Genomic DNA, 72,089 nt, shown 5'->3' with positions numbered 1-72,089 from the left:
TCCTCCCACACTACAAGGACATACTGATGAGACCTATATAGGACAGTGTGACAATATCTGAGGAATATGATGGTACTTTATTATTATTATTATTATTATTATTATTTATGTACCAGAGAAGCAGTCATCATGTATTACGTAGTGTAGAAAATGTCTTCACGTCTTACAAACAAACGCCCCTCCCCCCCATACGCCCACACACTCATTTATTCAATCTATTCCACTTTTGTGTCTGCATTGTGGTTACAGCACTGTTGGTAGAATTACAGACATGCTTCCTTGATGCTTCCATAATGCTATTCATGTCTGTGATAAATATATGTATCTCATTAATCCTTTATGGAATACCAAATGGTACACATAATAATTTAACTAAATTATGCTTAAAAGATCAATATGTAATTCATTTTTTTATTCTTTACATTTTTACATAAATAATTAAGCTGGAAATCTCTGAATGATGGAACAGATGAAATATCTGAAGGATCATCTTAGATAGCCATGCCGCCTGTCAGTGAGTGGCAACCAACCCTGTAAAATTACATTTGTGAATAAAAGCTGAATTCCTTCACTATTGACCTGTAGAATGTGGTTTCAACTGATAGTAGACTATAATATAAAATAGCAAAGATATTCATGACATACGGACAGTGGTGCGAAAAATCATCTATGGCACAGTGAGATTTTTTTTAAAAAAATGTAGATTGTGAGCCCCATATAGGGATCACAATGTACATTTTTTTCCTATCAGCACATCTTTGGAGTATGGGAGGAAATCCGCGCAAACACGGGGAGAACATACAAACTCCTTGCAGGTGTTGTCCTTGGCAGGATTTGAACCCAGGGATCCAGCACTGAATAGCTGCAGTACTAACCACTGAGACTGCAGTGAGATTTTGACTGGAGTCCATATTTAAAGAAATTTCTATCCTTAGGCTAGGCAACTAATATCAGATCAGGGGGGTGTCTCACACCCCGAGTCCTGGAAGATCAGCAAACGGAAGGGGCTACAGAGTTCAGGGCAGGGCGCTGCCATCTCATAGAGACTTTATATGGTACTGTACTGTTCTGCAGCTTGGTCCCATTCAGGTGAATGAGACTTAGTTACATGGAGTAGCAGTAGTTCACATACTAGCATTCACTTTTTTTTTTTATCTTGACCCTGCTGTGCTATTACTGTAGTAGAGATAAATAGTCATCCACACCACGTACAGCAAAAACCCTGAACCAACAGTAAAACTTGATATTTTTAGTTTGCTATGCCTCATGATTCATCTCTGCAGAATATTCAGCTTTTTGCAGACTTCAGAATGATTCAGATGACAAGACCATGAACTCCAGTCACTAGGTCTTCAAAGATAGGCATAGTGCATGTCAAAACAATCCTCGCAGGCAGTATTTTCCTCCTTCTCTTATTTCTGTTACTTTTATTTGGCAATTATCTCTTATAAAATCTGCAGGTTTCAAAAACCGAAAATAGGAATTCTGTAGGATCTTTACTAATTCTGGGTGGATACTGCTGTCCCAGTGTTTTGTAGAAAAGTGTTATATTTCTACATACATTTCAAGCAATGGATATGAAGGTTTCCAGAACATCTTGTCAGAGCCAATGGGCCTCCTAGGCCTGCTCCCTTATGTCCACACCATTATCTAATACTGACACATATTGTACTTATCATACTTGTCCAGACAGAAAATAAGTAATGGGAATGAAAATGGGGTCACAACACACTTTGACTCTTCAAAAAACAATATTTCAGGAAATAAATTTACTCTTAGGCTTCATGCACATGGACATTTTGCCAGTCGAGTGTAAGGTTGAAGCCCCATGTTGCAAAAACGCACCTTTTTTGTTGCAGATTTTGTTGCGGTTTTATGAGCTAAAGCCACGAATAGCTACAAGAGGAATGGGAAGTATATAGAATGTACTAATAGTTCTACTTTTTGCTCAATCCAGTACTGACTTTGGCTAAAAAAAAATGCAAAAAATAAGCAAAAAAAAAAAGCTGTGTTTCCACAACGTGGGCCTTAGCCTTAAACAGAGTGTCTTCTATCTCTCTTTGTCTGACCTCCCAGAACTGAATAAGAATTGCTCTGAAGATATTGGAACGGAAGATTGGAAGGCACTCAAATTGCATTCTCAGTCGTGTGCATGAAGCCTAAATGTGTACTTCATGTGTTAGTTCAAGGAAAGCTGCAAGTTGCAAAACCACCACAGCAAAAAAAAAAAAAACTCTACATTTTACTGTACCTGCAAAGTAAATAGAAGTCTGGCTAATCCCATCCACACATTGCAGAAAAATCTTTGCAGAGGAAAAGCTGTGTTTTAAAAAATGCTTCCATATATGAAAATCCCAGCATGTCAGTGATCCCTGCGGAAATGCTGGCGTTTTCTATATAGGTATAAAAAGATGGAAAGTCCGCAATGGAAAACTCTCAAAACACTGCTGAAAAAAATGCAATGCGTTTCCACTGAGTTTTTTTTCGCTGCGAGTTGCTACGTGGGGCCTTCGCCTTACAATGCCTTTATATGTGTATATGTGCGCCGCAGGTATCACACATGAATTATTACCTGAGGTGCTACACATATGATTTGCTTGGGTTACCAAATCCCCAGACAGCAGTGTAGTCACATTATGTCTGCTGCGGCACTGTAGCTGCACTCCTAGCTGGGGGCCACCAGGGCAAAAAAAGATTATAGGCTTTTCCTCATTACTGGCTTTAACATTTTGCAGGTTATCCCAATGTCCATAAGGAGAAATAACTCATATAATCAATCTGGATTTCACTGTAGTGATAATATAGGCGGCTCCAGTCTGGAGTATGGCGGAGTAGACATTGTGATGCAGCACTCTATGGAATCCACATCACTTGTTTAGCTTTAAAGCCAATGATATCATATTCTGCTGTATGACAGGAGATCATCCATCAAACTAGTCTGAAGACTAGACACCCCCAAGTTGTTTAAAGCACTTTTGTACTGACATCTGCTAGCCATTACACCTAGAGAGCCCACTACATAATGGATATTAATTACATTAGGATCACATGTATGAATTGTTAAGATCATTCTCAATATGGTATAAATTTAGATCTGAAAATCTGTCTAGAGATGAATTACCATTCAGTAAGGATTGCGTGGATGACTGTATACTGATGTAACAACTAATAGTTGTAGCATTACTTTGATAGGCGTTAAGCCATTTACTGACGACCATGCCGCAACCGGCCTACCATGAATTAAAAGTACGGGCTACACACAGGGGACACGGGGTTGTCCCATTGGCCACCCATGCACAGGCTGTGCTTGTACGACTCATTTCATTAAATGAATAGGAGCTAGGAAAGCATGGGACACAAAATAGGACAGGAATAGGACCCGTTCTATCTGATGTGGCTCGGATTGTAAGCCCACACACAGGACAGTGAAAATCACGGTTGTGTGTACAGGCCCATAGAAAGAATGGGTCAGTGTGCTATCCGTGAAATACATGGATAGCACACTGACCCACACCATGTCTGCAAGGGGCCTTACTCTTATACTTTACTTTAAGCGTGAGTCCTTCTGTTTAATCCAGCACTGGGAGCATCTTCCATAACTGCTCCTGACTATATGGTTTGAGTCTTTTGGCCTCTCTGTTTTCTATAAGCTCCTTATATGATTTATTGTACATGAGTATTAAAGGTCTCTAAGGAGACTAGATTTATGATCAATGAAATTGGATGTGTTGTCATTTGATTTAAAGATCATAAGGAGGCGCTCAAATAGGAAAATGACTACAACACTGAAGTCCCCCAAGCACAGGTTCTTAGCAAGTTGTCCTGAGTGATAGAAACCTTCAAGGTGGTGGAGATCCTGAAGCATATAATCTGGTGACAGATGGATTACTGGATAGATACATACCAAATAGCACACCACTGAACATCCAATGACAAAAAAATACATTGCAGATTGCTGTGGATCAGATTGTAGGGACCCCTATCCATATCGAGAATGGGAGAGTGCCATACATCACAGTTTGAATTGAATGGAGTTGGATAGACAAATACTCCATTCAGCTCTAAGGGACCATCGAAGAGTTCTTCAGTGTCAGCTCAACCATTGCTCCATTCAGCTCGGGGTGCAACGCATGACCATTCTTGTGATAAGTCCCAGCCTATGAACCCTCACCAATCTGATGTTTATTGATTATTCAATGGATTGGGGATAAATTGTACTAGTGAGCCAACCTGCTTTAAGCTGAGGCCCCACGTTACAGAAAGGCAGTGTTTTTGTTGCAGATTTTACTGTGGTTTTTTGAGCCAAAGTCAGGAGTGGATTTAACAGAAGGGAGATATCTAAATGCTTCCTTTATATTTTCTATTCCATTTGAAGCCACTGCTGACTTTGGCTCAAAAAATTGCAGTGAAATCTGCAACAAAAAATACTGCGTTAAAAGTCTTGACAAACAGATTACCATGGTACGAAATGCTAATAACAAAAGCAGTGATACTCACCTTACTTATATCAGATTGCGCCACTGAGATGCCCCTGATGCCACTGAGATTCCCCCACTAGTCACTGTTCACACTGCTTCGGTAGTCATGTATTGACACCACTGAGGTCACTGTTGCAGCCAGTGATTGGCTGCTGGGTCACTAGGTGAAGAGCGACAGACGGTTGACTCAGGAAGCATCATTATTGAATAGCATTGGATTTGGAAGGTAAAAGTTCCTTTTTTTGTTGTTTTATGTGAGAAGGTGACAGGCAGAGTGCTGGAGTCCAGATATTTTAACCCCAGGTTTCTTCTTCTTTTTTTTTTTTTTTGTAAATCAAATCTTATTTATTTTAAAATTTTACAAGAAATTATATGTTGAAGTACAGCTAAAAATATATTATCCACAATAACAGTACATCCAAAAAAGTGTTCGAGAACATCCTATAAGTACACAAGATTACGCAGTAACAGTTGACCCACTCCTTGTCCACTTGGGGTTAGGCAGGAGTGGGTGTAGGGGAGGGGGGAGGGGCAAAAGGAAGCCATATATTAAACCCCAGGTATATTAAACTCAGGTTTCTGACATATGTGTGGTCCAGGATGGATCTGGAGTAGACCTCAGCCTAGCTGTAGATCCTTGGCTCATTACTGGGCCAGGAAAGGCTGCAGCTCCTGCATTCCAGTGCAGTTCCATGAGGTGAAAGGAGATGTATGGTTCTATCCTGTAACCCTGAGTCTGAGTCTATATTGCGCTTGATTTGTCCATGTGGCAGGCATTAGGACAAACATATACTTAGGTTAACCTACTGTTTAGTTAGTTGCTCAGACGAGCAGGTTTTTATTTTGTTTTTGCCTGAAGTTAAGGCTGTATTTTGTTTTATTTATTTTGTGCCTGAAGTCAACGTTTATTTATTTTCCTGTTTTTTTTTTTCTAAATAAACTAGTTTGCTGCATGTTTTGTGTCCCTGTCTTGACCGTTTGGATCCGCACCACTGCTTCTACTGAGCTAACTTCCCCACAAATATTATAAGCATTTGAAAAAAAAAAAAATGTAATGCTGCTGGACAACCGCTTTAAGTCCTGGTGACCATAAACGTGCAGTTCTTATTAACCTACTTGTGAAGCAAATCATTTCTGTAAAAATTGTATATTAAAAAAGGTTCATAAATATATTAAAGTAAGTCTTCACTATGAAAATTTTTTATTAAACAAAGAGATACAAATAGATTTCAAAATCTCTAAAACATTGAATATGGTGCCTACATTCTAGATGTTTCCATTCTCAATAACATTAGCTACAAAATAAGACTTTTTTGTGTTGTATACATTGTCACTCAGTATCTTGACAGACCAGTGGGCTTTGCCTTGGTGAGCATGCTGAGAGGTTGGGACACTTCCCTGTGTCCTGGCATTACATCCTTTAGACCAGCAGTCAGAGGTCAATGAATCTCTGCTCTCCAGGAGGCTGTAATTCCTTCATTCACTAGTGTTTCTATGCTGAAAGATACAAATAAGAGCTTTCCCTCCCAGCCGAGTGACACACAATAGCACCGCGCTTCTTTCTGTTTATAGGTTTTATTATTGTTCACTGGTTAATTTGCTTTGTTCTCTTTTTGTTCTATGGCATTTCTGTTTTGCATTATGAAGTTAAATGTTAACTTTCTCAGTTTTTTTTTTTTTTTATACCTAAGGGGAATTTCCAAAGATTGGAGTGTGCACACTGGGAAAGCCTGCTGGTAGCTTTCCATCCACACAGGCACAACAATACAGGGTAAAAGGGGGACACCCAAAATGAGCTGCTTCTCGCGGCGGAAACGCGGCAGCAAAAAAATAGCACATAGTCTATGGGGTCCGTGTGCTTTCACTGCACGCTGCTTGCCAGTGCGTTCGGTAGTCTTCATGCGGACTCCCCGAACGGATTACCAAACGTAGATGTGAACAAGCCATAAGACAATCCATTGCTACAATTTACATCAATGTACATTCAACAAACATCTGGATTTGCAGGATGCCTGTAGAATGCTGCTTAGCATAAGTAGACTGCCACCCAGCATTCATCTCATCTGACTCTGCTCTGTCTCCATCCTCAGGTATGTCCACTCCATTTTAATTCACCATCTAACAACTGTCCTACTGCAATCAACTTGTTTCATGCACTAATACTCCCAGCATACTCACTCTGCTTGGTGTTATTGTCTCTATAATTTGTTGGTATGTTGTTAACCTCTCTGTAGTAATTACACTAGCTTTGATATCTGTCTCCATACCCTGCTGCCCCCCTCCTTTTCTCACCTTTCTGTCTTTGATTGTGGCCTGAGCCTATCTGCATTTATCTACACCCCAATTCACACCTGATAGTCATCTTACAAACCTTCAGTTGTATAAATGTAAGCCCTTAGGTCAATTAAGTAATAATAGCAGGGGCTGTTTTTCAGATACTTGACTGCGCCTCATTTTCAGAGAAGAGTGTACAGTATACAAATACATTTTAGACAATTGCAGACAATTTTACACAATTTCAACATTGTGGCAGCAGTTTGGACAAGACTAGAGATGAGCGAACGCCGTTCGATCAAATAGGTATTCGATTGAATATCAGGCCATTCAGCCGCAAACGCAGTAAAAATTTGAATCCCCTCCCACTTTTCCTGGCGCTTTTTTTGCACCAATAACTCTGCAGAGGAGGTGGGACAGGAACTACGACAACGTAGGCAGTGAAAAAAATTGAAAAAACCCATTGGCTGCTGAAAACATGTGACCTCTGATTCATAAGAATAGTGTCGGCCATCTTCGTCTTTGGGCGAGGACGTGGATGTGGATACCGAGCTGGATATCCACTCCACAGTCCAGGTACTGGAGAGGGGCTGCCAGCAGTGCCCCTAATCAGTAGCAGCAGGGGACGTGGGTGAGGACGTAGACATGGATATCCAGCTGGGTATCCAGTCCACAGTCCAGGTACTGGAGAGGGGCTGCCAGCAGTGCCCTTCGTCAGTATGAGCAGGGTACGTGGGCTAGGATGTGGATACCCAGCTGTATATCCACTCCACAGTCCAGGTAGTGGAGAGGGGCTGCCAGCAGCAGCAGGGGACATGGGCAAGGATGTGGATATCCAGCTGGGTATCCACTCCAGAGTCCAGGTACTGGAGAGAAGCTTCCAGCACCCAATTTACTCTTCCTCCTCATCCTCCACATCCTCCTACAACCCCAGCCCCTACTCCTGAATGTGATAATAATTTTTTTTTTAATTTAAAAAAAAAAAAAATCATGTATACACCCCCCAGGGGCTTGCAACTCAATTTTTTAGGGCTCCAGCCCAAGGGCCTGCAAAATTATTTTTTAGGGCTCATCCCCAAGGGCCTGAAATCTAATTTTTTAGGGCTCCCCCCAAGGGCCTGAAAATTAATGTTTTAGGGTTCCCCCCAAGGGCATGAAATCTAATTTTTTAGGGGTCACCCCCAAGGGCCAAAAAATAAAACACTGCTGCTACAAGGCTCTAGTCACCAAAAGGGCCAAAAAATAATACACTGCTGTTGCATGGCTCTAGTCACCCCAAGGGCCCAAAACACTGTTTTTTAAAGGCTCTACTCACGCCAAGGGCCAAAAACACTGCTGGTGCAAGGCTCTACTCACTCCAAGGGCCCAAAACACTGTATTTTAAAGGCTCTACTCACTCCAAGTGCCAAAAACACTGCTTTTTAAAGGCTCTACTCACGCCAAGGGCCAAAAGCACTGTATTTTAAAGGCTCTACTCACGCCAAGGGCCAAAAGCACTGTATTTTAAAGGCTCTACTCACTCCAAGGGCCAAAAACACTGCTGATGCAAGGCTCTACTCACTCCAAGGGCCAAAAACACTGCTGGTGCAAGGCTCTACTCATGCCAAGGGCCAAAAACTCTGCTTTTTAAAGACTCTACTCACTCCAAGAGCCAGAAATACTGCAGGTGCAAGGCTCTACTCACTCCAAGGGCCAAAAGCACTGTGTTTTAAAGGCTCTACTCACTCTAAGGGACAAAATCTAAATCTCTGCTGTTTAAAGGCTCAACTCACCCGAAAGAACCAACAAATCTCTGCTGGTGCAAGGCTGAACTAAGTTAAAGGGCCTAAAACTATGCAGGTAAAAGGCTGAAGTCACCTAAAGGGCCTCAATCTGCTGGTAACTCAGCTTAAGGGCCTTTAACTTAATTTGGAAGGGCTCATGTTAAGGGCTAGAAAAGTGAATTTTGGAAGGTCTTACCACATCACACACATCCATAATGACAGTTCAGGGTGGGTACTGATGGATTTCCCATTGCCTATTCCATCTGTGGTTGTTATGGGGAACGTGATTTAAAAGGGTGCTTGTTAATGTTTGTTGAGCTTAAATTTGGGTTTGTGTCCATCCATATGGGGAGTAAAGAAGGTTTACAGGTATTTTCCCACTTTGATAGAGTTTTTTTTTTGAGTGTGGGAAGTGTGTAGTTGATAGGCTGTGATGTTGGGGTAAAACAGTGACTTGGGCTTGTTAGATGCCCCCAGACATGCTTCCCCTGCTGTCCTAGTTGCATTGCAGAGGTGTTGGCATCATTTGCTGAGGTGTCATAGTGGACTTGGTGACCCTCCTGAGTCGAATGGTGGGATCCCCTGAAACAAAGCATTTTCTCCCATAGACTATAATGGGGTTCGATATTCATTCGAATAGTCGAATATTATATATATATTATTCGAAACGAATAACGAACATCGAATATTTGACTGTTCGCTCATCTCTAGACAAGACCCTTTCCTTTACCACAGTAAAGACATATGATGGGTTTGCGGCAGAAGAACCTGAGTTACCTACACAAAGCCCTGACCATGATCCCACTGAATGTGGCAAGTGTCCGCAAAAAAGTGCTAGTTGTTGTAGTCTAAAAAGACAGCCCATCTCTATATTTACATTGACATCGGGCTCCAGGGACTTCAAGTTACCCTTTTATTGTTTTTTCCCGTGTAGTTTTTTTTTGCTGCGGGACATCACATGGGGCCTTAACCTCAATGAGAAGGTGGATAATTTTCTAGACTCATGTTGATAATATTCACACAGTATCCCGCTATATTACTTGCCCGTTTTTGAGGGCGTCCTTACTGCATATAAAGGGCACAATTTTTTGTACTTATGGAGGGTGAACATGAATTCATGTTTTATTTTCAGGTTTTTTCTGTACAAGTAAGTATACAATATTTCTTTGAATTTAGCAAATTATCTCCAATTATAAAGGTTTTATTCACCTTTGAGCCCTTTTCTGTATAAACTCAATAGGATATCTTGATAGGAGGGGGTTCTCAGTACTACCCCATAGCTAAACTTGTTCCTGGTTGTATTATTATTTACAGAATTGATATGATTCTAGGAAACTGCTAAGAACCAGGACATGATATAATATAGAATAGAAAATAATGAGATCATTTTGCCTATATCCCCATATAATCTATAAGAAAATGAAGTCAAAAGATAATGAAAGTTTTATGAACAGCCAATGGCCAATAGATTCTTCACCTTGTTTATACACCTTTTATTACAAACTGGAACAAATGTTATGTCTCTAACCACAGCAGGAAGGCTATTTAATAATCAGGTATTATTATGTATCACGTATATGGAAAGTAACAAATACCAATAGACGAGAGAGTGATAAATGTCTATTTGTAAATGTGTATTTGTTGTTTGTATAGGTCCTCAAAATATATCTAGATAATTGTATGTCAGCTATTCCAGGCCAGCATAAATACCTGGAAATATGTAAAACCATTTTTTTTTTTAGCCAGATGAAGGCACTCACGCCGAAACACGCGTAGGGGTTACGCTAGGTTCACACTAGCGTTCGGGTCTCTGTTCTGTGGTCTCCTGTCAGACCGGGTCCGGCCGTGAGCGGCTGTGAGCGTTTTATGCTCTTCGCCGCGAAACCGTTTTTTTTAAATCGGACACAGAGTACCGACAGAGTAAAAAATGGTTTCACGGCGGAGAGCATAAAACGCTCACCACCGCTCACGGCCAGACATCTTTCAAACCCATTCAAATTAATGGGTATGAAAGAGTCCTGAAGGTTTCTGTCTTCTGCCTCTGTTTTGTGCAGGAAACGGAAACCTGCAGAACGGAGACCAGGCGCATTTGTGAAAGAGCCCTTAGGTGTCTGCTCCTACCAGGTCTCAGACTACATGTCTACTATGGGTACGTGTTGATTTCCCTTTTGATATTTCATTCACTGCATTCTCCTCCTCAGTGTGCATTGTGACTCGGGCTTTCTCCATGATGTATATATTCAGACAGAGAGTACAACATTCAGCCTACAGTAATACATGTATATTCAGACAGAGATTACAACATCCAGCCTATAGTAATATATTCAGACAGAGATTACATCAATCCTATAGTAATATATTCAGACAGAGAGTACAACATCCAGCCTATAGTAAGGGAGCATTCACATGGCGTAACGTCCCGCGAGATTTGGCACGTGTACGCCGCGTGACCCTTTGCGTGCTGTACACGCTCCCATTCATTTCAATGGGAGCGGGGAGCGTATGCGCCGCGCTAGTTTGCGGCCGTGCATTTATTCACGGCCGCAAACTAGCGCGGCGCATACACTCCCCGCTCCCATTGAAATGAATGGGAGCGTGTACGACACGCAAAGGGTCACGCGGCGTACACGTGCCAAATCTCGCGGGACGTTACGCCGTGTGAATGCTCCCTAATACATTCAGACACAGATTACAACATCCAGCCTATAGTAATATATTCAGACAGAGACTACAACATTCAGCCTATAGTAATACATTCAGACAGAGAGTACAACATCCAGCCTATAGTAATATACTAGCTGGTACCCGCGACTTCGTCTGCAGTGATTGTAGAAGTGGGTATATACAGGCGGGGGTAAGGTTTTCGTAGTGTGTATAAGTTTAAATAGATAAGAAAAATAAGCATATAGCTCACCACCTCCAGTTAGCTTGATAAGTCCTTATAATTCCTGGGTGCACGATCCTGGCCTCTGACTAAGGCACTTTGTAGTTGAAGCATATAGAAAAGGATAGTAGGATCCGCTCGACCAGGTAAGTTAAAAAATAACTTTTAATCCGACATGGTTAAAAAACACACAAAAGAAAATAGATGTGAAATGACAAAAAAGAAGAAAAATGGTGATTAAAACCACATTCTGATAGCTCTAGCTGACGCGTTTCAAGACACAAGGTCTCTTACTCATAGCTTTGCTTCTAGATACTGAGGTTGACACTTCCGTTTAAATGCTGAATAACTGGTATACCACACCTATTAACCACATGTTCTTAATTATATCTGTCAACAAAGGGAAAAACAGCACATTTCTATAATATGTAACAATTCACACTCCTATGATTACATTACAATGACGATAACAATCACAAACCCATTAGACTTAGGATACAAAAAGCTATCTTGCTTATAATCAAAAAACAACAAATAGTTGTGACTTTGCATCCCCACAACTGGTCAGTATGGTGTTTATTTAGTCGGCTGAACCAGCCTAATTGCGTCTGTGGGTATTAGCATAACAGTGTATGTCTCAAGGGTTAATGTATTTATGTGTCCTGTAAAGCTATTCATACATACGATCTAGTCTGCAAATACATGATAAAGGGAATTGTATTCACTCCTTTAGAACACACTCGATTTGCCTGCTATTAACCCTAGGTGTCACTTTATGCAAGATAAAACAAAGCACCGCAAACAACCCTCAGGCTCAATTCACAAGGTGGGTGTAACTGAGAACCGGATTAAAAATACCATCTTAATCTTAGGATACTGATGTTGGTTGGTTTGACCTACATAGTATGCAGTTTAATTGTTAAATGTAGGTATGGTCAAATCGCTAATCTGTGTACAAAAAGACATTGTATGTATAGGTTTTACAAATAATTTTTTTTTTTTTTTTTTTTTTTTTTTCAGAGAAGAGTGTACAGTATACAAATACATTTTAGACAATTGCAGACAATTTTACACAATTTCAACATTGTGGCAGCAGTTTGGACAAGACTAGAGATGAGCGAACGCCGTTCGATCAAATAGGTATTCGATTGAATATCAGGCCATTCAGCCGCAAACGCAGTAAAAATTTGAATCCCCTCCCACTTTTCCTGGCGCTTTTTTTGCACCAATAACTCTGCAGAGGAGGTGGGACAGGAACTACGACAACGTGTAGTGTATAAGTTTCTCTGCTCCCAGAGTCATATGAGGTCTTAATTTTTCCTGGGACAAATTTTTCTTCATGATGCCACCATTATTTATTCTATATAATGTACTGGGAAGCAGGGAAAAAATTCAGAATGGGGTGGATTTGAAGTAAAAATGCAGTTCTGCGACTTTCTTACGGGCTTTGGTTTTACGGCGTTCACTGTGCAACCAAAATGTTCTGTCCCCCGTATTCTGTGTTTCGTTATGATTCCGGGGATACCAAATTTATATGGTTTTATTTACATTTTGACCCCTTAAAAAAAAGGCAAAACTGTGTTAAAAATTTTTTTTTTTTTTGAAAAGTCGCCATATTCCAACAGCCGTAACTTTTTTATACGTGCGTGTACGGGGATGTATAGGGCGTCTTTTTTTGCGGGACCGGGTGTACTTTGTAGTTCTACCATTTTCGGGAAATGTTATTGCTTTGATCACTTTTTATTCAAATTTTTAGCAGAATCAAAACAGTGAAAAAAGGCGGTTTGGCACTTTTGACCATTTTTCCCGCTACGGCGTTTACCGAACAGGAAAAATATTTGTATAGCTTTGTAGAGCGGGCGATTTTGGATGCGGGGATACCTAACACGTATGTGTTTCACAGTTTTTAACTACTTTTATATGTGTTCTAGGGAAAGGGGGGTGATTTGAATTTTTAATCCTTTTTATTTGTTTTTATATTTTTTTTAACTTTTTTTTAAACTTTTTTTTTTTGCATTTATTAGACCTCCTAGGGGTATTGACATGGGTGGGCGGTGTCGCGGATTGTCAGAGCGGTGGGGGTCGGCAAACATGGCTGCTCCAGAGCGTTAAAGAGAGCCTCCTGGAGTATTGTTAAGGGGAGGGGCAAAGTGTTAAAGTATATGTGTATGTGATTGTGTTGGGTTAGGGGCGAGGCTGCAGAGGGCAATAGGAATTTTGTGGCTTGCTATGGTCCAAAGTGTGTGAGATTGCAGAGATGGTGGTGTGAATTTGGGTTTTGTGGGGGTCCTGGCACAAACGTATGTGCGCTATTGTGACGAAAAGTAGCCTATTGTGCAATCGGGTGTATTAACTATGTTTGTGGAAACTTTCAGCCAAATCGGTCGAGTGGGTTTTGCGTGATTGAGGAACAAACATCCAAACACACAAACATCCAAACTCACAAACTTTCACATTTATAATATTAATAGGATTCAGACAGAGAGTACAACATCCAGCCTATAGTAATACATTCAGACAGAGACTACAACATCCAGCCTATAGTAATATATTCAGACAGAAAGTACAACATCCAACCTATAGTAATATATTCAGACAGAGATTACAACATCCAGCCTATAGTAATATATTCAGACAGAGATTACAACATCCAGCCTATAGTAATATATTCAGACAGGGATTACAACATCCAGCCTATAGTAATATATTCAGACAGAGATTACAACATCCAGCCTATAGTAATATATTCAGACAGAGATTACAATATCCAGCCTATAGTAATATATTCAGACAGAGACTACAACATCCAGCCTATAGTAATACATTCATAGTTACATAGTTACATAGTAGATGAGGTTGGATAAAGACATTAGTCCATTCAGTCCAACCTATAACCCTACAATCCCCTACAGTGTTGATCCAGGGGAAGGCAAAAAACCCAATGAGGCTCATGCCAATTGCCCTATTTCAGGGGAAAAAATTCCTTCCCGACTCCAAATCTGGCAGTCAGTATAAAACCCTGGATCAACGTGTCCTTAAAATCTAGAGACCATAACCCATTATATTTTTCTCTTCAAGAAAGGTATCCAGGCCCTCTTTGAACTTGTTCAGTGAATCTGCCATCACCACTTCCTGGGGCAGAGAGTTCCATAGCCTCGCTGTTCTTACTGTGAAGAATCCCCTTCTATGTTTCTGGTGAAACCTTCTCTCCTCCAGACGTGGAGGATGTCCTCTTGTCACTGTCACTGGCCTAGGAGTAAAAATATCCTTAAAAAGTTCTTTGTATTGTCCCTTCATGTATTTGTACATTGTTATTCAGACAGAAAGTACAACATCCAACCTATAGTAATATATTCAGACAGAGATTACAACATCCAACCTATAGTAATATATTCAGACAGAGATTACAACATCCAGCCTATAGTAATATATTCAGACACAGATTACAACATCCAGCCTATAGTAATATATTCAGACAGAGAGTACAACATCCAGCCTATAGTAATATATTCAGACAGAGAGTTCAACATCCAGCCTATAGTAATATATTCAGACAGAGACTACAACAACCAGCCCAGTGCCGCACCTCCCATGAGGCGACCTGAAGCGAGCGCTTCAGGCGGCACTATGCCAGGGCCTCAGGGAGGGCGGCATTTTTGCTAACCTAAGCCAGTCCAGGACAAGCTGTCCTGGACTGGCTTATCACCGAGTGGTGGTTTGGGGAGGCCACTGGAGCAGCGCTGCTCCAGCAGCCTCCCCTCACGCTCAGGCAGAGAGCAGGCAGTCTCCGGGCCTACTCTCTGCCGGCGAACGGGGCTAAGCCCCGCCCCCTTCACTCGCCCACGCCCACGATCCACCCGGTCATGCCCCCGGTTCACCTGGCCACGCCCCCGATCCGCCCCCTCCTCCCGGCGGGGGGGGGGGCGGCTTTCTGCAGTTAGCCTCGGGCGGCGAAAGGAGCAGGCTCACCCCTGAACCAGCCTATAGTAATATATTCAGAGAGTACAACATCCAACCTATAGTAATATATTCAGACAGAGCTTACAACATCCAGCCTATAGTAATACATTCAGACAGAGCTTACAACATCCAGCCTATAGTAATATATTCAGACAGAGAGTACAACATCCAGCCTATAGTAATATATTCAGACAGAGACTACAACAACCAGCCTATAGTAATATAATCAGACAGAGAGTACAACATCCAACCTATAGTAATATATTCAGACAGAGATTACAACATCCAGCCTATAGTAATACATTCAGACAGAGATTACAACATCCAGCCTATAGTAATATATTCAGACACAGATTACAACATCCAGCCTATAGTAATATATTCAGACACAGATTACAACATCCAGCCTATAGTAATATATTCAGACAGAGAGTACAACATCCAGCCTATAGTAATATATTCAGACAGAGAGTACAACATTCAGCCTATAGTAATATATTCAGACAGAGATTACAAAATCCAGCCTATAGTAATATATTCAGACAGAGATTACAATATCCAGCCTATAGTAATATATTCAGACAGAGATTACAACATCCAGCCTATAGTAATATATTCAGAGAGTACAACATCCAACCTATAGTAATATATTCAGACAGAGTTTACAACATCCAGCCTATAGTAATATATTCAGACAGAGACTATAACAACCAGCCTATAGTAATATATTCAGACAGAGATTACAACATCCAACCTATAGTAATATATTCAGACAGAGATTACAACATCCAGCCTATAGTAATATATTCAGACAGAGATTACAATATCCAGCCTATAGTAATATATTCAGACAGAGATTACAACATCCAGCCTATAGCAATACATTCAGACAGAGACTACAACATCCAGCCTATAGTAATATATTCAGACAGAGAGTACAACATTCAGCCTATAGTAATATATTCAGACAGAGAGTACAACATTCAGCCTATAGTAATATATTCAGACAGAGATTACAACATCCAGCCTATAGTAATATATTCAGACAGAGATTACAACATTCAGCCTATAGTAATATATTCAGACAGAGATTACAACATCCAGCCTATAGTAACATATTCAGACAGAGAGTACAATATCCAGCCTATAGTAATATATTCAGACAGAGATTACAACATCCAGCCTATAGTAATATATTCAGACAGAGAGTACAATATCCAGCCTATAGTAATATATTCAGACAGAGATTACAATATCCAGCCTATAGTAATATATTCAGACAGAGATTACAATATCCAGCCTATAGTAATATATTCAGACAGAGAGTACAACATCCAGCCTATAGTAATATATTCAGACAGAGAGTACAACATCCAGCCTATAGTAATATATTCAGACAGAGATTACAACATCCAGCCTATAGTAATATATTCAGACAGAGAGTACAACATCCAGCCTATAGTAATATATTCAGACAGAGAGTACAACATCCAGCCTATAGTAATATATTCAGACAGAGATTACAACATCCAGCCTATAGTAATATATTCAGACAGAGATTACAACATCCAGCCTATAGTAATATATTCAGACAGAGATTACAATATCCAGCCTATAGTAATATATTCAGACAGAGAGTACAACATCCAGCCTATAGTAATATATTCAGAGAGTACAACATCCAGCCTATAGTAATATATTCAGACAGAGATTACAACATCCAGCCTATAGTAATATATTCAGACAGAGATTACAACATTCAGCCTATAGTAATATATTCAGACAGAGAGTACAACATCCAACCTATAGTAATATATTCAGACAGAGATTACAATATCCAGCCTATAGTAATATATTCAGACAGAGAGTACAACATCCAGCCTATAGTAATATATTCAGACAGAGATTACAACATCCAGCCTATAGTAATATATTCAGACAGAGATTACAACATCCAGCCTATAGTAATATATTCAGACAGAGATTACAATATCCAGCCTATAGTAATATATTCAGACAGAGAGTACAACATCCAGCCTATAGTAATATATTCAGACAGAGAGTACAACATCCAGCCTATAGTAATATATTCAGACAGAGATTACAACATCCAGCCTATAGTAATATATTCAGACAGAGATTACAACATCCAGCCTATAGTAATATATTCAGACAGAGATTACAACATTCAGCCTATAGTAATATATTCAGACAGAGATTACAACATTCAGCCTATAGTAATATATTCAGACAGAGAGTACAACATTCAGCCTATAGTAATATATTCAGACAGAGATTGCAACATCCAGCCTATAGTAATATATTCAGACAGAGATTACAACATCCAGCCTATAGTAATATATTCAGACAGAGATTACAACATCCAGCCTATAGTAATATATTCAGACAGAGATTACAACATCCAGCCTATAGTAATACATTCAGACAGAGCTTACAACATCCAGCCTATAGTAATATATTCAGACAGAGAGTACAACATCCAGCCTATAGTAATATATTCAGACAGAGACTACAACAACCAGCCTATAGTAATATATTCAGACAGAGAGTACAACATCCAACCTATAGTAATATATTCAGACAGAGATTACAACATCCAGCCTATAGTAATACATTCAGACAGAGATTACAACATCCAGCCTATAGTAATATATTCAGACACAGATTACAACATCCAGCCTATAGTAATATATTCAGACACAGATTACAACATCCAGCCTATAGTAATATATTCAGACAGAGAGTACAACATCCAGCCTATAGTAATATATTCGGAGAGTACAACATCCAACCTATAGTAATATATTCAGACAGAGAGTACAACATCCAGCCTATAGTAATATATTCGGAGAGTACAACATCCAACCTATAGTAATATATTCAGACAGAGAGTACAACATTCAGCCTATAGTAATATATTCAGACAGAGAGTACAACATCCAGCCTATAGTAATATATTCAGACAGAGAGTACAACATTCAGCCTATAGTAATATATTCAGACAGAGATTACAACATCCAGCCTATAGTAATATATTCAGACAGAGATTACAACATCCAGCCTATAGTAATATATTCAGACAGAGAGTACAACATCCAGCCTATAGTAATATATTCAGACAGAGATTACAATATCCAGCCTATAGTAATATATTCAGACAGAGAGTACAACATCCAGCCTATAGTAATATATTCAGACAGAGATTACAACATCCAGCCTATAGTAATATATTCAGACAGAGATTACAACATCCAGCCTATAGTAATATATTCAGACAGAGATTACAACATCCAGCCTATAGTAATATATTCAGACAGAGATTACAATATCCAGCCTATAGTAATATATTCAGACAGAGATTACAACATCCAGCCTATAGTAATATATTCAGACAGAGATTACAACATTCAGCCTATAGTAATATATTCAGACAGAGAGTACAACATCCAACCTATAGTAATATATTCAGACAGAGATTACAACATCCAGCCTATAGTAATATATTCAGACAGAGATTACAACATCCAGCCTATAGTAATATATTCAGACAGAGATTACAACATCCAGCCTATAGTAATATATTCAGACAGAGATTACAACATCCAGCCTATAGTAATATATTCAGACAGAGATTACAATATCCAGCCTATAGTAATATATTCAGACAGAGATTACAACATCCAGCCTATAGTAATATATTCAGACAGAGATTACAACATCCAGCCTATAGTAATATATTCAGACAGAGATTACAACATCCAGCCTATAGTAATATATTCAGACAGAGATTACAACATCCAGCCTATAGTAATATATTCAGACAGAGATTACAACATCCAGCCTATAGTAATATATTCAGACAGAGATTACAACATCCAGCCTATAGTAATATTTTCAGACAGAGAGTACAACATCCAGCCTATAGTAATATATTCAGACAGAGATTACAACATCCAGCCTATAGTAATATATTCAGACAGAGATTACAACATCCAACCTATAGTAATATATTCAGACAGAGATTACAACATCCAGCCTATAGTAATATATTCAGACAGAGATTACAACATCCAGCCTATAGTAATATATTCAGACAGAGATTACAACATCCAGCCTATAGTAATATATTCAGACAGAGATTACAACATCCAGCCTATAGTAATATATTCAGACAGAGATTACAACATCCAGCCTATAGTAATATATTCAGACAGAGATTACAATATCCAGCCTATAGTAATATATTCAGACAGAGATTACAACATCCAGCCTATAGTAATATATTCAGACAGAGAGTACAACATCCAGCCTATAGTAATATACTCAGACAGAGATTACAACATCCAGCCTATAGTAATATATTCAGACAGAGATTACAATATCCAGCCTATAGTAATATATTCAGACAGAGATTACAATATCCAGCCTATAGTAATATATTCAGACAGAGATTACAACATCCAGCCTATAGTAATATATTCAGACAGAGATTACAACATCCAGCCTATAGTAATATATTCAGACAGAGATTACAACATCCAGCCTATAGTAATATATTCAGACAGAGATTACAACATCCAGCCTATAGTAATATATTCAGACAGAGATTACAATATCCAGCCTATAGTAATATATTCAGACAGAGATTACAATATCCAGCCTATAGTAATATATTCAGACAGAGATTACAACATCCAGCCTATAGTAATATATTCAGACAGAGAGTACAACATCCAGCCTATAGTAATATACTCAGACAGAGAGTACAACATCCAGCCTATAGTAATATATTCAGACAGAGATTACAATATCCAGCCTATAGTAATATATTCAGACAGAGATTACAATATCCAGCCTATAGTAATATATTCAGACAGAGATTACAACATCCAGCCTATAGTAATATATTCAGACAGAGAGTACAACATCCAGCCTATAGTAATATATTCAGACAGAGAGTACAACATTCAGCCTATAGTAATATATTCAGACAGAGATTACAACATCCAGCCTATAGTAATATATTCAGACAGAGATTACAACATCCAGCCTATAGTAATATATTCAGACAGAGATTACAATATCCAGCCTATAGTAATATATTCAGACAGAGATTACAACATCCAGCCTATAGTAATATATTCAGACAGAGATTACAACATCCAGCCTATAGTAATATATTCAGACAGAGATTACAACATCCAGCCTATAGTAATATATTCAGACAGAGATTACAACATCCAGCCTATAGTAATACATTCAGACAGAGAGTACAATATCCAGCCTATAGTAATATATTCAGACAGAGATTACAATATTCAGCCTATAGTAATATATTCAGACAGAGATTACAATATCCAGCCTATAGTAATATATTCAGACAGAGATTACAACATCCAGCCTATAGTAATATATTCAGACAGAGAGTACAACATCCAGCCTATAGTAATATATTCACTATAACACACAAAAATGTGCGTTTCCGTGACGTGGGGCCTCAGCCTAAAAAATTTGATTTGGCTTACATATCCTCTCTCCATGTGCCCTACTAGTTGTATAATAGATGGAGCAAAATTTAAGAAAATTTGCTGATATTCCCATAGCACCTACAATAAACTTTAATCTGAAAAACATATCTGAGAATTTGATTTATAACATTGAATGGATCATTATTATATTGGTGACATAACAGATGTGTTCATTATCCTTAAAGGGGTTCTGCCACTACAGACACATATTCCTTATCCACAGGTTAAGTGATAGGTATCAGATTGCTGGAACCCCCAGCATTTGGGGAACAAGCAAACAACCTCCAATAACACTATCACCTCACTGCCATCTGAACCGTCTCCCCCTCTCTTTCTGTCTCTATCCTCTTCCCTCATAGACTGTAAGCCCTCGCGGGCAGGGCCCTCTACCCCACCGTGCCAGTCGGTCACTGTTAGTATTATATCTACCTGTATATTCTGTGTATTGTATGTAAACCCTGTAAAGCACCATGGAATTAATGGTGCTATATAAATAAATAATAATAATAATAATAATAATAATAAATAATAAAAAAGCACTGAAGGCCTCCCCGAATCCTCCCTATGAATGAAGCGCCAGTGCATTTGCGTGAGCAGTCCTCCATTCACTGTGGGTTGCCGAAGAGTCCCATAGAAGATAAAAGAGCTGCGGTCGCTGTCGTTTTATTCACAAAGAGGATTCAGGATAACTTTTGGTTCCCATTACTCTGGTCGCTGGTGGTCAGGATAGGGGTTAAGTCTCTATAACGTTAAGCTTTTTATTGAATGCAAGGTCAGACTTTAGTTTCCTATCCATGCTTTTACCCAGGATCTACAAAATTCAGAATATGAAGGCCTCTAGAGACAACTCTGAGTTACAGGATCCCATATAATTCTACAGGAGCATGTCACAATAGTGACGTTCTAACAGATTTACAACATTGGGCTTCAAGTATACCAGATGAATGGAACATACACTAGTTCTGTTCCCATCTGGGCACCCTACTATGGTTGGCAGAGGTTCTGTACCTCGCATGCACAAATGCCTTACAAATGTTTGGGAAGTGTGTATACATTCGCCACTTTTGATGGTGAACGAAAAAGACATCACAGTAACATCATATTACTGAAATAAGGCCATACCTATTGTTACAGGGTTAAACACCTTTTCATTGCACAATGCAGACAGACCCAGCGGTATAAAAGGAAGGTTACTTAGGTAGAAAATTCTTCTGAACATTCACTCACATGCCTATCATGTATGAGAGTTGTGGATACTTAGTATTCTGAATGCACACAATAAGGTGCTAGAAGTATTCTATGCTGGCATTGTTCCCTGTTACCTTGATTTACTATATGGAGCTTACACTAAAATATAGACAATGCTAGAAGATGAATTATAAATATAAGATAATATTATGGACAGTGAGACTATAAAGCACATGAATACTTTTCTCCACTAGATGGCACTTGCCTCAGAATAATCATGCAGCATTAGAAATCCTGGGATGAACAATGCAGCAGGTTTCGTAGGAAGATATTTATTTAACAGTTCTATTCTTATCCGATATTGAACTGCTCTACAATAGTTACATGCAGTGACTTTCATGCCCTTGTACAGAGATTTTCCACCTAATCTCAGAATATACCTTCTGGCTGTTCTTCTGTTCTGTTTCAGATAAATCCTAAGGAGTGGAGTCCTATCAGTTCCCACTGATATCTGAGCTAATTTTTAAGTTTATGTCATATGTGATAGATTTCTTCTTCTTCTTCTTCTTCTTCTTCTTCTTCTTCTTCTTCTTCTTCTTCTTCTTCTTCTTCTTCTTCTTCTTCTTCTTCTTCTTCTTCTTCTTCTTCTTCTTCTTCTTCTTCTTCTTCTTCTTCTTCTTCATTACATTTTGTATAGCATTGGTTACTATGTGATGTATTATCAGTACTATTAATATTATTATTGGTATTGACAAGGGCAATCCAGTTTACGGCACACACTCATACTGCCATAGAAGACTAACCATACATTTATGGCATTGACAAAGGGAACTAATGTAGCCATAATACATCCATGAAAGCATGTGGAATACATACACATTCTGTAAAGCACAGATCCCTGTGGGACAGCATTGTAGTGCTAAATGATCATATAGGGAAGGCAGGGGTATAACAAGTAATCGTGGGGTCCAGACTACCATGACCCCCTTAAGCAGAAAGTTCAGAACTTGAACAGCATATGTTTATTTTTGTGTAATTTAAACATAGTCATAAGACATAATGATATCACTGTACAGCTAATGCACACAGTGATGTCACAGTTCTGGATAATGTAAAGAATGATGTCACAGTACTGGGATAATATACTGTAGGCAGTGATGTCACGGTTCAATTACAATGTACACAGTGATGTCACAGCATAGTTATAACTCACATAGTAATATTACAGTACAACTGTACTGTAGAAAACTCTTCTATGTAGAATCTGCAGCACACATCAGCCACAGTCGGGATGGGTGTATTTATATACAGCAGCTAGTAATCCTGACTGTATTTCCAACAGGTAAAAACAATGGAAATAATACACATAGAACTGCAATCTTGGAGTCATATGAAAGCTAGGAATCTCATCTTTGGCATATGACAGCAATGGTTTTATAATACTTGAGATATAACTGTTTGACGTGACCTCCTCAGGAGCTTGCACAGCAGTTCTCCAGGGAAACGAGAATATGAATTTCAGCTAGCAGCGAAACAGAGGAGAGAATACATGAGGGACAGAAGTGGATTTTAGATCCGGATTTCACAGAAAGGATCTGAAGTTAATTGGAAACTACAAAATGTATTAATGACACAAATGCTGCCAGGAAACCAAAAGTTGTTTGAAAGTTCAGTTATTCTTTAACCATTTCAGGACCAGGCCATTTTCCTTGGTTCAGGACCAGACCCACTTTTGTTTTTGGTTTCGTATAAGTGGTTTTGAGGGCTATGACATGTTTTTTCCTTTGCATTAGTCAAGTAATTCTAAACAATAAATGAGGGGACATGTGTCTGTTTTTCTCATTTTTCATGCTACTAAAATGTTTTTTTATTTTCATTCATGTTTTTTGCACATTGTTGCCCCACATACAATTATAATACACCTCGGGGGTGGGGTGCAACTTCAATTTGTATAGTTTTTTTTGCTAATTTCTCCAAGCCCCTTGTAGTCATATGACCTTAGGGTAGTGGTTCTTAACCAGGGTTCGATCGAAGCCTAGGCCATATGCACGGTTCATTTTGTGTACCAGTAAAAAAACATATACCTATGTCTTGAATTTGGAAAAAAAAATCATATTTGATTTATCACTAAAGAAGGGTTCGGTGAAAGTGCATATGAAACTGGTGGGTTCGGTACCTCAAACAACGTTGAGAACCACTGCCTTAGGGCCAGAAACGAAGCTGCAACATGGTGTCTCCTATAACTGTGTACACCGAGATCACTAAGTGATGTATACAAAGTGATCAGGAAGGCAGGGACACTGTGATGCTGCAATTGCTACTGACTAAACATCTAAGAGGTTAAAAACAAAGATCTGAGTTATTGCAGATCTGTGGCACTGCGGCTCCACATGCAGTACAATGCATCACTGCATTTATTGCATAATGCACTTACATATTGATATCCTATACTACCTCCCGTTAAAAGCAATGGTAGCTACATCTGTAAGCAGACAACCCCTTTTCCAACTGTACACCAGTTTATTGAGCAAAATTTTAATTGAAAAGGCCACACATTGGACTTACATATATTGTTAGACCAATAAGAATGCAGCTCTGTGCAAAGCCACATCATTGGACTGCAGCAAGAGCAAGAGACTTGTTAGACATTAGGAGAGAAAAGTGACCAGCATCATACTGGAGCAGAGAGACCATGTCACAGTAATTGCAATCTGCCATTGAAGTGTCCATCATACCTGCCACCAGTTCCCAGTTTTTGCCAGGACAATCTTGGAACTGGGTCACAAAAACAAATGGATTTTAGGTATACTTCACACCAAAATGGGCTTTCCTGGTCCATTCCCAGGTTGTACGTTAATGTTCAGATGTTGATCCATGAAGTGTCAGTAAATATGGAAATATGTAAGTTAACAATATGGAGGCAAATGAGAGGGGAACCATATTATATATATTATTTCTATCGGATCATCTCACTGTGGCCTGTGACTGTTGTCTTTCTTCTCTATGTCACTCCATGTTCACATCATGAATGCGCTTGTAGTTATATCCTACCATTATCATTACACAGTTCATTAGATCAGTTCATTGATTTCAGGTTTCTATGAACACTGAGATGATGAAACTGGCTACACAAATAGATTCTAGAGATAAGGGTCATACTATGAAGTTGTAAGTTTACATGGACTCACATCTTGGTTGTTGATTTTGGCTGTTCTCCTCTTGATCTGCATGAGGAAGCCAATGGAGGGATTCTGGCACTGTTCACTCTGTGTGTGTGGTATGGCAGAAATACAGCTTTGGTGCTATGTCATGCAGGTTGGCTCACTTTGGGCTGTTGTTACTTGGGTTGCATTGCATGTCTGGGTATGGCTTGCATTATGGGGTGTATTGATTGGTATGTGTTAGTTTAGCTGGTGCAGGTTATTAAGTGGTCGCTGCTTTGGGATGTTTCTGGAGGGTGGATCATGCGATGATTCATAATGGAGAAAGTAGTTGTGCCTAAGGGTTGCACTAACAAAGAAGTTGTGTGTTGCTCTCCAGTAGTGCAACCCTTTGATGTCAGGGGTGGCCAAGGCTACCCATGGCAGATAAGGCAATGCTATTTCAAGGAGAAGTTCATGTAGTTTATTAGAGAGGGGTGGCAGCTTGGAGGTTTGCATGCAAGGCCTAGTCAGCTTGAGAGGAAGCACCTCAGTAAAACCTCCACAGTTGTTTTCTGGAACCATTCACCAAACACTCTCTACTTTTTGGTGACATGAGTTCACAGGAGCTGGGCATTACAACCCTCGTGCTACTGGAAGGGGGTTGCCTATTGCTGGGGCCCAGAGAGTTGTTCGCTACTACAAACAAATTCCAATGAATTTTGAGCTATGAGTAAGGAGTTGTTTTAGTCTGAAATGTTTCTGAAGATTTTGTTTTTATTCCATGATATCCATATATTGTTGCTTTAAAATGGACCTTCCATAAGTCCTGGCTGCTGGATTTCCACTGCAACATTTTATAAAGTTCCGGGTGTCTGGAATCTGTGTCCTCTTTCCTTCACTGGTAAAAAGCTCAAGCTCCTGCAATGATGTGGATGATTGGCAGCTGAGAACTGGGGAGCTGGTTGCGACCAGGTGAGTGCCATATTGTGCACCGTCCCAATAGTGCCACAGTGGACTCCAAAATAATAAGATCCATTAGTATATCTTAAAGAGGTTGTAACAAGATTTGCAGTTCTCCCCTAACCATAGTGAATGAATGGAGTGGCGATGTGCAAGTTAGTCATGCCACTCCATCATGGTGAGAGAATGGGACCCCAGTTCTTGGGGGGTCAATGAAGGTCCCAGTGGTCAAACCCCCACTAAAGAGGTTGTCCCTGATTCTATCGAAAGGGGATAACTTCAAATCTTGGTCCAACCTTTTTAAATATCTGAAAATCTCAACACTAATAGGTGTAATCCTCTAAAATAGAATGCTAGATGATATACTATAATATAGCCATCTCCAGAAAGAAACTGGGAAAGTCAATTCTCCACAGTCCTTCCAGTGTATTATTGGGTCAGTCAAACATGTAAAGAGAAATATTTTTATAATGAGGATGAGAGACGGGTATATGTCATGATAATCCACATGGCTAAAGATATTTAGGATTTTAGGATATTCTGTGCACGGCATGAACATAAATATCATTATATGTGGAAATAAATGGTAAGTTAGTTCTTCATCATAAAACATACTTGTATTTGTAACAGAATGGCATATGTTCAAAAAGCCAAACCTCAATATCTTGCCTGATATTACTCTTAGCTAGCTATGAATCTTTAGGCTTTTTTAGCACATGTTCTGGGGAGCGGCTACACATCTGTTTGTAGTCTATGCAGACACATAGGGTAACAAAAGAAATAAACAAAATGGTTGAATATTTAGATAGAAATAGTAGTATTTGTAGTGTAGAATTTATTTTTTTAATTCCTGTATTTTCTGCTAATATTACTGTCACGGAGCAAAGGTATACGTCTTCCTCCGGATGGTCTTTTGAATCAACACGGACGCAAGAGGTCGGGAGACAACAGCAATTTATTGTAATCCACAAAGTTAGTAGCCGGCGGTGGTCACATCAACCGTAATAACAATAAGTCCACAGAAGTCACAATCCAATGATAGCTTTGGCTCCTTGGTCCTGTAACTAAATCCTGGCTCTCTGCAGAGCTGTGCACAGGCCGGCTAACACATACTAACTGCTAGCTACATACTATATACTAAGACTGTTACACCTATCTCTGTGGGTGGGAAGGGCTGAGTCACAGATCCTTCCCCCCTCACCTATACCAAGGAGAGCAGACTCCCTGTCTACTATGGACAATGCACCGTCCAACATCTTCTTGGGGACACAATCAGATTATCTCCACCCATTGTCCTCACTAGTTAGAGGTATTTGCATACAATGTGCTAACACACTAGACCCCAATCAGCCAACTACACATTGATGTATATAACAGGTTAGAGAATACATTCCACATGAAATATATATTACACATTGTGTAATATATAGTATAGACTCTAACCATCCTGTGACAATTACGTATTGCTGTATTATGACAACTGGTCTCGATATCAAACATGGCTTCTTATGTGTAATAATGATTAAATATAGCATCCTATTGGGTAGATGTGCATTAAAGAGGACCTTTCACCATATCCGGGCACAGGCAGTGTTATATACTGCCAGAAAGCTGACAGTGCACTGAATTCAGCGCACTGTCGGCTTTCCCGATCCGTGCCCGGTGTAAAGCGCTATCGGTCCCGGTACCGTAGCGCTTTACAGTCAGAAGGGCGTTTCTGACCATTAGCCAGAGACGTCCTTCTGCCTCGCGGCGCCAATCGCGCTGTGCTGTGGAGCGGGGAGGAACTCCCCCCTCCCGCTCCTGATAATGCTCGTCTACGGACGAGCTGTGTGAGCAGAGGGAGGGGGCGTTCCTCCCGGCTCCACAGCACAGCGTGATAGGCGCCGTGAGGCAGAAGGACGTCTCTGGCTAATGGTCAGAAACGCCCTTCTGACCATAGAAGAGCTACGGTACCGGCACCGTAAGCTCTTCACACCGGGCACAGATCGGGAAAGCCGACAGTGCGCTGAATTCAGCGCACTGTCAGCTTTCTGGCAGTATATAACACTGCATGTGCCCAGATATGATGAAAGGTCCTCTTTAAGATAAGATAATCCTTTAATAGTCCCACAATGGGGAAATTAAAGTGCACGCCACTTTTTTGTCTATTAAAGATTGTATTCACCGATCACCTGTGGTCTGAGCATTTCTATGATCTTGTGGCAATACTGAGTATCTTGCAAATTTTGCAAATCAATGCATTGACTGAAAATTTGGCCTTTATGCTTTACCTCCGTGTAGGTGGTTATAAATATTTTCCTTTATTGGTCAGATTCCAGGATCACATTATCTTGGTAGAATGAAGCTTGATGACAGGTATACATGAGTAGTCTCGTCCTCTCTTTGTCCTTATCTATTATTTCTGACTTATAACTGATTTATAGAAAAACATATCTCCCTGGACATCCACATGTCCACAAGGTTTACCATGCTTTGTCTCTGTAGTATAGTATGATTTATGTGCCTATATCCTAGTACTAAACATTGAGCAGCAATGCAATGTAAAGCCTTATACAGTATGTATTAGATATGCCATCATTCATGTGTGCATGCAGTCGTATCAAGTGTCTGCTCTCTAATTTTGATAAAGTAGCATATTTAAAAATAACTATTGGATTTCCATGTCAGATAATATGGGGCACTTTGAGCACAATGTCAATAAAAGTCTAGTATCTGTAGTGCAATGGAGTAAATAGAAAAGGATGAAACCTAAAATGGGATAAATTGGTGACATTTATCAATGTCGTAAGAAGTACGAATTTAGAAAAAGACAAAAAAGTGGCGTGTGTTTTGGAATAAACATCATTGTTGTAAATGATCTTCTAAGTTAACATCATAAATCAACTAAGACCATATTTTAGAGAAGAGAGAGAACGAGGCTGAAGAAAGACCCATTAGAAAGCCAGTCTGACAGATTTGTTAGTGAACCGCATTCTGCAGCTTGCTATGTACTGGAATACAGACAAGGTGCGGAAGCCAGATGGCTCCAAATTTTTAATAAAAACATGCCAAAAGTGATTTCTTTTATAGCCTTTAACACATGTTTAACACATTAGGTGTATATTCCTACTCCTCTTCAGCATGTTTTTATCCATAGACACATTCAAGCAGCGCTTTTCTCTCCACATTTTTTGCTCTTTTCAGGTGGAAACGGAAACCACGTGGACCCTATTATAGTCTATGGGGTCCACAGGTTTCCTAAAATAACCACTTTTTTTGTGCAGTTTACATTTCCATTCGGGAAGTCCCCAAGCAGACTGTATTTAGATGTATACCTAGCCTAAAATATACAGTCCTATGAAAAAGTTTGGGCACCCCTATTAATCTTAATCATTTTTAGTTCTAAATATTTTGGTATTTGCAACAGCCATTTCAGTTTGATATATCTAATAACTGATTTACACAGTAATATTTCAGGATTGAAATGAGGTTTATTGTACTAACAGAAAATGTGCAATATGCATTAAACCAAAATTTGACCGGTGCAAAAGTATGGGCACCTCAACAGAAAAGTGACATTAATATTTAGTAGATCCTCCTTTTGCAAAGATAACAGCCTCTAGTCGCTTCCTGTAGCTTTTAATCAGTTCCTGGATCCTGGATAAAGGTATTTTGGACAAACAATTCAAGTTCAGTTAAGTTAGATGGTCGCCGAGCATGGACAGCCCGCTTCAAATCATCCCACAGATGTTCAATGATATTCAGGTCTGGGGACTGGGATGGCCATTCCAGAACATTGTAATTGTTCCTCTGCATGAATGCCTGAGTTGATTTGGAGCAGTGTTTTGGATCATTGTCTTACTGAAATATCTATCCCCGGCGTAACTTCAACTTCGTCACTGATTCTTGAACATTATTCTCAAGAATCTGCTGATACTGAGTGGAATCCATGCGACCCTCAACTTTAACAAGATTCCCGGTGCTGGCATTGGCCACACAGCCCCAAAGCATGATGGAACCTCCACCAAATTTTACAGTGGGTAGCAAGTGTTTTTCTTGGAATGCTGTTTCTTTTTGGACACCATGCATAACGCCTTTTTTTTATAACCAAACAACTCAATCTTTGTTTCCAAAATGAAGCTGCCTTGTCCAAATGTGCTTTTTCATACCTCAGGCAACTCTATTTGTGGCGTACGTGCAGAAACGGCTTCTTTCTCATCACTCTCCCATACAGCTTCTATTTGTGCAAAGTGCGCTGTATAGTTGACCGATGCACAGTGACACCATCTGCAGCAAGATGATGCTGCAGCTCTTTGGAGGTGGTCTGTGGATTGTCCTTGACTGTTCTCACCATTCTTCTTCTCTGCCTTTCTGATATTTTTCTTGGCCTGCCACTTCTGGGCGTAACAAGAACTGTCCCTGTGGTCTTCCATTTCCTTACTATGTTCCTCACAGTGGAAACTAACAGGTTAAATCTCTGAGACAACGTTTTGCATCCTTCCCCTGAACAACTATGTTGAACAATCTTTGTTTTCAGATCATTTGAGAGCGGGCTGTCCATGTTCGGCGACCATCTAACTTAACTGAACTTGAATTGTTTTGTAGAAAGAAATGGTCCAAAATACCTTCATCCAGGATCCAGGAACTGATTAAAAGCTACAGGAAGCAACTAGAGTCTGTTATCTTTGCAAAAGGAGGATGTACTAAATATTAATGTCACTTTTCTGTTGAGGTGCCCATATTTTTGCACCGGTCAAATTTTGGTTTAATGCATATTGCGCATTTTCTGTTAGTACAATAAACCTCATTTCAATCCTGAAATATTACTGTGTCCATCAGTTATTAGATATATCAAACTGAAATGGCTGTTGCAAACACCAAAATATTTAGAACTAAAAATGATTAAGATTAATAGGGGTGCCCAAACTTTTTCATAGGACTGTATAGATTTATTTAGATAATATGTGAACATAGTCTATAATCTATTTCTATACCATATATTTGTTTTATTTATATCAGTTTAACCATGTATGTTATTACATATTTGTTCCTTCCATTCTCTAGATAAGGAATCTGGACTGTGAGTCCCACTGGGGACAAAGTTTGGGGTGATAATGATCGGTATATAGAACTTGTGGGAAGTTAGCTTGGTAGAAGCAGTGGTAAAGACCCAAACAGTCAAGACAGGGACACAAAATGTGCAGCAAACTGGTTTATTTAGAAAAAAAATACTGGAAAATAAACCTTGACTTCAGGCACAAAATGAGCAAAATAAAATACAGCCTTAACTTCAGGCAAAAACAAAATAAAAACCTGCTTATCTGAGCGACTAACTAAACAGAACTGATAACCTAACTATACGTGTGGCTTACTTCCAGCCACACGAACAAAACAAGAGCAATATTGTCTCACTGGACTCAGGGTTACAGGACAGAACCAGACACCTCCTTTCACTCCAAGGATCTGCATTGGAATACAGGAGCTGCAGCCTTTTCTGGCTCAGTAGTGAGCCAAGGCTGAGGCCTACTCCATATCTGCCCTGGACCACACATATGTCAGAAACCTGGTTCTGATGTATCTGGACTCCAGCACTCTGCCTGTCACCTTATCACACACTACACAATATGTTGGCACTATAAAAGTAATATGCATCAACTCACAATAAACCAAACCTTAATAATTTGAGCTATGCTGTGGAAATCTATATAGAATTTCTACTGAAGTAATGTACGGTATGATGGTTTCAGTTAACTGGATCCCACCGGATTGACTGGAATTATCACTTGCGAGTACTGTAAACATATTGGCATTTAGCAAATCAAACAAGGTCGGTGTTCCTGTATCATCATAGCCCTCATTCTAAATACATTGATTAAATCCCTTGTACGGCAGGCAGCAGTGTGTGAGCGGAGCCACCACATGCTATCAGATGTAATTAAATCATCGTTTGTATGAATTATAAGACTTGACTTCTCGCTTGTAGGATAAATTGCATTTATGGAGTTAGATACTTGTCCTTTCCTGATGAAATCACAACTTCTGGCTTTGATGTATGCTAGTGGTGCTAACCATGTGAAGAAATATTGCTTTCAGAGTGACTGTAAGTTCATTATTAATGCCAAGGACTGTTTTTCAGACAGATTTCAGTAAGATGTATTGAGTGTTCTAGAGAAACCCGAACATTATCTTGATTTAACAAATAAATCAAAATCTCGGCATTAAGGTTGTGTTCTAAGATAAATGGAATTTCACCAATAATGATAGACTTTATTTAAAGCACGTCACTGTCTTTTAAGCAGTATGTAGTACTTTTGGCTTATATAATGAATAGACAAATTAGATCCAGCAAAAACCTTGTCGTATATTAAATATATCTAAAGGACACATTTTGTTCAGATGTAAATAATTACAAGCCAAGTCAATGGGTTTTAATCCTTTCCTACTGCAGGCATTACTTGGTTTTGCTTTTTTTTTCTTTCTCTTTTTACAGAACTGTATAAGGGCTTATTTTTTGCAGGATAAATTGGATTTCACAATGGCAACATTTAATAATCTACGCAATGTACTGGAAAGCTAAATAAATTGCGAATTTTGTGAAATTGGAAAAAAATGCAGTTGTGTCATTTATAGTGCCCTTGTTTTTTAGTGCTCACTGTATAGCATTCGGCAAATCAACGCTGGTTCTGCAGCAGGCTCATCATTGCTAGTCGGGAGAGCTGGCACCTTGCTTTTATGCGGGAGCTTACTTTTTCTCATAGGAATGCATTGACCAGCGTTGATTGGCCAGTGTACAGCATTGGGCCAATCAACGCTGGTTCTGCCGGAGGCTCGTCTGTGAGGAGGTGGAGTCTAAGATCGGACCACAGCAGTCTCCATTGTGGTCCGATCTTAGACTCCGCCTCCTCACAGACGAGCCTCCAGCAGAACCAGCGTTGATTGGCCGAATGCTGTACACTGTATAGCGTTCGGCCAATCAACGCTGGTCAATGCATTCCTATGAGAAAAAGTCAGCTCCCACGTAATCGCAAGCTGCCAGCTCTCCCGACTAGTAAGGTCGAGCCTGCTGCAGAACCAGCCTTGATTTGCCAAATGCTATACAGTGTATAGCATTCGGCAAATCAACGCTGGTTCTGAATTGAATCTTTACTGCGAATAGCGATAGTATTTGAACCGTTCTTAATGTATATTGGGGTGTTAACAGAATTGGGCAAGAGATCAAATAATTCTGCCCTCCTTATTAACCAATAATTCAGCAGAAGCTCTAGCTGGCCAAAAATGCCATTGAAGGTTATTGTAGACTTGTGTGTATCAGTACAGAGATGAACTGTAATAAACATTCAACTTCTTCAAAAATGGTAAATAAGCCGAAAAAGCTCTTTCATACAAACTCAGTCATTTACATAATGATTCATTCATTTGGAGCAAAAATTAATACGGCATCACAGCAGCCGACTGTTGGATTTCTTCATCTCTAGTCAGCAGTTTTCTAAGTGTCATACAAGAAGGACAGTGAAAAGAAGCCGCCTTGTAGTTACTATAACATTTAACATTCTTATAAATAATCCCCCCTGATGAAATTTTCATGAGTATCATACTCAATGCACATGTTTGCAAATACACAAATTTCTTCCTCTCATTGCCGGTTGTCTCCCCACTTACTCCCACTTAAAGTATTTGTGAACAATAATTCTCTGATTCAATGTGCTCTTGAATAACCTATTTATTCCTTTCAGAAAGAAAAATAGCTTATAAAACAAATACATACCTTTGTTCTGCATCTTCAAAACTTGTGCATAATAACTACTGTGCTTAGAATTCATCACACTAGGAAAATAACTTGTCACATGTGAGAACTATGAGAAACTTAGGATAGAACTATGCACATTTTTTTTCATGTTTCAATAATTACTATCCATTTTACAAGAACAATAACAAAAAGAGTTTATTGTAATAACCCAGTAATACAAAGCCCTAGTAATTGTGAAACCTACAACAGAATGGGGTCCATTTATTAAGACTGAAGTGCATTGTGCCAGTCTAAAAGGGATTCTGCCATTAAAAACTTTTTTTTTGTCATTGACACGTAGGAATAGCTTTAGGAAAGTCTATTCTTCTCCTACCTTTAGATGTCTTCTCCGTGACGCCGTTCGGTTAAAATTCCATTTTCTGTCAGTATGCAAATGAGTTCTCTTGCAGCACTGGGGGCGGGCCACAGCACTCAAACAGCACTGGGGGCGTCCCCAATGGTGCCAGAGAACTCTCTAGCACCGCCTCCATCTTCTTCAGAAACGGCCTCTTCACACGTCTTCTTCCGGCGCAGGCCACAGGCCACAAAAAAAAATGGCTGCTTACCTACTGTGTAAGCGGCCGTTTTTCTTGTGGCCGCGGGCATGCGCAGTCGGCTCTGCCCGAGGCCTATAAGTTTCACTGCCTGCGCCGGAAAAAGACACATGAAGAGGACGCTCCAGAAGAAGAAGGAGGCGGCACTGCAGAGTTCTTCCGCAGCACTGGGGACACCCCCAGTGCTGTTTGCGCACTGGGGCCCACCTCCAGTGCTGCGAGAGAACTCATTTGCATACTGACAGAAAACGGAATTTTAACCGAACGTCAGGGCAAAGAAGACATATAAAGGTAGGAGAAGAATAGACTTTCCTAAGGCTATTCCGATGTGTCAACGACAAAAAAAAAAGGTTTTAATGGTAGAATCCCTTTAATAATCCACTCCACCAAAGTGAGATATGTCAGAATTATTAAGATTCTCCATGTTCAGGAGGTCCTATACACCAGAAACAAAATGTACACCAATCAGGGACAGGGTAGATATAGCTATAACTTGTAACAGTATATACAGTAGGTCAAGTTCCTGCTCCTGCTCACGGTGGATGTATAAAATCAACATACAGTCCAGAGGCAGTTAAAGAGGACCTTTCATCTCCTGTATAACACCTTTCCATCCTTTAACAGGTTCCTTTCCTTCGATTCTGGCACAATTCAGTTTTTGCCTCTAGCCCCTGATTTGCTAAGTAGAATCTCTAATATGAAGTTGATGGTGTCAAGTAAGGAACAGGCAAGGGGCTCTTATACTATCTGCCTCTGGTTGAAGCCCCTCTCGCCTGTTCCTGGCTGTCAATACCCACATGAAAAAGTTTACATAGCATATCAGGCATCAAAACTAAATGGACATCTCATACATAATTTGACTTGCAATCTTCTTGTCATGTAACTGCATTGTTGCTGTTTTGCTCCTAAAAATCTAAATGTAAGTTTTAATTTTGTTAATCCACCTTTGGCTTTCCATACTGCCTGAATCCTTCTGGCCATGCTCTTGATTAGAGTCAAGCAAGTCTTGACCTAAATCTGATCCCAGGTCTGTTCTACACAATCCCAATGTTGGTGCATAATGGTCGACACACTTGCGTACAAATGTAGTTTTTTCTTCAATTCTGACTTGTTAGCTCCAATATTTTGTGTGGACGCTTACCTCTTTGCTTTTGAATAGATGTACAGACTTCATTTCGTATTCTTCTGTATTTATGATGCAGTTTGGCAATTTTCTTGTTCGAGAGACTATCGATGAGTTGGTTAATGTTATTTTTCTTTTCTTAGGAAATCTTCTTTGTGGCTGATCCTTGATTTGAAATAGTGATCTTTCATTTGGGAATCAACCTAATGACACGCTGAGGTATTAGGGAATGTGAGACAAGTTGTAATTTGTAGTATACAAGAAGAAAAATATTTTTACACCACCAGGAGCGAAACAGCAACAATGTAGTTACATGACGAGATTCTGCATAACTGACCATATGCTTAATAGTTACAAGTCAATTATGTATGAGACAGCCAAGATGATTGTCTATAAAAGATGGTGGTCTCATGTTGGAAGCTGTAATGGATGGTGAGATATGGAGCCTGAAAGTCACAAGTTCAAATCATTGTTATTCTTTTGCTTGCCAGTGTTTATCACGTTTATGGCTAACTTTAAGGTATTTTCTAATGTGGCAGATCAGAAGTTGCTACCACCATTCCATTCATCTAAATAGGGCCTGCAGAGTCCCATGTACTTGCCTCCAAAACACGCCTATTTATACGCTTTGGAGTTGCAGACATTTTTGCAACAAATCTGTAAATCTATGTTAATGTACCGATATCCCGTGTTACAGTTGTTCATTTTTACCTATATAAAAGCTATTCTCTGCGGAAGAGAAGATGAGAGCGACAAAAACAGACAATTGGGCAATTCAAGGTGAAATATGGATGACAAATGATAAAGAATAAATCAGGCAATTTACTAACAATCCTCACAATCAAAGTGCCTAGCTTATTCCGAGGGCAGGGAAAGCCGAGCATTTCTGAAAGAATAGAATTTCATCATTCACACAAAGTTACTGAGGATATAGGCAGCGGGTCGTCCATGCAGGAATCTTCATAAGATGGATGAGTTGCTGGTGTAACCTGCTGATATCTATAAGCTGCTGTTTTTTCCCCTGTGAGAAACAAAGACTGGAAACTGCTGGGAGACATCTGCTGATGTACAATTACAGCAAATCCCTCTTGTAATCACATGGTAGAGACGAGTTTGTGATAACCTGGACAAGTACAGGAGGAAAGAAATGATTTGATTCTTTACGGCTTGGTGAATATTTTTATTACAATGTAGATGAATCTGTAATGTTGGGAAGAGCAGGCATTCAACAACACAGCAATTCTGTATTAAATGATATATGCCTTACCTTAAACAATTTCCATTATATCCATGATAAAATTTATTATTCTGAGACTTTAAACATTGTGTATTCCAGCCCACGATTCTTAAATAAACAGCAATCCACTTATGTGTGATGAAGCTGCGCGGTAAATTCCTTCTGGTTTTGAAGGACCTTGCTATGGGTAAGTTCACACAGCGGAAAAGGTTTTCCACTGTGTGGCTTTTTTGCGCGGCTAGCCGTGACGGGATGCTGATGCAGTGCCGAGGCATTTAGTTGCGGCGTCCCACTCCAGATTAGGCCTGAATGAATGGGCCTAAGCAGGAGGGTGTCTCGAGCCGCAGACGTTTCGGCTGTCTCAGCTGCGGAATCCGTGTGAAGATAGGGCATGTTGTTTTCTTCCCGTTAGCTGAAAAAAATCACTAGTGGGAAAAAAAACTGCTAGAGAGTCCCATTGAAATGAATCGGGGGCGGTTTTGCAAACATACCCATAAAAGGTGTTATTGCAGTTTTAAAGTAGGAAAATAGACTATAAGAAGTGATAGAACCAGATAAGGATAGGGGATAACTTGTAGATTGTAGGGGTCTGACCGCTCACACCACCTCTGATCTGGAAAAGGGGGAGTTTTGTCCCCTGATCCGAATGTAGTAGAGGTCAAACAGTGTGCATTAATTTCAAAAGTAACACTCAGCTAGCTCCAGCTCTCCCCTCAAAAAGAATGGAGCAGTGGGCACCATTAAGAACTGGAAGCTTTATGTTAAAGGTCGGCAATGGGAGGTGACCAAAAGCAAAATCAGGTAGTTTGCTATATGTGGTCAATGAACAACTGATTTGCATGCAAGTTAAAAGTTGATTTTCTTGGCAGCAATATTGCACTTTGACACAGGAAATGTATGTTCACGATGTCACTAACCAGCCCTACAACAGTATGTAAGTTAGTGGAGTTTGTAGTGGTGTGAGACTCCTTTGATTTTAAAAGGATCCTATCATTAAAACTTTTTTGTGACTAACACGACGGAATAGCCTTAAGAAAGGCTATTCTTTTCCTAACTTTAGAAGTCTTCTCCACGCCGCCGTTTGGTATAAATCCCGGTTTTCGTCGGTATGCAAATGAGTTCTCTTGCAGCACTGGGGCGGGCCCCAGCGCTCAAACAGCACTGGGGGCGTCCCCAATGCTGCCAGAGAACTCTCCAGTGCCGCCTCCATCTTCTTCAGGAACGGACTGTCTTCGTGTCTTCATCCGGCGCTCGCTTCAAACTTCTAGGCCTTGGGATAAGGGCAAAGCCGACTGCGCATGCCCGCTGGCCACAAGAAAATGGCCACTTACAATACTTCATTCTTCTTTATGCTGAAAATAACTTCTAGGCTTCTTAGTTACTGTATTGTGATCTCCGCATGGAATAAGTATCTGCAATCCATCTAAAGATCAAAACGTAGGTGTGCATTTTGAGCATTTCCACCATGTATCATTTGTATTGGACAGAGACAAAAGTCAGACTGAAGCACGTTTGCTCCATATAAAAAATAAGGGTACATAATGGATAGCAACAAATCCGACTTTTTAACATTGAAGTCTATGAAAAGTAGACACAAACGGATTACCAGTGGATAACAGTTTGTGTCCATTTTGAAATTCGTTTTTGCCCTCTTCATTCTTCTCTGCTCATGCTCAGAATGAAGAAGGGGGGGAATAAAACAGATTTGTCATAACTAACACAGACAGTTTTTTTTCACAGACACCCATTGACTAATCCGTCTAAAAATACAGAGTATGGTATAGGCTTTGTAACCTGTTTGTGACCATGTTTTTAGCAAATCCGTTGTTTTTTTTTATACAGATTTGCAATGGGTGGTTACAAGATGCAGATGTGAGCATAGCCTTAATGACCTTGGCTGTATATTTGGGGTTGTTGTATTGTTGCAGAATAAATATGGAGCCCTGATCTCCGCTACACTGTCGAGTCTGTCTGGGATTACATGAAGAGACAGAAGGATTTGAGTAAATCTACATCCAGTAAAGGAGAATATAGTTGATAGGCTGTATGAGGTGTGACAGCACATGTTTTTGGTATTGTGGCATGAAAACTGTAAGTCAAGCTCTGATACTTATTATCCACATTTTGACTGCACCATTTCTGTCTCCAAATTACAAAATAAATTCCTAGTGTCTAACATAACTGGCAAGCACGGCCATGTCAATACAAGGGTTCTACGTTCACAAATTATACAGACCCTAAATAATCGAATACATTGGTTTGTGACTGACGGGCAAGCACCTTATTTTACTAGTAAGCCTGGGCTCCTAAAATACCAGTTGTGTTGCCCTGATGGTGGCCCTATGTTTTGGAATAAAAAATGCTGCATGTGCTTTATAAATAATCCCTCTACAATTACATCCACAAATAGAAAATTTTTACTGCAAGCTTAAAATAAAGGACAATGGGCTTTACATAAATATACTGCATATATCCCTATAAGAAAACTTTGTCTTCTTCATAAATGTGCCCCTGTGTATTTCTCATATGATCTTAGATTTGACACATTAGCATAACATCCATTTTATAATCCCAGATGCCCTTTTATTCCATAATATAGATGCAAGTGAATTGCATGGAGGGAAGATGCAGATGTTCTTACTAGTGCTGTGGAATAGCGGTACTGGTTCCATACATATGTAATTACTGGTATTTCCAACTGTTTGACGTATATGTGAACAGCTAGATATGTGTTTACAGCATTATGCGCTGCTCATCTCCCATTAGCCAGGCTGTTATTCCAAGTGTAATAAATACAGCAGAGCTATCGTAAATCTTTACTGAAAAAGCTCTCCCAGCTGTATCTCTGGCTTAATGGATAAAATGTATGGAAAGACAATTGATCTTCTTAACTTCATTGTAAGGCGTTTCTAGGCTAGAGATTACAAAGTCAGAATACACTTTAATTCTCTGGTTCGCTGGGTGTTACATTACTTATCTTCTTGTATTATCATAGGGTGGGATGATCTTGTTTTAATGCTTGTTTTCTGACACTTTCTGCTTGCATATTATGTTCTTCATTGCTTACTCGGCTCACTGTTGGTTTTGTTAAATTTGCAAAGTGGAAAAAGCAATGCAATAATTCTGTGACTGTGGAAGAAGCGCAGCGTTTTTTTTTCACAAACCATAACCTTTTGTGTGTAACCTCATTAAAGAAGACCTCAAAGGTCTGTCACTTGGGTCAAGTCAAATGCAAGGCAACCTTCTTCATAAAGGTCACGCTGGAGAGAATGAGAAGAAAAAGAGATCATGCTTGTATCAGGAAATTATTATTCTGCATCTGCACTTTAACAAATGGTTCAGGTGAATCCTATATAGTGTGAGAACTTAATAAAAAATAAGTTACATAGTTACATATTCAGTATGGGGGGAAAAAGACATATGTAAGGCACCTAAACCTTTTTTCAAGCTGTCAGATGAGACTGCTGTGACCAGCACCATGGGTAGGCTATTCCACAGATTCACAGCCCTTACAATGAAAAAAGCTTCTTTTTTTTTTCTCCAAATGAAAGGAGTGTTGCTTGTCTTTACAGGGGATATTACATAGAACAGCTTCCCCCCATATTTCTTGTATAGGACATTTATAAATTTATATGGTGCAAAATATAATGGGGAAAGAATTCCTCAATGTATAAACCAGCTACGCGCTCCCTCGGTGTAGACAAATATCGATACACGGATATGTAGACAAGAGAAGATTTATTGTAAAAAATGACGCGTTTCGGGGTATTTTTGGTAATCTATGAGTGCTGCCACCCCTTCATCAGATCTCTTATTGAAGCTATATCAGCATGTACTAGGTGTTTGTAGTACATGCTGATATAGATTCAATAAGAGATCTGATGAAGGGGTGGCACTCATAGAGTACCAAAAATGCCCCGAAACATGTCATTTTTTACAATAAATCTTCTCTTGTCTACATATCCATGTATCGATATTTGTCTACACCGAGGGAGCGCGTGGCTGGTTTATACATTGAGGTCTGAAAAGACCCCCGAGTATAATAATAGTGGCAGTGGGATCGCGGCCTGGCCCGGGCCTATTCACTACTGGCCTCCGCAGCCTATAGTACAAGGGGAGCGGGGACGGCAGTGATCAGGTCCGGGAAGGTTGGTAAATAAAACAAAAAAAAGTTATTATACTTACCGATCGTGCTACTGCTGCTCCCACTGCCTCCACGAGTCTGTTCTCTCGGCAGACATATCAGTGAAAGTGGCGTGATGACGCCACCTACGCTGATACATAGACGTCTGAACCAGCGCACGGAGAGCGGCAGCTCTCCTGCGCTGGTTCAAAGAATAAAGAAAAAAAGTAAAAAAAAAAATAAAAAATAGCCCGGGCTGCCGCCCCCATTAGAGGTGCGGCGCTGGGTCCTGGGTGGTTGCCTGGCTCGCCCGGCCCTGGATCCACCCCTTGTCTGTACAGTACAGTAACCTATGTACATCCTCCATAGACTACACTGTACTACACAGCTTGGAATCATTTGCAAAAATAGAGACAGTGCTATTAATCCCATCTTCTATAACATTAATAAATAAGTTAAAAACAGCAGACCCAGCACTGAACATTGGGGTACACACGTATAACAGAGGGCCAGCCTGAGCTGCAGTCATTGACCACAACTCTCTGGATATGACCCTATAACCAGTTTTCAATCCAATTACAAACTATATTTTCCCAGCCAATGGACCTGAGTTTACCCATTAAACATATATGAGGGACAGTGTCAAATGCCGTCAATGTCAGTGTTTGCTACCTCCTCCATTCTGTGTATCTGCTGCTGAAGACAGCTGATCGGTGGAGGTTCCACTTATTGTATATTAATTACCTGTCCTTAGAATAGGTCATCAGTAATCTTAGCCTCTAAGACTCCTTTAACCCTTTCCCTGCCACCCATGCATTAATACATCCATACTGAAAGGCACTTCAGTAGCAGAGGACACATGTAGTAGGTTCTTGCTACTAATGTTGATTTATCAGGATCCATTAGGGCTGTTAAGATGAGCTTGGATTCATTTTAAAGACGAGACTCTCATTATCATCACTAGAGATGAAAGTATAAAACACTTCTGACAGGTGGAAAAGTTCCATCAGTTAGATACATTTTCACCCATTGAATGTCACCACATAAAATCCAAGTTTTTGGCAGATTTCAGGTGGGCATCATAGCAGGTAATGATGAACCGCAGGAACCTCAGAGGTTGCTGCCATGATATGTGAGCAATAAAGCAGCCATATTACACCAATCTGAAACCAGCCCTAGTTATCACATTAGTTAGGTATAGGGATTGCAATTATTTATTACAGTTAAATTTTTATACAGGGATATAAAAATATATTGTTATGTAAGTGTTTTGGAAATTACATTATGTTTGCAGAAAGGGATTGCTTGAGCATAAACTTTAGTGGCAAATTTGAATTATTGTACCATTTTTGCTTGCAATATCTATTTGATGCAAAACTGCATGAAGGTGGTTGTATATATGAAATATTAAGCAGTGTTTTATATGTGGTATGCTGTGAAATCTCAAAAAAATTAGATTTTGGTATCACAGTCACAGTTTGCTAGGTTCAGTATAGCTTTTTAACATATTAGTGAATAACAACAAAATATTGCTTGTCTTCTGTATCAGTGAGAGTACGAGCTCTTGTTGTAGTTGATGTTTGCAGTATATATAAATTGTGTACACCTTGATATATTATTTTATATGTGTTTTGTGCGTGAATGTACAACTGAATATGAAAATTATTTGTGATTGTCACAAAAGTTACAAGAATGAAGCTATTGATAACCCATAGAGTCACATATAATCTTCAGGTTGTCTACTTTCAAAAATATACAGGGTTTAGGGATGCACTTGCTTTTCATGGTGTGTAATCCCTACATTTTATAGGATGATATATTTTGCTTTTAAAGCAGATTTTTGTTCCTTCTAGTTCTGGTGAGTTTTATGAAGATATGTACATGCAGTTGTAGGCCTTAGTGATATGACTGAATTTTGCACATGTTGGACTCTTATTTTTAGAAGATTTGGTGTATATAACTTTTTGTTTGGTGTCCACTTTTATGCACCAAACAATTTATTTTTATTAAACACACACTTTATAGTCACCTTAATCCAATTTTGATTTACAGTAGCAGCATCCTGACAATGTTGCAGGTGTCTACTGTCAGAAGGTATATGGGTATAGGGGGTTGGTATATTTTTTTTTTAATGTGGCAATTTAGGTTTTATTTGTCTATCTCAAAACTTGGAAAATTGCCCTGACAGCAAAAGGTGCAGAATATATGAAAACCCCTGGCAGCAAAAGGGTTAAATGTAACAATGTGCATTGAGACCAAGTTACTCAGTTCTTTCAAGGGAAACTAATGTTTCTGTTGCTCAGACGTAACTAAATAAATGAATGGTACAGGTGAGTATAAGAAACGTTGTAATATATATTACTAAAATAATACTTTGTTTTCTGTCTCATTTCCTTCACTCAAACTGTTTTCAGTGATAGGACCTGTGTCTATATTACGTCCCGCACACAATAGTCTATGGAGAGGGGAGTGGGGAGTAGGAGGCTGCTGCCAGATAGTAATTGATTTATTACCTTATTTTGTTCAGTGGTAGAGGTAGAGCATTAGCTTTCAAAATATGGTAGACTCAAAAGAGTTATTTTAGTTATGTAGCAACTGCAGTATGCATGTGTCTTTTCCAACAATTTCCACTTCTTCCTTCCCTCTCCATAGACTTCTATGTTATAGAAGTTTGACAAATGGAGAACAGAGCAGTTAAAAAAATACATATATTACAATGTGGCTTCTATTCACCTGCACTATTCATTTATAAAATATTGTTTTATAATTTGAGGTTCTCTTTTAAGTTATATTTTTCATAGTTCTCCAGTGATCTACGGCTCAACTTCAATAGGTGACCAGTAGATTTTGACTCGGTTTCCTTTGAAGTTAACATGCACCCATCTTCTCAGACAAACCTATGCATGTTCTGCCTAAAAAATGAGCCTAAACCTGCCTGAAATTTTCCCTCATCTGTTGCAGGTACAACCTGGTCAGTATCCAATAGCCTGAAGGAATGAGGAGAGCACTGGGAAGAACTCAGAAGCTCCTCAGAAGCGCAGCTTTAATAGTGTATTTCAAAACTTCAGCCAGGAGAAGGAATTGAATAGGAAAAATAGTTTTCAATGGGAAGGAGACTGGAACAAGACACAATATTGAAGCACTGTTTGGATTTACCACCTGGTCAGACATAGACCGAAACAGTAGGCAAGATGTTTTCCAAAAGATGACTTTGACATTCTTAGTTAAGGACAAGTGTAAGGGCAAAATCCTCCAGTGGTAATGAATGGAATTGCAGCACAATTCCCCTACATATAAATTATCAGCCACCAGAGGTGAACTTATAGAATACAACAGAATCCTGACATTGTGGTGGTGTGAATAAAGAACTGGTAACTAAATTGTTATCTCTCTGAGTGCTGCCTCTACTTTCTGACTACATTTACAAGGATCTAGGGTAAAGGGTTCCTTCGAGACAAGCAACAATATATCACCAAAAAGTGCTGTCACCCACCCATTGGAAAGCTGTTTTCCTCTTGGCATCTAAATTGCTTTGTGGTGAAATGTGACCATAAGTGAAATTAATTAAATTACATTAACTTAGCTATGTAAGTGACATTAACTAGCCAGGCAGACATTTACTGTTGGGTTGGGTGTACTGTATTATTGGAATTTCTGCTCTCACTTATCACTTTCTTACCCTACTGGTTCCTAGGTAATTTTAAAGCTCTTACCTCATGGACAACTATGTTAAGATATGTAAAGTATTCTCACATACCCATAATAGTTTTACCTTAGGTTCCATTTAGGAAAAAATAGAATTCAATGTAAGCATTACAAGTTTCTTTATCGCCTGCACAATATCCAACATATGGTGGTTGATATCAACTGGAAGTCGTACACTGAGGTTGGCTCCTATTGTCAAATATACCGTGGAATTGCCAAAATATATCCCCCTCTCTGACTGTTTTTTATTTTTGTAACTTATTGCCTTCATTTGGTATAAAAAGAAAACTCTATAAGCTGCGCTTTTATCTTTGATAGCTGTGTAGTTAGTTCATAGTAAATAGTTATAGTAGATAATTATAGTATATAGTTTACTTTCAGTAGGTAGTTTTAGTGGATAGTCTAGTTCATGGTAAATAGTTATAGTAGATATAGCATATAATTATAGTAGATAGTTATCGTAGATAGTCTAGTTCATAGTATATAGTTATAGTAGATATAGTATATAATTATAGTAGATAGTTGTAGTAGATGCAGTGGTGTAGCTAGGAATGGCGGGGCCCCATGGCGAACTTTTGACATGGGCTCCCCCCGACCGACACCGAAGACATCGACCGACCCCCTCCTACACATTCCTGCACTCTCTATTATGCCCCATAGTGGCCCTTGCACATAGAATTATACCCCATAGTGGCCCCTGCACACAGTATTATGTCCCTTAGTGGCCCCTCCACACAGTATTATCCCTCATAGTGGCTCCTGCACACAGTATTATCCCCCATAGTGGCCCCTGCACACAGTATTATCCCCCATAGTGGCCCTGCACACAGTATTATCCCCCATAGTGGCCCCTGCACACAGTATTATCCCCCATAGTGGCCCCTGCACGCAGTATTACCCCCCATAGTGGCCCCTGCACGCAGTATTATCCCCCATAGTGGCCCTGCACACAGTATTATCCCCCATAGTGGCCCCTGCACACAGTATTATCCCCCATAGTGGCCCCTGCACGCAGTATTATCCCCCTTAGTGGCCCCTGCACACAGTATTATCCTCCATAGAGGCCCCTGCACACAGTATTGTACCCCATAGTGGCCCCTGCACACAGTATTATGTCCCACTGTGGACTCCGATAAACAATTATTATACTCTGGGGTCTTTTCAGACCCCAGAGTATAATAATCGGAGACCCAGGGGGAGAAAACATAAAAAAACTCTGTTACTCTTATTTTTTTTTTTTTCTTATGGTAGAGTTGGAAGGGACCTCAAGGGCCATCGGGTCCAACCCCCTGCGAGTGCAGGTTTTCCTAAATCATCCCAGCTATATGTTTATCCAGATTCCGCTTGAAGATTTCCATTGATGGAGCGCCCACCACCTCCCGTGGCAGCCTATTCCACTCTCTCACTACCCTCACTGTCAGAAAGTTTTTCCTAATGTCTAATCTGTATCTCTTTCCCTTTAGTTTCATCCCATTGCTTCTTGTACTTCCTTGTGCTAATGAGAATAGGGTAGATCCCTCTGCACTGTGACTACCTTTCAGATATTTGTAGACTGCTATTAAATCTCCCCTCAGCCTTCTCTTCTGCAAACTAAACAATCCCAGTTCTTTTAGCCGCTCCTCATAGGACATGGTTTGCAGACCTTCCACCATTTTGGTTGCTCTTCTCTGGACTTGCTCCAATATATCGATGTCTTTCTTGAATTGAGGCGCCCAGAACTGTACACAGTATTCCAGGTGTGGTCTGACCAGGGAAGAGTACAGCGGAATAATGACCTCTCTTGATCTAGATTCAATGCTTGTCTTAATACATCCCAGAATTTTATTAGCCTTTTTTGCAGCAGCACCGCACTGTTGGCTCATGTTGAATTTGTGATCTACTATTATGCCCAAGTCCTTTTCCCCTATGCTATCACTTAGTTCTATTCCTCCCATACTATATATGTTTTTTACATTTCTGTTACCCAGATGTAGAACTTTGCATTTGTCCCTATTAAATACCATTTTGTTCGCCTCAGCCCATTGTTCCAGTGTGTCTAAGTCCTTTTGAATACACTCTCTCTCCTCTCTAGTGTTGGCTATTCCTCCTATCTTCGTATCATCTGCAAATTTTACCTATCTCCCGGCTCCTCCACTGTCAGCCTCCACTGGTTTAAGTTTAATTTAAGTGAATGTGTGGTTGTTCGGTAAGGACATTTCATGGTAAAATACCTGCATTACTGAAGTGTACGCAGGCTCGGACTGGCCCACAGGTGAACGTGTGAGTCCTCCAGTAAGCTCCTGAGCCACATGGGCCCCCACTTCACCCTGGCATGGGACAGTGCACTGTACTAGATACACATTTTTTTCATACAGCACCTCAACCAGGTTATACATCAGTATAACATATAGGGTAAATTATTTAAGAAATTATCCAGTTTGTTTTTATATTATGTAGAAACATTGGATGTCGGGAATTACATCTAGTCGCAGCATCAGGCCAAGGTATTCTTCTCTTGGCCCCATTTTCTCAATTGCATTGCAGGGTCCCCAATAACCAATCATCTTGCAGTGCCCTTCTGCTGCCTGAGACCTGCTGCTGTGTGGGCACATATCCCCAGCTCACAGAGCTAAGATGGTCCTAGTTTAAGGACAGAGACATACAGAAAGCTACTGACAGGGCACCAGGACAGGAATAATCTGAGAAAAGGGCTAGGCAGAAAATGTTAGCAACATGTTAGGAACTTGTGAACAGGTGTCAGGTAATATATCCATGTATCTTTGAAGTTGGCCCCCAGAATGAATTTTCCTGGTGGGTCATAAGTACCCTGTTTGACACTGAGTGTGTATGTACTAGTTGATGGTTTCGTAGCTCCGCTTTGGGGTATTATACATATGAACTTTGTGTAAGGATATGTTCCCATTTTAAAAGGTAAGGACAGCTGGTGCTTTTCTGGTACACTGTGGACTCTAGACGAGTCCATTTTAATTCTAATATGACAAAATATTTCCAGTTCATTTCCTTTGTTTAGTGTTGTTTGATTTTTTTTATATTGGGTTCACATTTTTTATACTGTAAAACCAATTATTAAGTTTCCTCAGCGGTATGGTTACTGGTTACAATACTTTCAACTTCCAATGGTCATCCCAAAATGAATTAATATTGTCACTGTACTGTGAAATTGAGAAGAAATAATTCTCTTTATCTAGCCTTTAAAGGGGTTGTCTGCTTTGGACATTGACACTAAGCAGATGACAAAGTGCCCTTCTTCAGGACAATATAAATCAGAGAGTTATGAATGTAATGCTGGATAGTATGAGTCCTCCAGGGAGAGATGGGTGCTGTGTGACTACTAATAGGGTATGTGCAAATAGATTTTCTAAACTGGACAACCTCTAGAGAATTTTGCTGATATGAAATATTGTGTATGTAATTCTTCCAAGTATTATTTTCACATGAATGATATGATTCTGGCAGAAGGTATCAAATAATATCAGTGTTACCTGTTCTGAATACTAACCGGTACCATCCTCTAATGAGAATTGTGTTGAACACTTTTGACTTTTCTTAATGGCTCCCTGTGCAGACAAGAAACCCACAATGCTTTGCTCCCAAGGGATCCTAATAGCTTCATGGCTATATAACAATCTAATAGCTAATTATACTCATTGTAAAGTGTTTGCGGAGTAAAATGTAGGGAATAAGAAGCATTCTGATATATGTGCTTTAATTGCCGGCATGACTGAAATTGAAATCCAACTTCTCGACTTGCTGGCAAGGCTGCAAATCTTTTCAGTAGCGTGCTGGTAGTATCAATTATTTAACATTGTTGGATTGTGCACAGACAGAAGGACCAGTGATCGTTTACATGCCAACGGCAGGAGCAGAAAAAGCTGATCATTTATGGAGGCAGCAACGAGAACCGTGTTAATTGCTGTTTCTGCCAGGAAAAATGAAAAGAAAAGAATCTCTTATCTGCTCCCATTAATCCAGCAGTACATAGAAAGAGCGATGCTAAAGAATATAGCTTTATTCAATTAAAAAAACACGTACAGTATATAGAAGATATACTATAGTTTCCCATCATGTGCAATGAGAACATGGCCTTAAAGGCAGTCTACCATCGCCAGAATCTCTTCTTATCTACTAATATGCTGTTGTCACATAGTGAACATACCGTTTTAGGTCAAAGTGCAATCCTGAAGGTAAAGGTAAAGTTATATATGGAAATCGCTCCATGCTGGAAATGATTGCACTTTCCTATCCCAAAACAATCTGCTGCTGAGAAAAATCAACCTTTAGCAGAAATGCTGTGATTTAAAAAAATGCAAGCGTTTTCCGTAGAGGTATAATAGACAGAAAGTCTCTTTACTAACTTTCTGTGAAAGCACTGTGGAAAAAAAGTAATGCGTTTCTTCCACAGTCCTTTCTGCAATGCTTTATGACTGTGTTTCGCTTCATGGGCCTTCGACTCAAAAACAGATTTTTTTTTTGTTGTTGCTGATTTTGCAGTGTCCTTTTGAAGCAAAGCCAAGAATGGCTACAAAAGAAAATGGGAAATATGTAAGAAGTTCTTATACTTCTCCCTTCTGCGAAATCCACACCTGGCTTTGGCTCAAAAAACCACAGCTAAATCTGCTACAAAAAAAAAAAAAAAACTCCACCAGATAATTATTGGTATTATTGTTTATTAGAGATGAGCGAACACTAAAATGTTCGAGGTTCGAAATTCGATTCGAACAGCCGCTCAATGTTCGTGTGTTCGAACGGGTTTCGAACCCCATTATAGTCTATGGGGAACAGATACTCGTTAAGGGGGAAACCCAAATCCGTGTCTGGAGGGTCACCAAGTCCACTATGACACCCCAGGAAATGATGCCAACACCTCTGGAATGACACTGGGACAGCAGGGGAAGCATGTCTGGGGGCATCTAACACACCAAAGACCCTCTATTACCCCAACATCACAGCCTAACAACTACACACTTTACACACTCAATACCACCTCTCTGACAGTAGGAAAACACCTTGAAACATGTGTATTTGGCACTTGCAGTGAGGAGAGCTTGTCACCAGCAGTGAATTTGGCCCTTGTAGTAAGTTGAGGTTGGCACCAACATTTGTTTTGAAAATCAGGGTGGATTGAGCCTCTAACCAGCAGAGTTTGGGCAAATTCATGGTGGAGGGAGCCTCTAAACACCCCAGTTTGGGCAAATTCATGGTGGAGGGAGCCTCTAAAAACCCCAGTTTGGACCAATTCATGGTGGAGGGAGCCTCTAACCAGCCCAGTTTGGGCAAATTCATGGTGGAGGGAGCCTCTAAAAAACCCAGTTTGGACCAATTCATGGTGGAGGGAGCCTCTAACCAGCCCAGTTTGGGCAAATTCATGGTGGAGGGAGCCTCTAACCAGCCCAGTTTGGACCAATTAATGGTGGAGGGAGCCTCTAACCAGCCCAGTTTGGACCAATTAATGGTGGAGGGAGCCTCTAACCACCCCAGTTTGGACCAATTCATGGTGGAGGGAGCCTCTAAACAGCCAAGTTTGGACCAATTCATGGTGGAGGGAGCCTCTAAAAACCCCAGTTTGGACCAATTCATGGTGGAGGGAGCCTCTAACCAGCCCAGTTTGGGCAAATTCATGGTGGAGGGAGCCTCTAACCAGCCCAGTTTGGACCAATTAATGGTGGAGGGAGCCGCTAAACAGCCCAGTTTGGGCAAATTCATGGTGGAGGGAGCCTCTAAACAGCCCAGTTTGGACCAATTCATGGTGGAGGGAGCCTCTAAAAAACCCAGTTTGGACCAATTCATGGTGGAGGGAGCCTCTAAACAGCCCAGTTTGGGCAAATTCATGGTGGAGGGAGCCTCTAAACAGCCCAGTTTGGGCAAATTCATGGTGGAGGGAGCCTCTAACCAGCCCAGTTTGGACCAATTAATGGTGGAGGGAGCCTCTAAACAGCCAAGTTTTGGGAAATTCATGGTGGAGGGAGCCTCTAACCAGCCCAGTTTGGACCAATTCATGGTGGAGGGAGCCTCTAAACAGCCCAGTTTGGGCAAATTCATGGTGGAGGGAGCCTCTAAAAAACCCAGTTTGGACCAATTCATGGTGGAGGGAGCCTCTAACCAGCCCAGTTTGGACCAATTAATGGTGGAGGGAGCCTCTAAACAGCCAAGTTTGGACCAATTCATGGTGGAGGGAGCCTCTAAAAACCCCAGTTTGGACCAATTCATGGTGGAGGGAGCCTCTAACCAGCCCAGTTTGGGCAAATTCATGGTGGAGGGAGCCTCTAAACAGCCCAGTTTGGGCAAATTCATGGTGGAGGGAGCCTCTAACCAGCCCAGTTTGGACCAATTAATGGTGGATGGAGCCTCTAACCAGCCCAGTTTGGACCAATTAATGGTGGAGGGAGCCTCTAACCACCCCAGTTTGGACCAATTCATGGTGGAGGGAGCCTCTAAACAGCCAAGTTTGGACCAATTCATGGTGGAGGGAGCCTCTAAAACCCCCAGTTTGGACCAATTCATGGTGGAGGGAGCCTCTAACCAGCCCAGTTTGGGCAAATTCATGGTGGAGGGAGCCTCTAAACACCCCAGTTTGGGCAAATTCATGGTGGAGGGAGCCTCTAACCAGCCCAGTTTGGACCAATTAATGGTGGAGGGAGCCTCTAAACAGCCAAGTTTGGACCAATTCATGGTGGAGGGAGCCTCTAAAAACCCCAGTTTGGACCAATTCATGGTGGAGGGAGCCTCTAACCAGCCCAGTTTGGGCAAATTCATGGTGGAGGGAGCCTCTAAACAGCCCAGTTTGGGCAAATTCATGGTGGAGGGAGCCTCTAACCAGCCCAGTTTGGACCAATTAATGGTGGAGGGAGCCTCTAACCAGCCCAGTTTGGACCAATTAATGGTGGAGGGAGCCTCTAACCACCCCAGTTTGGACCAATTCATGGTGGAGGGAGCCTCTAAACAGCCAAGTTTGGACCAATTCATGGTGGAGGGAGCCTCTAAAAACCCCAGTTTGGACCAATTCATGGTGGAGGGAGCCTCTAACCAGCCCAGTTTGGGCAAATTCATGGTGGAGGGAGCCTCTAACCAGCCCAGTTTGGACCAATTAATGGTGGAGGGAGCCTCTAACCAGCCCAGTTTGGACCAATTCATGGTGGAGGGAGCCTCTAAACAGCCAAGTTTGGACCAATTCATGGTGGAGGGAGCCTCTAAAAACCCCAGTTTGGACCAATTCATGGTGGAGGGAGCCTCTAACCAGCCCAGTTTGGGCAAATTCATGGTGGAGGGAGCCTCTAACCAGCCCAGTTTGGACCAATTAATGGTGGAGGGAGCCGCTAAACAGCCCAGTTTGGACCAATTCATGGTGGAGGGAGCCTCTAACCAGCCCAGTTTGGACCAATTAATGGTGGAGGGAGCCTCTAACCAGCCCAGTTTGGACCAATTCATGGTGGAGGGAGCCTCTAAACAGCCAAGTTTGGACCAATTCATGGTGGAGGGAGCCTCTAAAAACCCCAGTTTGGACCAATTCATGGTGGAGGGAGCCTCTAACCAGCCCAGTTTGGGCAAATTCATGGTGGAGGGAGCCTCTAACCAGCCCAGTTTGGACCAATTAATGGTGGAGGGAGCCGCTAAACAGCCCAGTTTGGACCAATTCATGGTGGAGGGAGCCTCTAACCAGCCCAGTTTGGGCAAATTCATGGTGGAGGGAGCCTCTAAAAAACCCAGTTTGGACCAATTCATGGTGGAGGGAGCCTCTAACCAGCCCAGTTTGGGCAAATTCATGGTGGAGGGAGCCTCTAACCAGCCCAGTTTGGACCAATTAATGGTGGAGGGAGCCTCTAACCAGCCCAGTTTGGACCAATTAATGGTGGAGGGAGCCTCTAACCACCCCAGTTTGGACCAATTCATGGTGGAGGGAGCCTCTAAACAGCCAAGTTTGGACCAATTCATGGTGGAGGGAGCCTCTAAAAACCCCAGTTTGGACCAATTCATGGTGGAGGGAGCCTCTAACCAGCCCAGTTTGGGCAAATTCATGGTGGAGGGAGCCTCTAACCAGCCCAGTTTGGACCAATTAATGGTGGAGGGAGCCGCTAAACAGCCCAGTTTGGGCAAATTCATGGTGGAGGGAGCCTCTAAACAGCCCAGTTTGGACCAATTCATGGTGGAGGGAGCCTCTAAAAAACCCAGTTTGGACCAATTCATGGTGGAGGGAGCCTCTAAACAGCCCAGTTTGGGCAAATTCATGGTGGAGGGAGCCTCTAAACAGCCCAGTTTGGGCAAATTCATGGTGGAGGGAGCCTCTAACCAGCCCAGTTTGGACCAATTAATGGTGGAGGGAGCCTCTAACCAGCCCAGTTTGGACCAATTAATGGTGGAGGGAGCCTCTAACCACCCCAGTTTGGACCAATTCATGGTGGAGGGAGCCTCTAAACAGCCAAGTTTGGACCAATTCATGGTGGAGGGAGCCTCTAAAAACCCCAGTTTGGACCAATTCATGGTGGAGGGAGCCTCTAACCAGCCCAGTTTGGGCAAATTCATGGTGGAGGGAGCCTCTAACCAGCCCAGTTTGGACCAATTAATGGTGGAGGGAGCCGCTAAACAGCCCAGTTTGGACCAATTCATGGTGGAGGGAGCCTCTAACCAGCCCAGTTTGGGCAAATTCATGGTGGAGGGAGCCTCTAAAAAACCCAGTTTGGACCAATTCATGGTGGAGGGAGCCTCTAACCAGCCCAGTTTGGGCAAATTCATGGTGGAGGGAGCCTCTAACCAGCCCAGTTTGGACCAATTAATGGTGGAGGGAGCCTCTAACCAGCCCAGTTTGGACCAATTAATGGTGGAGGGAGCCTCTAACCACCCCAGTTTGGACCAATTCATGGTGGAGGGAGCCTCTAAACAGCCAAGTTTGGACCAATTCATGGTGGAGGGAGCCTCTAAAAACCCCAGTTTGGACCAATTCATGGTGGAGGGAGCCTCTAACCAGCCCAGTTTGGGCAAATTCATGGTGGAGGGAGCCTCTAAACAGCCCAGTTTGGGCAAATTCATGGTGGAGGGAGCCTCTAAACAGCCCAGTTTGGACCAATTCATGGTGGAGGGAGCCTCTAAAAACCCCAGTTTGGACAAATTCATGGTGGAGGGAGCCTCTAACCAGCCCAGTTTGGGCAAATTCATGGTGGAGGGAGCCTCTAACCAGCCCAGTTTGGACCAATTAATGGTGGAGGGAGCCGCTAAACAGCCCAGTTTGGGCAAATTCATGGTGGAGGGAGCCTCTAACCAGCCCAGTTTGGACCAATTCATGGTGGAGGGAGCCTCTAAAAAACCCAGTTTGGACCAATTCATGGTGGAGGGAGCCTCTAAACAGCCCAGTTTGGGCAAATTCATGGTGGAGGGAGCCTCTAAACAGCCCAGTTTGGGCAAATTCATGGTGGAGGGAGCCTCTAACCAGCCCAGTTTGGACCAATTAATGGTGGAGGGAGCCTCTAACCAGCCCAGTTTGGACCAATTAATGGTGGAGGGAGCCTCTAACCACCCCAGTTTGGACCAATTCATGGTGGAGGGAGCCTCTAAACAGCCAAGTTTGGACCAATTCATGGTGGAGGGAGCCTCTAACCACCCCAGTTTGGACCAATTCATGGTGGAGGGAGCCTCTAACCAGCCCAGTTTGGGCAAATTCATGGTGGAGGGAGCCTCTAAACAGCCCAGTTTGGGCAAATTCATGGTGGAGGGAGCCTCTAACCAGCCCAGTTTGGACCAATTAATGGTGGAGGGAGCCTCTAAACAGCCAAGTTTGGACCAATTCATGGTGGAGGGAGCCTCTAAAACCCCCAGTTTGGACCAATTCATGGTGGAGGGAGCCTCTAACCAGCCCAGTTTGGGCAAATTCATGGTGGAGGGAGCCTCTAAACAGCCAAGTTTGGACCAATTCATGGTGGAGGGAGCCTCTAAAAAACCCAGTTTGGACCAATTCATGGTGGAGGGAGCCTCTAACCAGCCCAGTTTGGACCAATTAATGGTGGAGGGAGCCTCTAAACAGCCAAGTTTGGACCAATTCATGGTGGAGGGAGCCTCTAAAAAACCCAGTTTGGACCAATTCATGGTGGAGGGAGCCTCTAACCAGCCCAGTTTGGACCAATTCATGGTGGAGGGAGCCTCTAAACAGCCCAGTTTGGGCAAATTCATGGTGGAGGGAGCCTCTAAAAACCCCCAGTTTGGACCAATTCATGGTGGAGGGAGCCTCTAAAAACCCCAGTTTGGACCAATTCATGGTGGAGGGAGCCTCTAAAAACCCCAGTTTGGACCAATTCATGGTGGAGGGAGCCGCTAAACAGCCCAGTTTGGACCAATTCATGGTGGAGGGAGCCTCTAACCAGCAGAGTTGGTGGAAATCAGGGTGGAGGGAGCCTCTAACCAGCAGAGTTGGGGGAAATCAGGGTGGAGGGAGCCTAGTATTAGCAGAATTGTGCAACGCTTATGGTGGATGAGTATGAGGATGCGGAGGAATTGGAGAGGTTGAGTACAGACATGGAGTTTCATGTTGGGGTGCTTTACACAGGTGGGCACAAAAATGACGGCTCTACCCAGTGGTGGTTCATTTTTATCAAAGTGAGCCGGTCGGCACTCTCAGCTGACAGACGGGTGCGCTTGTCAGTGATGATGCCACCGGCTGCACTGAACACCCTCTCAGATAGGACGCTGGCGGCAGGACAGGACAGCACCTCCAAGGCATATAGGGCAAGTTCAAGCCACAGGTCCAACTTCGACACCTAATACGTGTAGGGCGCAGAGGGGTCGGAGAGGACAGGGCTGTGGTCGGAAAGGTATTCCCGCAACATGCGCCTATACTTCTCACGCCTGGTGACACTAGGACCCTCCGTGGCGGCACTTTGGCGAGGGGGTGCCATCAAGGTGTCCCAGACCTTAGACAGTGTGCCCCTCGTTTGTGTGGACCGGTGAGAACTTGGTTGCCTACTGGAGGAACTGCCCTCCCTGCCGCCAACGTCACATGCTGGAAACATCTCCATCATATTCTGCACCAATTGCCTGTGGCAAGCATTGATGCGATTGGCCCTCCCCTCTACCGGAATAAAAGACGAGATGTTGTTTTTATACCGGGGGTCAAGGATAGCAAAGATCCAGTACTGGTTGTCCTCCATGATTTTGACAATACGCTTGTCGGTTGTAAAGCACCCCAACATGAACTCAGCCATGTCTGCCACAGTGTTAGTTGGCATGACTCCTCTGGCCCCACCGGAAAGTTCAATCTCCATTTCCTCCTCATCCTCCATGTCTACCCATCCGCGCTGCAACAATGGGACGATTCGAAGTTGCCCGGAAGCCTCCTGTATCACCATCACATCATCGGACAACTCTTCTTCCTCCTCCTCCTTCTCCTCCTCCTCCATTAAACGCAGTGAAGCAGACAGATGTGTGGACCTACTCTCCAGCTGTGACGGATCGGATGCTATCCCTAACTCCTCTGTGTGATCTGAGTTATCCCTGATGTCAATCAGGGATTCTCTCAGAACACACAAGAGCGGGATTGTAAGGCTCACCATCGCATCCTCAGAGCTCACCCTCCTTGTGGACTCCTCAAAGACCCGTAGGATGTCACAAAGGTCTCTCATCCATGGCCACTCATGGATGTGAAACTGAGGCAGCTGACTTTGTGGCACCCTAGGGTTTTGTAGCTGGTATTCCATCAAAGGTCTCTGCTGCTCAACCACTCTATTCAACATCTGAAACGTTGAGTTCCAGCGTGTGGGGACGTCGCACAAAAGCCGGTGTTGTGGCACATGCAGGCGTTGCTGGAGAGATTTTAAGCTAGCAGCGGCTACTGTCGACTTGCGAAAGTGGGCGCACATGCGCCGCACTTTCACCAGTAGCTCTGGAACATTGGGGTAGCTCTTTAGGAAACGTTGCACCACTAGGTTGAAGACGTGGGCCAGGCATGGAACATGTTGGAGTCCGGCAAGCTCCAGAGCTGCTACCAGGTTCCGGCCGTTATCACAAACGACCATGCCTGGGCCCAGGTGCAGCGGCTCAAACCATATTGCCGTCTCATCGAGGAGGGCATCCCTCACCTCGGAGGCAGTGTGCTGTCTGTCCCCCAAGCTGATCAGCTTCAGCACAGCCTGCTGACGTCTACCAACGCCAGTGCTGCAACGTTTCCAACTCGTAGCTGGGGTCAATCTAACAGCGGAGGAGGAGGCGGTGGCGGAGGAGGAGGCGGTGGCGGAGGAGGAGGCGGTAGAGGAGGAGGAGGAGGGGGGTGTTCTTCTCGTGTCCCTGCCAGGAATGTTAGGCGGGGAGACGAGGTACACCGGGCCAGTTTGGGAAGCAGTCCCAGCCTCAACTACATTCACCCAGTGTGCCGTCAGTGAAATGTAGCGTCCCTGTCCGCATGCACTTGTCCACGCGTCGGTGGTCAAGTGGACCTTTGTGCAAAGCGCGGAACTAAGGGCCCGCCTGATGTTGAGTGACACGTGCTGGTGCAAGGCGGGGACGGCACACCGGGAGAAGTAGTGACGGCTAGGGACGGCATAGCGAGGTGCCGCAGTTGCCATCAGGTCCAGGAAGGCGGGAGTTTCAACAAGCCGGAACGCCAACATCTCCTGGGCCAGCAGTTTAGCGATGTTGGCGTTCAAGGCTTGCGCGTGTGGGTGGTTAGCAGTGTATTTCTGCCGCCGCTCCAATGTCTGAGAGATGGTGGGTTGTTGTAAAGAAACGCCTGATGGTGCCTTTGATGGTGCAGGAGAAGGAGATAAGACAGGACCAGGGGAGGATGAGGTAGAAGTCAACAAAGTGGCGGAGGCAGATGAAGTGGTGTCCTGGCTCGTCCTCTGGAGTGCATCGCCAGCACAGTCAGCAGTGGCAGTGGCAGAGGCAGTGGCAGTGGCGTGAACGGCAGGCGGCCTTTGTCCTGCCGTTGCTGCCTGCCACTGATTCCAGTGCTTGGATTCCAAATGACGGCGCATTGAAGTGGTGGACAGGTTGCTCTTCTCAGAGCCCCTAATCAATTTCGAGAGGCAAATTGTGCAGACAACACTATATCTGTCCTCGGCGCATTCCTTGAAAAAACTCCACACCTTCGAGAAACGTGCCCTCGAGGTGGGAGTTTTTCGGGGCTGGGTACGAACTGGAACATCTTGGGAGATTCCGGGTGTGGCCTGGCTTCGCCTAAGCTGCTGACCTCTGCCTCTGCCTCTAGCTACCCTTTTTGGTGCTGCACCTGCCTCAACATCCACACTACTTTCCCCGCTTGACATCCCCCCTGTCCAGGTCGGGTCAGTGTCCTCATCATCCACCACTTCCTCTTCCAACTCCTGTCTCATCTCCTCCTCCCGCACAATGCGCCGGTCAACTGGATGCCCTGACGGCAACTGCGTCACATCATCGTCGATGAGGGTGGGTTGCTGGTCATCCACCACCAAATCGAACGGAGATGGAGGAGACTCTAGTGTTTGAGCATCTGGACACAGATGCTCCTCTGTTAGGTTCGTGGAATCGTGACGTGGAGAGGCAGGTTGAGGGACAATGAAAGGAGCGGAGAACAGCTCTGGGGAGCAGGGACAGTTTGGGTTATTGTTCTGTAAAGCTTCGGAATTTTGGGAGGAAGGAAGACAAGACTGTTGGGTAATAGGAGGAGAGGAGGCAGAGTCTGACTGGCTGCTGGACAATGTGCTGTAAGCGTTCTCTGACAGCCATTGCAAGACCTGTTCCTGGTTCTCGGGCCTACTAAGGTTTGTACCCTGCAGTTTAGTTAATGTGGCAAGCAACCCTGGCACTGTGGAGTGGCGCAATGCTTGCTGCCCCACAGGAGTAGGCACGGGACGCCCTGTGGCTTCACTGCTACCTTGCTCCCCAGAACCATTCCCCCGACCTCGCCCACGGCCTCGTCCACGTCCCTTTCCGGGAGCCTTGCGCATTTTGAATTCCTAGTTAGAAATTGGCACTGTATACCAGTAGTAAAAATTGTGGGTGCACGTAACCCCAATATATTCTTTGAATTCCCAGTCAGACACTGGCACTATATGGCAGTAGCAAGAAATGAGGGTATTTGTATTCCCAATATATTCTTTGAATTCCCAGTCAGACAATGGCACTGTATACCAGTAGTAAAAATTGTGGGTGCACGTAACCCCAATATATTCTTTGAATTCCCAGTCAGACACTGGCACTATATGGCAGTAGCAAGAAATGAGGGTATTTGTATTCCCAATATATTCTTTGAATTCCCAGTCAGACAATGGCACTGTATACCAGTAGTAAAAATTGTGGGTGCACGTAACCCCAATATATTCTTTGAATTCCCAGTCAGACACTGGCACTATATGGCAGTAGCAAGAAATGAGGGTATTTATAACCCCAATATATTCTTTGAATTCGCAGTCAGACAATGGCACTGTATACCAGTAGTAAAAATTGTGGGTGCACGTAACCCCAATATATTCTTTGAATTCCCAGTCAGACACTGGCGCTATATGGCAGTAGCAAGAAATAAGGGTATTTGTATTCCCAATATATTCTTTGAATTCCCAGTCAGACAATGGCACTGTATACCAGTAGTAAAAATTGTGGGTGCACGTAACCCCAATATATTCTTTGAATTCCCAGTCAGACACTGGCACTATATGGCAGTAGCAAGAAATGAGGGTATTTATAACCCCAATATATTCTTTGAATTCCCAGTCAGACAATGGCACTGTATACCAGTAGTAAAAATTGTGGGTGCACGTAACCCCAATATATTCTTTGAATTACCAGTCAGAAACTGGCACTATATGGCAGTAGCAAGAAATGAGGGTATTTATAACCCCAATATATTCTTTGAATTCCCAGTCAGACAATGGCACTGTATACCAGTAGTAAAAATTGTGGGTGCACGTAACCCCAATATATTCTTTGAATTCCCAGTCAGACACTGGCACTATATGGCAGTAGCAAGAAATGAGGGTATTTGTATTCCCAATATATTCTTTGAATTCCCAGTCAGACACTGGCACTATATGGCAGTAGCAAGAAATGAGGGTATTTGTATTCCCAATATATTCTTTGAATTCCCAGTCAGACAATGGCACTGTATACCAGTAGTAAAAATTGTGGGTGCACGTAACCCCAATATATTCTTTGAATTCCCAGTCAGACACTGGCACTATATGGCAGTAGCAAGAAATGAGGGTATTTGTATTCCCAATATATTCTTTGAATTCCCAGTCAGACAATGGCACTGTATACCAGTAGTAAAAATTGTGGGTGCACGTAACCCCAATATATTCTTTGAATTCCCAGTCAGACACTGGCACTATATGGCAGTAGCAAGAAATGAGGGTATTTGTATTCCCAATATATTCTTTGAATTCCCAGTCAGACAATGGCACTGTATACCAGTAGTAAAAATTGTGGGTGCACGTAACCCCAATATATTCTTTGAATTCCCAGTCAGACACTGGCACTATATGGCAGTAGCAAGAAATGAGGGTATTTGTATTCCCAATATATTCTTTGAATTCCCAGTCAGACAATGGCACTGTATACCAGTAGTAAAAATTGTGGGTGCACGTAACCCCAATATATTCTTTGAATTCCCAGTCAGACACTGGCACTATATGGCAGTAGCAAGAAATGAGGGTATTTGTATTCCCAATATATTCTTTGAATTCCCAGTCAGACAATGGCACTGTATACCAGTAGTAAAAATTGTGGGTGCACGTAACCCCAATATATTCTTTGAATTCCCAGTCAGACACTGGCACTATATGGCAGTAGCAAGAAATGAGGGTATTTGTATTCCCAATATATTCTTTGAATTCCCAGTCAGACAATGGCACTGTATACCAGTAGTAAAAATTGTGGGTGCACGTAACCCCAATATATTCTTTGAATTCCCAGTCAGACACTGGCACTATATGGCAGTAGCAAGAAATGAGGGTATTTGTATTCCCAATATATTCTTTGAATTCCCAGTCAGACAATGGCACTGTATACCAGTAGTAAAAATTGTGGGTGCACGTAACCCCAATATATTCTTTGAATTCCCAGTCAGACACTGGCACTATATGGCAGTAGCAAGAAATGAGGGTATTTATAACCCCAATATATTCTTTGAATTCCCAGTCAGACAATGGCACTGTATACCAGTAGTAAAAATTGTGGGTGCACGTAACCCCAATATATTCTTTGAATTACCAGTCAGAAACTGGCACTATATGGCAGTAGCAAGAAATGAGGGTATTTATAACCCCAATATATTCTTTGAATTCCCAGTCAGACAATGGCACTGTATACCAGTAGTAAAAATTGTGGGTGCACGTAACCCCAATATATTCTTTGAATTCCCAGTCAGACACTGGCACTATATGGCAGTAGCAAGAAATGAGGGTATTTGTATTCCCAATATATTCTTTGAATTCCCAGTCAGACAATGGCACTGTATACCAGTAGTAAAAATTGTGGGTGCACGTAACCCCAATATATTCTTTGAATTCCCAGTCAGACACTGGCACTATATGGCAGTAGCAAGAAATGAGGGTATTTGTATTCCCAATATATTCTTTGAATTCCCAGTCAGACAATGGCACTGTATACCAGTAGTAAAAATTCTGGGTGCACGTAACCCCAATATATTCTTTGAATTCCCAGTCAGACACTGGCACTATATGGCAGTAGCAAGAAATGAGGGTATTTGTATTCCCAATATATTCTTTGAATTCCCAGTCAGACAATGGCACTGTATACCAGTAGTAAAAATTGTGGGTGCACGTAACCCCAATATATTCTTTGAATTCCCAGTCAGACACTGGCACTATATGGCAGTAGCAAGAAATGAGGGTATTTGTATTCCCAATATATTCTTTGAATTCCCAGTCAGACAATGGCACTGTATACCAGTAGTAAAAATTGTGGGTGCACGTAACCCCAATATATTCTTTGAATTCCCAGTCAGACACTGGCACTATATGGCAGTAGCAAGAAATGAGGGTATTTGTATTCCCAATATATTCTTTGAATTCCCAGTCAGACAATGGCACTGTATACCAGTAGTAAAAATTCTGGGTGCACGTAACCCCAATATATTCTTTGAATTCCCAGTCAGACACTGGCACTATATGGCAGTAGCAAGAAATGAGGGTATTTGTATTCCCAATATATTCTTTGAATTCCCAGTCAGACAATGGCACTGTATACCAGTAGTAAAAATTGTGGGTGCACGTAACCCCAATATATTCTTTGAATTCCCAGTCAGACACTGGCACTATATGGCAGTAGCAAGAAATGAGGGTATTTATAACCCCAATATATTCTTTGAATTCCCAGTCAGACAATGGCACTGTATACCAGTAGTAAAAATTGTGGGTGCACGTAACCACAATATATTCTTTGAATTCCCAGTCAGACACTGGCACTATATGGCAGTAGCAAGAAATGAGGGTATTTGTATTCCCAATATATTCTTTGAATTCCCAGTCAGACAATGGCACTGTATACCAGTAGTAAAAATTGTGGGTGCACGTAACCCCAATATATTCTTTGAATTCCCAGTCAGACACTGGCACTATATGGCAGTAGCAAGAAATGAGGGTATTTATAACCCCAATATATTCTTTGAATTCCCAGTCAGACAATGGCACTGTATACCAGTAGTAAAAATTGTGGGTGCACGTAACCACAATATATTCTTTGAATTCCCAGTCAGACACTGGCACTATATGGCAGTAGCAAGAAATGAGGGTATTTGTATTCCCAATATATTCTTTGAATTCCCAGTCAGACAATGGCACTGTATACCAGTAGTAAAAATTGTGGGTGCACGTAACCCCAATATATTCTTTGAATTCCCAGTCAGACACTGGCACTATATGGCAGTAGCAAGAAATGAGGGTATTTATAACCCCAATATATTCTTTGAATTCCCAGTCAGACAATGGCACTGTATACCAGTAGTAAAAATTGTGGGTGCACGTAACCACAATATATTCTTTGAATTACCAGTCAGAAACTGGCACTATATGGCAGTAGCAAGAAATGAGGGTATTTATAACCCCAATATATTCTTTGAATTCCCAGTCAGACAATGGCACTGTATACCAGTAGTAAAAATTGTGGGTGCACGTAACCCCAATATATTCTTTGAATTCCCAGTCAGACACTGGCACTATATGGCAGTAGCAAGAAATGAGGGTATTTGTATTCCCAATATATTCTTTGAATTCCCAGTCAGACAATGGCACTGTATACCAGTAGTAAAAATTGTGGGTGCACGTAACCACAATATATTCTTTGAATTACCAGTCAGAAACTGGCACTATATGGCAGTAGCAAGAAATGAGGGTATTTATAACCCCAATATATTCTTTGAATTCCCAGTCAGACAATGGCACTGTATACCAGTAGTAAAAATTGTGGGTGCACGTAACCCCAATATATTCTTTGAATTACCAGTCAGAAACTGGCACTATATGGCAGTAGCAAGAAATGAGGGTATTTATAACCCCAATATATTCTTTGAATTCCCAGTCAGACAATGGCACTGTATACCAGTAGTAAAAATTGTGGGTGCACGTAACCCCAATATATTCTTTGAATTCCCAGTCAGACACTGGCACTATATGGCAGTAGCAAGAAATGAGGGTATTTGTATTCCCAATATATTCTTTGAATTCCCAGTCAGACAATGGCACTGTATACCAGTAGTAAAAATTGTGGGTGCACGTAACCCCAATATATTCTTTGAATTCCCAGTCAGACACTGGCACTATATGGCAGTAGCAAGAAATGAGGGTATTTGTATTCCCAATATATTCTTTGAATTCCCAGTCAGACAATGGCACTGTATACCAGTAGTAAAAATTGTGGGTGCACGTAACCCCAATATATTCTTTGAATTCCCAGTCAGACACTGGCACTATATGGCAGTAGCAAGAAATGAGGGTATTTGTATTCCCAATATATTCTTTGAATTCCCAGTCAGACAATGGCACTGTATACCAGTAGTAAAAATTCTGGGTGCACGTAACCCCAATATATTCTTTGAATTCCCAGTCAGACACTGGCACTATATGGCAGTAGCAAGAAATGAGGGTATTTGTATTCCCAATATATTCTTTGAATTCCCAGTCAGACAATGGCACTGTATACCAGTAGTAAAAATTGTGGGTGCACGTAACCCCAATATATTCTTTGAATTCCCAGTCAGACACTGGCACTATATGGCAGTAGCAAGAAATGAGGGTATTTATAACCCCAATATATTCTTTGAATTCCCAGTCAGACAATGGCACTGTATACCAGTAGTAAAAATTGTGGGTGCACGTAACCACAATATATTCTTTGAATTACCAGTCAGAAACTGGCACTATATGGCAGTAGCAAGAAATGAGGGTATTTATAACCCCAATATATTCTTTGAATTCCCAGTCAGACAATGGCACTGTATACCAGTAGTAAAAATTGTGGGTGCACGTAACCCCAATATATTCTTTGAATTCCCAGTCAGACACTGGCACTATATGGCAGTAGCAAGAAATGAGGGTATTTGTATTCCCAATATATTCTTTGAATTCCCAGTCAGACAATGGCACTGTATACCAGTAGTAAAAATTGTGGGTGCACGTAACCCCAATATATTCTTTGAATTCCCAGTCAGACACTGGCACTATATGGCAGTAGCAAGAAATGAGGGTATTTGTATTCCCAATATATTCTTTGAATTCCCAGTCAGACAATGGCACTGTATACCAGTAGTAAAAATTGTGGGTGCACGTAACCACAATATATTCTTTGATTTCCCAGTCAGACACTGGCACTATATGGCAGTAGCAAGAAATGAGGGTATTTGTATTCCCAATATATTCTTTGAATTCCCAGTCAGACAATGGCACTGTATACCAGTAGTAAAAATTGTGGGTGCACGTAACCCCAATATATTCTTTGAATTCCCAGTCAGACACTGGCACTATATGGCAGTAGCAAGAAATGAGGGTATTTGTATTCCCAATATATTCTTTGAATTCCCAGTCAGACAATGGCACTGTATACCAGTAGTAAAAATTGTGGGTGCACGTAACCCCAATATATTCTTTGAATTCCCAGTCAGACACTGGCACTATATGGCAGTAGCAAGAAATGAGGGTATTTGTATTCCCAATATATTCTTTGAATTCCCAGTCAGACAATGGCACTGTATACCAGTAGTAAAAATAGTGGGTGTATATAGCCCCAATCCTATTGCTAGGGGACTTGCAGGGTATTTCTGGGGTGAAGGTGGGGGGGCACACCGTTGGAACGGGTATCGGGGTATATATCGGGTATACGGGAATACACTGACAGTGTATTCCATTCAGGATCCTGGGAAAGCTGGGTTGCGGCGATTGAGCCCGTCAGTGCCACGTTACACTGACAAGCTTCTCCCTGGAATTTAGCTCTTATAAGAGCTGTTGTGGTTGTCTTCTCCTTCCTATCCTAGCCTGTCCCTGCCTACCCAGAATCTAAGCCCTAGCTAGCTGGACGGAAACCTCCGTCCTCGGTGAATTGCAAGCTCAGAATGACGCGAACCTGGGCGGCGCTGTTCTTTTAAATTAGAGGTCACATGTTTTCGGCAGCCAATGGGTTTTGCCTACTTTTCTCAACGTCACCGGTGTCGTAGTTCCTGTCCCACCTACCCTGCGCTGTTATTGGAGCAAAAAAGGCGCCAGGGAAGGTGGGAGGGGAATTGAGTAATGGCGCACTTTACCACGCGGTGTTCGATTCGATTCGAACATGCCGAACAGCCTAATATCCGATCGAACATGAGTTCGATAGAACACTGTTCGCTCATCTCTATTGTTTATTTATATAGCACCATTAATTCCATGGTGCTTTACATTTGGTGGTTACATACAGTACACAAAATATACAGGTAGATATAATACTAACAGTGACCGACTGGCACAGTGGGGTAGAGGGCCCTGCCCGCGAGGGCTTACAGTCTATGGGGTAAGGGGGATAGAGACCGAAGGAGAGGAGGGGGGGGGGAGATAATATACTTCCCAGTGATCTTAGCAGGCGCATGTTAATGAGCTGCATGAAAAGACCCATATTCCGTATTGATACTTGAAAAACCTTAAAACAGACCCTGCTATGGTCACTGGGAAGTATATTATCTGGTCAAGTTTGATCCACCCTCTAATAGTAAAACAGTGTAGCGGGTGTTGGTGGCCTAACAGAAGGCTTCTGCCATCTACTCGCTACTAGTGCTTGTGTTCCAGCGTGACCCACACGCCGGTCTCGCAAGGTGCCTGGCAGGCAGTGGTTAACAGGAGTGTCTCTGCCTACAGCAGATAAGCTCCGCACTAATATAAGAAGTCTGTGCGTACATGGAGCCTTATGTTCTTCTCGTTCTAGCTTAAGGTAAAAAAATGGCTTTTAATACCTGTAGTAGGGTTCTATTCTTGCTAGAGTGAGTATATGTTAAGTCTGACACATGTGGTAATTTATATAAGTGTGACGGTTGATCCACCTCGACATCTTGTCCATAACGTTGATCTGCAAGCGTTCACCATTTGTCTATGGCATCCTTTCCATTTGCTGTTTGGAGAGTGGCTACAATGGTGTTATGAATATTGTTTGGTTCCAAGCTAAGATTATACAGTATGCGTCTACAGTGAATTGCATGTAACCATGTAATATACCAATATATATTGCCTCTCCTCATTTTATTTCTTAATACTTGTGGACAATCTCATATCATATTGGCTTGTCTCTACTGTAGTGGCATATCAGCCTACTACTTTTTATTATGCTATTTTATGCGTTTATTCTTATTATTGATTTGTTTTGAAATGATTGTTTTATATATATATATATATATATATATATATATATATATATATATATATATATATATTTTTTTTTTTCAGTTTATACACTTGAAAATGGGCACTTTTTGCCCGAAACGCGGTTGTGTTGGGCGGTGTCCTAATAAATTTTCAGTTGTCCATTATCTGTATATCTTCCTTGACCTGAGAGCGCTGCTTCCACTATTCTTTAATGGGCACTCCAGCTCATTTGTACATAAATTAAAAGTTGATTTTCTTGTCAACAAGACTGAACACTAACATAAGAAAAGGTATTACAACAAGAAACTGTAAAATTCGGCTTCCACCAGAGAAGAAACAAGAATGTCCAAGGTCTGAAGTTTAAATATAAAACCTTCGATATTTATTAACTATCCATTAAAAAGAGGTGCATAGCAATTGTTAAAAAACAGTGGAATAAAGTCCTGAGGGAGCTACGCGTTTTGGTGCAGACGCACCTTCCTCACAGCCTAGTATTTGGTAATTTTGTATATGTCACGTGACATTTTTCAGCCAATTTCGTAGTAAGAGGTATACATATCATCTACAGGGACTCAATTTATACACATCACATACATTTCATAAAATCCACTGGTGGTGCATTTTTTTTGGCCACCACTGTAGATCACTCTAGGGATCTACAATGATCTAAGCTTGATTCAATAGAGTATAGTTATAATATACAGCCTATACTGCAATTGTATTACAAAGCAGGTGCTAGACGTTAGCAGACCAGCGACATGAATTACTATCAGGAATACTGTGTGTTGGCAGTCATTGGTTATAGATGCATGTGTTTTGTGGTTGAAACTACTTGTGGGACAGTGACAGACGAAATGAAATAAATACTTTGCTGTATTTTTATTTTGGTTATATAGAGGTTGTGCTCTATAAAGTGTTATTTTCAGAATGAAATAAAAAAAAAGTAAATGCTCCAATAAAAGCAATAATGGTGTCTGACATCACTCTTTGCATTGTAGCAAGAACACATGCTCCTGCCATAGCCTCTCTAAGGGCCCGTGCACACGAAGTTTACGTGCGCGCATTTTAGCATAATACATTGTATAGAATACACGTGTAAAAATAGCAGTCCCACTGACTTGAATGGAAATTTTTACATGTGTAAAAAACGTGAATAAAAAACACAACACTTTTTTGATGCATTTTTTACGTGTGTAAAAAATTCCATTCAAGTCAATGGGACTGGTATTTTTACACGTGTATTCTATACACATGTGCTATGCTAAAATGCGCGCACGTAAACTCCGTGTTCACGGGCCCAGAAGGGTTTCAGCCTGCACTTTAAAATTTGTAGGTATGTGAAATGGTTATTGGGCTTCAGGTTGGCTACAGAACATCACAATACACACCTCAACTGTGCTAAACCTCATTTTACAAACCTCAGCTGCTGCAGAATCCTGGAGTGCTGCTATTTTTGGTGTTTGTCTATTATGTCTCCAGGTTATATTGGTATGCCCCGTCTTGTATGCTCAGTGTTATATATATTTGTTATGCAGCATTTTCCTGTATTTCTCTCCCACCACAGTTCAAAACTCATGCCTTGGTTCAGCCTTGGCCAATCACAGGCCACTGGGCGGAGTTGTAGGAAGAGACTGTAGTCTCCTCGGTGACCGTTGAAAGTCAGTCCGGTGAGAGCAGAACCTTATTAAACACACCTCTCTTGTTATACATAGTTCTTCTGTTTCAGAACTTCGGAATACAAATCTATTTTACTACAGATTTTAGTCATTATACACACTTCAGCTGCTGCAGAACCTCATAGTACACACCTTTGCTTCTTCTAAACTTCAGTATACATACCTCAACAGCTGAAGAATCCTATTAAATACATCTCTATTGCTATAGAACATTATAATGCACAGATTTCTGCCTTTGCAGAACCTGATTATACAGAACCTCAGTATACACAACTCTTTCTTTCTTATGGTAGAGTTGGAAGGGACCTCAAGGGCCATCGGGTCCAACCCCCTGCGAGTGCAGGTTTTCCTAAATCATCCCAGCATATGTTTATCCAGATTCCGCTTGAAGATTTCCATTGACGGAGCGCCCACCACCTCCCGTGGCAGCCTATTCCACTCTCTCACTACCCTCACTGTCAGAAAGTTTTTCCTAATGTCTAATCTGTATCTCTTTCCCCTTAATTTCATCCCAACAACTCAACTGATGCAGAATATTATTAAACATACCTCTTATTATAGAACATCATAATACATATATCTGGTCCTGCAGAACCTCTTATACACACATTCCCTGCTGCAGAACATCATAATACACACCTTACTGAAATTCAGTATATGCAATTCTACTGATGCAGAACCTTATTAAACACATCTCTATAGCTATAGATACAAACATTTCTGCCTCTGCTGAACAGATTATACACAATGTTTTCCTGCTACTGAACATCTTAATACACCCTCACAACCTCATGCCACATACCTCAGCTTCTGAAGAACCGCATACTGCACACCTATGTTGCAACAGAACCTCATACTACACACTTCAAGTGCAGCAGAACCTCATACTCTACACCTCAGTTGAAGCAGAACCTCTTAATTATTATTATTATTATTATTATTTATTTATTTATTTATTTATATAGCACCATTAATTCCATGGTGCTTTACATTTGGGGTTTACATACAATACACAAATTATACAGGTAGATATAATACTAACAGTGACCGACTGGCACAGTGGGGTAGAGGGCCCTGCCCGCGAGGGCTTACAATCTATGGGGGAAGGGGGTAGAGACAGAAGGAGATGGGGAGACTGTACAGATGGCAGTGAGGTAATAGTTTTATTGGAGGTTGTAGGCCTTCCTGAATAGGTGAGTCTTCAGGGCCTTCTTGAAGCCTGTGATTGTAGGGGTCAGTCTTATGTGTCTTGGTAAGGGGTTCCAGAGTATGGGAGATGCACGGGAGAAATCTTGGAGGCGGTTGTGTGAGGAGCGGATGAGAGCAGAGCGGAGTAGGAGGTCATTGGAGGATCTGAGGTTACATGTGGGCAGGTAGCGGGAGATAAGGTCGGAGATATATGGAGGGGATAGGTTGTGGATGGCTATGCATGTTAGCGTTAGTAGCTTGAACTCAATTTGCTGGGCTATGGGTAGCCAGTGGAGGGACTGGCAGAGGGGAGCAGCCGATGAAGATCGGGGGGTGAGGTGGATTAAGCGAGCAGCGCAGTTTAAGGTGGACTGGAGGGGGCGAGGGTGTTTGCTGGGAATCCATGGAGACGGGTGTTGCAGTAGTCTAAGTGGGAGATTATGAGGGCCTGGACGAGCATCTTAGTAGTTTCAGGGGTGAGGAAGGAGCGGATTCAGTGGATGTTTTACACGACGACAATGATACAGAACCTCATATTACACATCCCACTGCTGTAGAACATCACAACATACATATCTGATAGTACAGAGCTTTAGAGATGAGCGAGTACTGTTCGGATCAGACGATCCGAACAGCACGCTCCATAGAAATGAATGGATGCACCTGGTACTTCCGCTTTGACGTCGGTCGGCCGCTTAACCCCCCGCGTGCCGGCTACGTCCATTCATTTCTATGCGAGCGTGCTGTTCGGATCGGCTGATCCGAACAGTACTCGCTCATCTCTACAGAGCTTCACAATACACACCTCAGCTGCTGCAGACCCTCATAAATTTCTGCACACACCTGTGTTGGAGGCTCCATCACAGCTCTGATTAAAAATGCCAGACAAAATAGTGCAGCATGCTGCACAGTCTCATTATAATGAATATTTATATTGTGGAAAACCACTGTAAAACAAAGAATTTTATCACAACTGATTTATTTTGACGTTATTTATCTTCTCTCCTTCTCTAACCAGGATTTTCATTACTTCTGGAATGATTGCAACTTATTTTGTTTCATGTAGTGTATTCATTCTAAGCGGAATACTTTATTTATATACTGTATTAAAGCCACATGAAAATACTTGGATTACCGTCCATTCCTGCCATAAAATAACATCTCAGAAATTGATTCTTTGTTGGATTATATACATATATCTTACATATATAATTATTACAGGTCTCGTCTTATTAAATGTTACTTTTTTATCTAGGGTATTATGCCAGAATCACAGGGTTGAACCTGGGGACAGTTGTAGGGTTGGTTCACATTTGCGTATGTATTCCGTCCGGGGAGAGTCCGCATGGAGATCAATTGCAAGCGCTGTGCAGTCAAAGCACACGGACCCCATAGACTATAATGGGCACCGTGTGCTTGCCGCGCACTGCCCGCATGAATGAGTCATGCAGGCAGTGCGTGACAAACTCACGGACCCCATTATAATCTATGGGGTCCGTGTGCTTTTACAGCACAGCACTTGCAATTGCGATTGTATTCCGTCCAGGGGTCTCCATGTGGACTCTCCCCAGACGGAATACATACGCTAGTGTGAACCAGGGGTTGGTAAAGATTCACAGTGTCTTGACCACTGGACATCAGAGGCATGTCTTTTATCTTTCTTTCTCACAATACCTTTCTACACAGAAGTCTGAGGGAATTTTCTTTCAGTATATATGAATACAATTTGGACATTAGTCCTTTTCAGTTTTTATTAGAGATGAGCGAACACTAAAATGTTCGAGGTTCGAAATTCGATTCGAACAGCCGCTCAATGTTCGTGTGTTTGAACGGGTTTCGAACCCCATTATAGTCTATGGGGAACAGATACTCGTTAAGGGGGAAACCCAAATCCGTGTCTGGAGGGTCACCAAGTCCACTATGACACCCCTGGAAATGATGCCAACACCTCTGGAATGACACTGGGACAGCAGGGGAAGCATGCCTGGGGGCATCTAACACACCAAAGACCCTCTATTACCCCAACATCACTGCCTAACAACTACACACTTTCCACATTCAAAAAAACCTCTATCAAAGTGGGAAAATACCTGGAAACCTTCTTTACTCCCCAAATGGATGGACACAAACCCCAATTTAAGCTCAACAAACAGTAACAACCACCCCTTTAAATCACGTTCCCCATGACAACCACAAATGGAATAGGCAATGGGAATTCCAAAAGCCCTCACCCTTAACTGTCATTTTGAGTGTGTGTGTGTGTGTGTGTGTGTGTGTGTGTGATGTGGTAAGACCTTCCAAAATTCACTTTTCTAGCCCTTAACATGAGCCCTTCCAAACAAAGTTACATGACCTTAAGCTGAGCTACCAGCAGAGATTGAGGCCCTTGGCATGAGTAGAGCCTTGCACCAGCAGTGTTTTTGGCACTTAGGGTGAGTTGAGCCTTGTACCAGCGTGTGTCCCTTAACATCAGGCGGGCCCTAAGTTCTGCGCTTTGCACAAAAGTTCCACATTAACTAGGCTGAATGGTACAAAGATTAGTAGGCCCGAGAACCAGGAACAGGTCTTGCAATGGCTGTCGGATAACGCTTAAAGCACATTGTCCACCAGCCAGTCAGCCTCTACCTCCTCTTACCCAACAGTCTTGTCCTCCTTCCACCCAAAATTCCCAATCTTCTCAGAACAATAACCCCAACTGTCCCTGCTCCCCAGAGCTGTTCTCCCTTCC

This window comes from Leptodactylus fuscus, chromosome 5, assembly GCF_031893055.1.
Source record: "Leptodactylus fuscus isolate aLepFus1 chromosome 5, aLepFus1.hap2, whole genome shotgun sequence".
Classification (NCBI taxonomy): Eukaryota; Metazoa; Chordata; class Amphibia; order Anura; family Leptodactylidae; genus Leptodactylus; species Leptodactylus fuscus.
The sequence above is the reverse complement of the archived record's forward strand: the minus strand, read 5'-3'. Positions refer to the sequence as shown.